Source organism: Megascapheus bottae, chromosome 6 (genome assembly GCF_031878675.1).
Source record: "Megascapheus bottae isolate mThoBot1 chromosome 6, mThoBot2.hap1, whole genome shotgun sequence".
Taxonomy (NCBI): Eukaryota; Metazoa; Chordata; class Mammalia; order Rodentia; family Geomyidae; genus Megascapheus; species Megascapheus bottae.
In genome coordinates, this window is record NC_143514.1 from 15913986 (window position 1) to 15986074 (window position 72089).

Consider the following 72089-nt stretch of genomic DNA (forward strand, 5'->3'; position numbering starts at 1 on the left):
ACTCAGGGGGCTGAACACTGAGGATTGTGGTTCAAAGCCAGCCAGAGTAGGAAAAAACATGATACTCTAATCTCCAATTAACCAACCGAAGACCAGTAGTGGAAGCGTGGCTCAAAGTGGTACCATCTAGTATGAAGCTAATTGAAAGGACCTCCAGGATATTGAAACAAAAGCTATATAACGAATGATTGTTGTCCTTAATGTACTATGTTATATCTCATCTCCTTTGCTGTCCCTTGGTTATCTCATATTGTTACAGTATCTCACTTTGTTATCTGATATATTGAATTTATTTGTATTTGGTTATTGAAATTTGATAGGGAAGGGGGGAAAACCAAGATAGGTTGGGGGGGTGGGGGAGAGGATAATGGGTACCAAGACATGTGAAAGTGTATCAATGTATGTGAATTAATGCACCTTCTATCTGGCAAATATCATGTAACCCTTTTATTAATTACAATAAAAATATTTTAAAAAAGCAATGCTTCTGAAATAACATTTTATCTGTCAAATGGCAGTCAATGAAATTAAAGTGGTATTTCTCAAAAATAGGTAATTCTCAACATTAGACTATATCAAAATGACCTATAAACAGATTATTAACTCATGAGAAAAAATTATGAAATTTTTTATAGGCATATATAAATTTATAAATAATCTCATGATGTTTTGTCTTATGCTTTGTAGGGTCTATTCTACAAACAATTGTTGAATACATTTACTGTACTTTTAATCTTCAGTCATTTAAGGTCCTCAATATATCAGCATTAATTTTATTACAAACTAATAACATCACAATGCATAAAATATCTATCAATAGATCTACCATATCATTAAAAAACAAAAAGTTGATTATGTCCATCATCATAAATTTATTGGAAATGTTCATATTCTGAACACAAATACAAGTGAATTATTTGTATTTACCTATCCTTTTTCATCAGTTTTGATGGACTTGAATAAATTTTATCTCTTTTGATAGATCATTCAGCTTCCTAATATTTTAATTGTCTAAATATATTCAATTTCTAGAATATTGGAAATTTACTAATGCTCCATACAACCTATATCCTCCTATGCACTTAAAGCAAAAGTAAGCACATTAAATCATACTTTTGAGATGGAAAATGCATCACAGATAATGATATCATTATTTGGTCTACTGGTTTATCAGAAAGTGGAGGAACTTTTACATGAAACATGTAGACAACTTTTACAAATTATCAAGAGAAAAATCTTCTGTACATAATCCATTCCATTCAGAAGTTATTATCATAATAAACTCATAATACTACAATCCAGATTATCTCCTAACATGGCCAAGTACAATGCATTGTAAGTTCTAGTAGTGAAGAAAAGACAATGCTAACACAGACATTTTAATTAAGTATATAATTCACTTGTGCAAACAAAATAAAATATAAAATATATAATTATATATTATAATTAATGGATAATACATGATTTCTTATCTAATAATCTTACATAAAGGAATGAGTAATTTATATATATGCATATACATTACTTAATTGATTCTTCATTATTTCATTTACATTATGTGATGGATTCCATTAAGTTCATTAGAGCTGAGTTAACTTCATAAACAGTAATATTGAAGTACACAAGTTAAACTATAATCAATGTATTACTACACGTATGTTACATATGGATCCCTTTCATTTATATGAATCTTCTACACATCAAGTCAATCAAATAAAATGGGGATAATTCACACTTAAAATTCTAGCACTCAGGCCAGGAGTTTGGCCTAGTGGTAGAGTGCTTGCCTAGCATGCACAAAGACCCAGGTTCAATTCTTTGGTACCATATACATAGAAAAAAGCCAGAAGTAGTGCTTGACTCAAGTGGCAGAGCTCTAGCCTTGAAAAACCCCAAGGACAGTGCCTAGGCCCTGAGTTCAAGGCCCAGGGCTGGCAAAGAAAAAAAAAGAGAAAATTCTAACACTCGGTTCTATGTCCACTCTCAGGACAAATGATCAATTATGATAGAGACATACAGTTGTTAAATCAACATACAGTTTCCATATGGAGAAAATTACATTAAAAGTAATGGAGGCAAAAATTCACGAAATCATTAAGATAGGACTTTGAAAGAGATGCATTAAGAGATAATGAATAGATCTGTACACATGAATGTGTTCAGAGAGAGGTTATGATAATTGGCTTATTCAGTCATGGAGATCAAGAGGGTCTTATTTTCTGCCATTTATTTTCTGGTTAGCTAGGCAAGTCAGTTTGAAATTCAGCCCTAAGTGATGCCTGAATAAAACATAGGAAAAAACAGTGGTAAATCCCAAACTGCATAAACCTCACAATAAGGATCTTTGGTAGTCAAGGGAAAGAAAGAAGAGATTTCAGTTGAAAAGAAGGAGCTAAAATGTGTCCACTTCCCCTTTTTGTCCTGAAAAACGTACTCTCTGTCCTGCTCAGTAGATCTTCCATGACACATTCTGGAAGGTGGAGCTTTACTATAATCTATTGCTTCAAATGTTAATATATTTTGAATTTTTTTCACAGATAATCCTTTCACATACTAATTGCCTACTTAATGATGTGATTTGGATGTGTTTGATATGCTTTTCTGTTTTTATGTTTTTTTGGGTGGGCATGAGTGCATTTGTATGTGTGTGTATATATATGTATATGTATATGTCTGTATATATGTATATATGTATATGGCGGGCGGTCTTGAACACAGGGCATGGGTGCTCTCCCTGAATTATTTTTGCTCAAGGGCATCACTTCTATTACTGAGCCAGAATTCCAATTCCAGCTTTTCTGGTGGTTAATTGGAGACTGGAATGATCTCAGATGTCTAAATCTCTACGATTATAGGCTTGAGCCACACGCACACAGATTTAGTGTTTTCACTCAGGCAAAAAACATGCATTTGCATAAATTGAAACGTCTACCCACATATATACAGTAAAACTTATACTACATAAAGTAAGGAAAGTAGTATGAATCCCATTTTCTGAGCCATCATTTATCTAAGAAGATGACTATATCTGAATAATGATATTTATTTAATAGAGAAGGGATATACAATGTTTTACATAGACTTTCATTATAATTATTATAGGTATTTCAATGGTTTGTCACTATATACAAATCTGGTGTTCTACATTTCGATTCAGCCAAATCAACCATGTAAAATATTTTTTCAACAATAGAAACATTATAATAGCCTTGATTCTAAAAGAGAATTTACATCTTAATTTTTCATTGATCCATTCAATTTGCACTCCCTATATCCAGGAAAGAAAACTCAAGGAAGTATTGGTCTTTTATTCTGCCATTTTGTATCTAACTTGAGTGTTTTCATAACTCAGAATACCTGACCACATTAAGTCTTTGCAAGCTAATTTATGATCAAAATTTATATAAAATATTAAAGAAAAATTAATTATATTGTGTATGGGAGAGAGTCATGTTAATGATTTTTTAAATTTCAGCGTATTTAAGAATTGGTTATCAATCCTGTCCAATTGGAAAGTGTTACAAATATTCCAAATGGATACAGCAAAAAAAACTGACAACTAGAATTGCTATAATAAAATAAATGGATCTTATTGGCAAAGGGCTATTAATACATAAAACAGTGTAAATTATCCCATAGCTTATAATATATATATATATATACCTTTACCAAAACATCTCATTTCTCATTTCTTCCTAGGATCTTGTCTTCATTGCTAATCACAAATATTAACATGAAGAAGTTAGGCTTTAAAGCAGATTTTTAATGGAATAACAAAAATATGTATCATTAAGAATAGGAACAAAGTCTATGTAACTAGTTCATAGCATCCCTGGTACTGAAATACCTTAAGTTTGGCACTTCTTTTCATTTCATCAGATTTACACCATCAGATTTGCTATGGGCATTTTTATATCTTTTTAGGATATTTCTCTCAGAAATGAATTAAATTTAGAGAATGATATTGAAGACAGTTTATCCCCTTGGTTAGAGAAAGCCAAAATTCCTGCTTGGTAGTGGCACAGAGAAAGCATGGTGATAGTCACTTAAAGTCTAGACAAGAAAAAATCTTGAAAATTTGAACATCAATAACTTTTGATTGTAATTATCCTTTTAGAGAAACTTTGGGGAGCTTTCTCATAAGAAACCAAATCTCTTGTGGGCAATCAATTTCTGTAAGAGTTAATCTCATCCTAAGAGGGGGTAGATCATAATCAGTTTTGTGTAGAGCGACAAGGAATGCCAGGGGAAAAAATTCACTGAAAAGTGAAAGCTATAAAGTGCCAACATACAGGTCCATTAAAACCAGGAATCTAATCAAATATTTGTAGACTGTTCACCCTTTCCCACCTGCTCCTTTAATATGGAAAGAACACCACAAATTAACAGAAGATTATAAGAAAAACATAAAGTCTTAAGGAAAATGGTTCTCTATGGAGATCCGAAGACAAGAGCCCAAACCAAGAATGTCCATTTTAAACAATTCTCAACTCCAGCCAGAATGAAATAAATTCTGCCTCTAAAAGCCTATTTATTTATTTATTTTATTATTTTTTTCCAATCCTGGGCTTGAACACAGGGCCTGAGCACTATCCTTGGACTTTCTCAAGGCTAAAACTCTACCACTTTAGCCACAGCACCATTTCTGGCTTTTTGCTATGTTTGTGGTACCAAGGAATCCAACCCGGGTCTTCGTGCATGCTAGGCAAGCACTCTATCACTAAGGTAAATTCCTGGCCCCTATTTTCATTTTTATATGTTTAGGTAATATGAATTTTTAACATAATATGATAGGATGTTTCAAAAAATAAAAACAGTCTCAAGAGATGAGTAAGAATGGTATTTTATGGAAGATAAATTTAGAATTTTAGGTAACTGTAATTCTAAGTCCGTTCATGGAGAATAGATGACACTGACTATATCTACAATGCAAGAGGAGAAATGTAATTTATCTAAGGACTCAAAAACTTAGAAAAATATATATACATACACATATTTTTGGGAGAAGAGAGAGATCAGATAAATCAAAGAAGAGGCTTCTAGGAGTATATGATGACTGCTCTTCTAAATTCATCCCTGGCTAAATTGGTACAAAACAGGTGTTTACATAAAATATGTACACACAACCTATTATATCACACAAATGTGTACTGCCAGCTGAAAAGCTTTATACTAAAACACATCTTGACAGCAACAAGTACACAATGCATTTGGACCTTGATTCCTAATACCATTACTCAATAAAAATGAAACAATTTATTTTAGAACTAGTGTATAAAATACATAATATGGGTTTGGCTCATCTTACAGTTTCGGGCACTTAAACTGAAAGCTTAATAATGTAATATATTCTTGCAGCTATATTGGAAAGTTTCTTAAAACAGTGTGTAAGTGTTTCTTAAAGCAAGTTTCTTTAAAGCTGAGATGCTTAAGTCTCAGTCCTTCTGTACGTAAAGTCTTACAATTATTTTGCTAGGATTCTTGAACTATTTTCCCATACTTTTTTTGTCACAGAAATGGCTGAAGTGTGAGTAAGACCTACTAAACTGTTATACATTTGCTTCAGCTTATTTTATTGGCTGGAGCAAATTGCATGACTAAATCTACAGAAGATATGTGAGAAAATATATTCTCGTTTTCTTACTGAGAATGTGTTTAATGTGACATTCTACAAGCTCTAGATGTGGAGTGGACCCATCATCCAGGAAGGACTGATTCAAAGTATAAACTAATGGTGTTACTATCAATCCTCTCACTTCTTGCAATGAAAAATAAATATTGGGAAACATGTTTCTCAAAATCTAGGGTCTCTGAGAGAAAGAATGAAATATTTGTGAACCTTTAAATCACTATCTTTTGACAGAGGTACGTTTCTCACTGAAACTTCACTAGACAAAGAGAACCATTACGGAGAGATCTTACAGACCCGTGGGTTAAGAGATCCTGGAAAGCTGAGGTGTCTGGAATGTTAGGAGAGGGAGTCTTAGACTATATAACAAACAGCTCAATGTGTCTGGGCAGGGTTTCCAGAATAGCATTAGGAAGAATACCAGCAGTGTTACACATAAGGTTTGGCTAGGAATTATGATCGACTTGTGTGCTATTAGCCATATGGTGTAAATGCCAGAGAATTATAAACCATTTGCTATATGCTCTAAGTATTTGATAGCATGATTGCAAAAATTAAAACAAAAATGTCTCCAATGTATCCATGAATCAATTCTTCCAAACATTTAAAGGAAACGCAACAGAAATAGAACAGATTATAAGAGAACAGAAGCACAAAGACCATTTTCTAACTTCAGAAGCACTGATATACAAATCTCAAAAAAGCTTACAAGGGGAAGGCACACAGCAATGAAGTTCAGGGGCATAAACTGAAAGAGACATGCCCATACAAAACCCATTAAAAATTAAAAAATCTAAGCATGTATAATAGTTGTTAAGAAAAGGAGAAGTCACTTTGGTATCGAAGTGAACATTACACAATGTTGCTTTCCAGAGTACTGCAGTAAAATAAACAAAACTTTCTTCCAATGTGATTGTACCATTTTGTATCACCATAAGAAAGGAATGGAAAATACCACGTCCCATATCCTTACCTGTATTTTCTCAGTTTTCTGATGTTTAATTCAGAATTTCACATTTGCTATGATGGTTGTTCATGGTTGTTCTGCTACTTAGCCATGCTTTCAGCCTTTTTTTTTTTTTTTTTTTTTTTTTTTTTTTTACTGGTTAACCTGGGGCTTGTGGCTAAGACATGATTCTACTATTTTTCATTTGGACAGAATGGCAGGTCTGTGACGCTATACCCAGGTTTTTCCAATGAGAGGCAGTCTCATTAATTTTTTTCTCAGGTTGGCCATGGGAAAAATATGCTGATTCCCACTATATGGTCTTCATAATGCCCATATGATCCCTGGAGAATACAATTGTTACAAATTGGAAAATCTCACAGAGGAATTTGCAATATACAAATTTCAAAAGAAAAATTTAAATATGTCTAAACAAATAAAATATAAGTACATTTTATCCCTATCCTATCATAGAAAGTTAGAAAAATTACCAAAACCTTGATAAACTGTGAAGAGGCTCTTCACAATAAAATAATGAAATCGAAAGTTAAAAAGACAGATTTCTTGGCATAACTGCATAAATTACAGTTGGTAAATCCTGTACTGTCATAATCTCATAGCTACCTCCTGTGGCTGTTTTGGTGAGCTTGAGTGTTATGAGAATCTCTAATCACCTTCATTTGTGATTTTTCTTCTCTCCACTAAAGTGAGCTCTGCAGAGACAATTCATCTCCCATAGCTGTCACAAGGTTTTGCCATGCATAATTCATATAGAACACATAAAGTATATGCCAGTCAGTAGGCTTATATTACTGGAGGAGTTCTCATCTGCAGACGGTATTAGCATTTAAGTTTCTGTGTACTCATAAAATTGCCACTTCATGGTGTGAATAAACTTACCTTTATATTGTAGTTGTTTGTAGGCCAATTCTATGCCTGCTTTTTTGAAGTATCTGTCAAGGTTATGGCTCAATTCTGTTGTGGTGATTTCTTTCCTTTTACTGAGTTTTTATTGAGTTATGCCAATGTTTTCAAAAACAGATTTGTTAGATGCATTTCTTGTAAGTATTATCATGTTATCTAGTAGTAATCTCTCCCTGAATTGGTTCTCTAAGGGCAGGGGTTTTTGTACTAATTGATTTAATTTGACACCAATTTTGGGGTTTAAACTCAGGAGCTGGAAACTGTCTTAAACTTTTTCCCTCAAGTCTAGTGCTCTACCATTTCAGGCAAAGCATCACTTTTGGCTTTTTATTGGATAATTGGGTCTAAAAGTTTCATGGTCTTTCCTGTCAGGGATATTTTTGAACTTCCTTCTGCAGACTCCAGCCTTCATGTAGCTAGAATTACAGGTAGGAGTCAAGGGTCCCAGCTACAGAGCAGAATTTTCTGCTTTAGTAATGGTCAACTTATTGAATCTTTCTCAGACCTTTTAGTATTGCATATAAATAGTTATTGCCTTATTCAAGGTCATCTAGATTTCCATCTACTTTACTTCTATAGTTTTATGTTTTTCCATTTTATAGTTTTGTCATGGTATAGAAATTCTCAGTGTAGATGATAGGACTCAATTTACTCATTTCTGACCTTCAAATACCAGTCTTCTTTGTTGACCTAAATTGTTTCTCAAAAATTACTGTTTGCTTTTAATTCTATTTCTGGGTATTTCAGCATAATAATATGATTCCTGTTATTCCATTAAGACCAGAAATGAATTGTTTTCCTATTTGTGTAGAGTCACCAACCTCTTTTCTAGAAATTATTTTAAGTGGCTCTTTCTTGGAATTTAATTTTGTTTCATCTGTTCCCACTTGAAAGAAAATTTTGATACAAAGAATTCTCCATTAAAATCTGCTTCTTCTAGCCTGCTAAAATTATTTTTGTGTTTTCTTTTGACTCCATTTCTGTATTTCTGAGGCAGTCTGCTAGTTTGTTCTATAAATAGTTCACTTTTTCCCTTTGCTGTTTGTAAGATATCCTCATTCTTAGATATATTGATTTCAATTTCTTCATTTTAAATTATTTTAATTGCCAGTGTGATATATAGAAGGGTTACAATTAGGTTACATAAAAGGTAGTGAGTAAATTACTTCTTGAACATTGTTATCTCTCCCTGTGATTTTCTCCCACTTTCTCTCTATCCCTCCCAAGTTGTAAAGTTCATTTACAACACCTTGTCTCAGATCTTAGCCTCCCAAGTAGGTAAGATTACAGGCATGAGCCCGCACCCCCCCTTGTTTTTTTGCTGGTCCCACTTGTACTCAGGGCCTGAGCACTGTCCTGGGGCTTTCTCAAGGCTATGGCTCTACCACTTGAGCCACAGCACCTCTTCTGGAATTTTCTGTATATGAGTTGCTGAGGAATCAAACCCAGATCTTCATGTATACTAGGCAAGCACTCTGCCACAAGGCCCAATTGTCAGGTCCTCAGAAATTCAATGATTCCTATAAATACATTTTCAATTTCAGTTCTCTGAGGTTGTTAATATTTTTCATGTCTCCAAGTGACATGATTTCCTGATCCCCCCCAAATTATTTTTTAGCAATCTTGAAACACTTCCATTCATTTTCTTTCATGTAGGTTATCATTAATATGACTGGTTCTGCATAGAATCACATATATTATCTATTCTGTGTATTTTCATTGGATATATTTTTGTTCACTTGTATACACAACACTTGAACAAAGTTGGGAGAAAGCATCATTTTTTTTAATTGTCAATGCTCATTTTTTTGTTTCTTTAATGGCATTAAATACCCGGTAATAGCTTTATGTGGCTACTTCATTTTAACATTGAGTGGTTTTCATATTTCATTATTTCTGTGAGTCCATTTCTGGAAGAAATTTACATTGATGTTGATCAACTGAGTAAAGCAATTGACATCCTCAACATCCATGGACATTTATTCTGTAAAAAGCATTGATGAACTGAGTTAGCCCATCCTTCTAGATACCTGTGGCTCACATAGTCTATAATCTTGTCTTGTCTTGAATATTGTGGTCATAAGAATGGAGGTTTAATCCAAATTGTTCAGGGAATTTTTACAAGTGTACATCTCCAAAGTAACAAACAAAAGCTGGGCTGGAAGTCCTGTTCAAGTAGAGTGTCTGTGAAACAAGCAAAACAAAGAAGCATGAGACCCAAGTTCCAATCCCACTATCACACAAATAAATACACATTTAAAAATCAATTATATATGTATATACATATGAATTTATACATATATATGTGTATATATGTACATATATAATCAGTCAGTATGAATGTCTTTGAAATGGAACAGCTTCTCCTTGTCTTTAGATTTAGATATGAGCTGGAATGTATACTTCTCACTTCCCTTGTGCTCAATCCTTTGCACCTAGACTGTAACAGTGCTCTCCAGACTAATATCTTTAGTTCTCCAATTGAAGGTCTTCAGATGTCTCACATTGTATAAGGCAATTCTTTATAATAAATCTCATTCTTTATAATGATATTTCTTTCTGTATGTGTGTGCTTATATCCAGAAATATTTTTGCTTGGGGAAACCATGAAATTCCATGTTTTTCTATTCAATATTGTTCACATTTTATTATTTTCTGCTGTTCATGTAAATGTTTGTTTTATTTTTGTTAACATTATTCATATTCATTGTACCAGTGTCTTCACATTGCAGTGATTCACATTTTGGAGATTTTACTCTACCAAAAGCTATTGAATTTCATGTGTGGGATGGGAGGTGAGTGTCGGTGGGTGTCGGTGGGTGTGGTGGGTGTGTGTTGACACTGAGTCTTCAACCCAGAGGCTCATGTCCTCTCTCTGTCAGCTTTTTCTGCTCAAGGATGTTGCTATAACAATAGAGCTACACATTCAGTTTGGATTTATTGCTAACTAACTGAACATAAACATTCTATAAATTTGTTTACGTGGACTCACTTTGAACACTGATCTTCTTGATGAGCCAGAATTGGAGGTAAGAGCTATTACCATCCAGAAAAAAAACTATTGGAATTTAAAAAGTAATTTTCATAAAGACATTTTCTATTGTCTTGGGTGATAACTAGTATCCCATGACTTTTAAAACAGCGTGGAGTTATTTAAACAGAGAATATAAAATAAATCTTGTGCAGTTATTTAGAACAGAGTGTACAAAATAAATATTTATACAAATCATAGAGATTTGTATAAAGGTAAGAAAATTAAGAGATTTTTATGAGATATATCCTCTCTTTAGAATTCAAGGAAAGAAGAACAACTTTAGTATTTTTCCTCTGTAGAAAAGCACTGTTTCACTGTATTGGCTAACCCTGACTCCATATATATATATATATATATATATATATATATACACACACATATATATATATATGTATATATGTGTGTGCTATGAATTATAAGTCATGTACAAATATGGGATTACCAAGGAACTAAAAATTAAATAAATGCTATAATTATAAATAAAATCTTTTGGGCATTGTGGATAATTTCAATATGTATGATAAGAAATAAAAAAGACTATAGTGACATTTAGCAAGCTAAGAAAAGATAATATATAAACATGATATGGCTGTTTTTAGAAACAAAATGGGAATACTCAATCCTCTGGTAGACCATTGGTAGATCAGAGGTCTATCAAGGGGGAAAGTTTTAATTGAGGGTATTTATGGAAAATAAATGAGATACCAACAGATTATAATGTGCCTAGACTGCTCCTATGAATACTTAAGATTTCTCTCAATCAAGTCATACTGCTTTTGATATAAAAAGGTATCTTTTAATAAAAGTCTGATATTAGATTCTTTCTCTGTGGAGAAAACCTTGAATGAGGAAAACAATGGCTGTATATTCTCCAGATGATTGGTGAGGGATGAGTGAGTTTCTGTAAGAATTGCTGTGTATCACTCTTCACCAAGTGGAAAAGAAAAACCTTTGTGCTTTGTTACATTTTCTAGGAGCTCTGTGATTTCATTTCAGGAAGCTCTTGGCTTGTAATCAAATGTGAAAATCTCAAGCCCCCAAATGTCTCCTATTGAGTTCTAGAATGTATTCATTCCAACACTGAGCAATTTGACATGAAAGCATGTCTGTATTCATTTCCTGAAAGGAAAACCTGAGAATACACAGTGCTAAAATGTACATACTTATTTCATAACTGTTATCAGTAATTTTTCTAAACTGAATCAGTTCCTTTCAGAAACCTAATTTGTGAAATATATTCATGTTAATTTCAACTGTTATTTCATTGTACCTTCACCTTTTTTTAACTACTGGAAGTTTTATACAAGGTATTGTATTATCTTACCACTGGAGTCATATGTCCCACTAGTCCTTAAACACAAGAAAATTACTAGTATTTTCTCATGTTTAGCCTCACTCAAACACTTTGCTATTTAAATAGAGAGTACATTTTAAATATAAAAATAAAGTATTAAATATGGACAACCTGATAGGTTTTGCTTACTCGAGGTTCTACTTTGAAGAACTTTGGAAATATACATAAAAAGAAAGTTTTGAAATGTCTTCATAATTATAAAAGTATAGCTTCAGAAATAAGATGTGAAATTTGCTTCATTTGTTAAGACAAAGGCATAAACTAATTGCATACTTCCTTATTTTTAATACCTTTATAGATTACTCTTAAAAAACACTTGCCAATATTTGTGAAGAATATTTCCAGACATAAAAACAGACTTTCTCCAAGTTTAATTACTATGAGTTTATTTTTCTTTTTTCCAATATTTTTATTGTAATTAACAGAAGGGTTACATTATATTCACCAGATAGAAGGTGCATTACTTCTCAAACATTGAACCTTTCTCATGTCTTGGTCCCCATTTCCATCCCCTCACCCTGCCCTTCATCTTGTTTTCCCCCCTTCCCTATTCAATTTCAAATAACCAAATACACATATATACAATGTATCAGATAACAAGGTGGAATACTGAAACAATATGAGATAGCCAAGGGACAGCAAAAGAGATGAGAGATAAAATAGTATATTAAGGACAACAATCACTCATTATATAGCTTTTGTTTCTATACGCTGGAGGTCCTTTCATTTAGCGTCATACTATATGGCCATATGTATCTAGGATTTGTTCTATTGTAAATCTCTGCTAGGGGAGCCCAAGGTTTCTACTGATTATGACAAATGAGGGAAACCATTGAGCCTATGTTCCTTTGGGTTTGGCTTATTTCTCTTAGTATGATTTTTCCTAAGTCTTTCCATTTCCTTACAAATGGGTCAATGTTGTTCTTTCTGACAGCAGCATAAAATTGCATTGTGTGTAAATACCACATCTTGTTGATCTACTCATCAACTAAGGGATATCTGGCTTGGTTCCATATCTTTGTTAAGGTAACTAGTGCTGCAATGAACATTATTGTGCTACTGGATTTAGTATGTCCTTGTTTCTGGACGATTGGGAAAATGCCAAGTAGTGGAATTGCTGGGTCTATGTTTAGAATTTTGAAGAACTTCTATAGTGGTTGAATGAGTTTGCACTTCCACTAACAGTGTAGTAGTGATCTCTCCTGGCCATGTTCCTGCTAGCATCTGTTATTAGATTTCTTGATCTTGCCATTCTAACTGGAGTGAGGTGGAACCTTTAGAGTTGTTTTGATTTGCATTTCTTTTATGACCAGAGATGTTGAGCATTTCTTCATGTGTCTATAGGCCATTTTTGTTTCTTCTTCAGAGAAGACTCTCTTTAAGTCTTTGGCCCATCTTTTAAAGGGATGGTTGTTTCTTTGGAGATTAGTTTTAGAGTGATTCAATTTTTTGAGCTGTTGATATAATTTAGATATGAGGCCTTTGTCCATTTTATGGTTCATGAAGATCTTCTCCCACTCTGTAGACTTTCTACTTAATTTGCTAGCTATGTCCTTTGCCATATAGAAGCACTGCAGTTTAATGCAGTCCCCCACTTATCCTTCTTTTTCTGATTTGCTGTGTTTCTGGGTCCTTATTAAGAAAGTTTTGATCTGTGCCAAGGAGAACTAGAGTTTATTTTTCTTTATGTGATCGTCTATGCTCTCATTTTGTTTCATTTGACAGTCTGGAAATTGTATGTTTCAAAGCAAAAGTCAATTTTTATCTTTTGATTAAATAAGCAGCATTATGTCAGTGATGGATATTATTCTCAGAGATTAGAATTTTAAAATGATGATTATTATGATTCAATGGGTGCTTGTTGCAAGACCATTGCCTAAATATTGTAAATTAGCTCATTCTGTACACTGGTATAATGAATTTTGCACTTTAGCCTCATTTTGGGCTTATAAGGTGTCTGCCAACACACAAACTCTTCTATTTAAAGGATATAATATAATTCTTGTAACTCTTCTGCTCATAGAATATAATAGGAGGTTGAGATATTATCCATGTGATAACATTACTCATTACATAACTGTTGAGTACTATGTAACTCTCCAAAAATCTTTCTGTACAATCACAGTACATTCTATTAGGAACTATTAATAGTCCCAACTATTCCATTTAATCTAATCTAAAGACATTACAATGAGTAAATATATTCCATATCACCTAAACAGGCAGAATTCTCCTCTATTGTAGAATATATTCTGAATATCAAATGGCATGTTCTATATAGTGAATGTTTACTCATAACTAAATATAAGCTAATTTCTGGGTCTGATGAAAAAAGACTTCTATGGTAGTTGGAGTCAGAGGAAATGTAATTGCCTCTTAAAATCCCTATAAATATAGTAAATAAATATCCCATTTCTCCTACTGGGTGACAAATCACTGTAAATCTGTTACACTGATGTCCCATAAGTGTGCTAGTATGGATGACAAATAAGCAGTTGATGCTCCCTGTAAACTAACTTCTCATAATGTAGTTGAGATACTACTGACCTTAAATTTGGAGAAAATATAGAAAAGGTATTCTGAAATGGCTATCTGCAAGAGGGCAGAATGGCAAAAATCAAGTTGAATGAGAAAATAACACAAGGGTAGAATATCTCCTGAATACTTTCTAAAATATTCTGGAAATGAAATTTTATGAAAGAAAAAAAAAACACCCCTATGGATCATTTTACAAATGGCTAAGTGCAATGGAAAATAAGCTCTCAATTTATTTCACAATGTTGACAAAAATGAATTGCTATTCTGATTGCTATAGCCTGTACTGCTTTTTAATTTTATAGAAGATCTTCAAACTTACTATCACAGAGAATATGGTTGTAAATTGTTATGAAAATGAAAGTTCAACACAATGACGTCGTGTTGCATTGATATCAATGAACACAGAATAAATGTCACTTCTCAGGAACTTGAAAATTTTATGCTCAAATCTTAAAGATAGCCTTAATAATTCTGGTTAAAAAAATACTTACTTGAAATTCAAGGAGATTGAAATAGCATTTTTTCATATATTTTTATTGTAAGTAATAGAAGGGTTGCATGATATTTACCGGATAGATGGTGAATTAATTCCCATACATTAATAACCTTTCACACGTCTTGGTCCCCATTTCCCTCCCCCCTACCACTACCCCTCATCTTGTTTCCCCCCTTCTCTATCCAATTTCTAATAACCAAATACAAATATATCTGATGTATCAGGTAACAAAGTGAGATACTGTAATAATATGAGATAACCAAGGGACATCAAAAGAGATGAGAGATAACATAGTACCTTAAGAACAACAATCATTCATTATATGGCTTATGTTTCCATATCTCAGAGATCCTTTCATTTAACATCATACTAAATGGCCTTTGGTATCAAGGTTTTGCTCTATTGCAAATCTCTGTTAGGAGAGCCCAAGGTTTCTATTGATTATGACAAATGAGGGAAACCATTGAGCCTAAGTTCCTTTGAGTCTGGCTTACTTCACTTAATATGATTTTTTCTAAGTCTTTCCATTTCCTAACAAATGGGGCAATGTCATTTTTTTCTGACAGCAGCATAGAATTGCATTGTGTGTAAATAACACATCTTGTTGATCCACTCATCAATTGAGGGACATCTAGGTTGTTCCATATCTTTGCTATGGTAAATAGTGCTGCAGTGAACATTGTTGTGCTAGTGGATTTAGTATGCCCTTGTTTCTGGATAATTGGGTAAATGCCAAGTAGTGGAATTGCTGGGTCATAGGGGAGCTCTATGTTTAGTCTTTTGAGGATCTGCCATACTGCTTTCCATAGTGGTTGAACGAGTTTGCACTCCCACCAACAGTGTAGTAATGATCCCTCCTGGCCACTTCCCATCCAGCATCTGCTGTTATTAGTTTTCTTGATCCTGGCCATTCTAACTGGAGTGAGGTGGAATCTTACAGTTGTTTTGATTTGCATTTCTTTTATGACCAGAGATGTTGCACATTTCTTCATGTGTCTATAGGCCATTTTTGTTTCTTCTTCAGAGAAGACTCTCTTTAAGTCTTTGGCCCATCTTTTAATTGGATGGTTGTTACGTTGGAGATTAGGTTTGGATGGATTCAATTTTTTGAGCTGTTGATATATTTTAGATATGAGGCCTTTGTCCGTTGTTCGGTTGGGGAAGAACTTCTCCCACTCTGTAGGCTTCCTGATTAGTTTACTAGCTATGTCCTTTGCCATACAAAAGCTTTGCAGTTTAATGCAGTCCCACTTATCCAGCCTTTCTTTGATTTGTTGTGATTCTTGGTCCATATTAAAAAAGTTTCGACCTGTGCCAAGGAGGTCTAGTGTATTTCCTATTCCTTCTTGTAAACTTTTCAGTGTGTCAGCTTTTACCTCCAGGTCTTTGATCCATTTGGAGTTAATTCTAGTGAGGGGTGACAAAGAAGGATCCAACTTTAGTTTTCTGCAGGTGCTTAACCAGTTCTGCTAGCACCACTTGTTGAAGAGGCTATCTTTCTTGCATTCTATTTTTTTTGGCTCCCATGTCAAAGATTAGGTAGCCATAGGTCTGTGGTTTAATATCTGGGTCTTCAGTTCTATTCCATTGGTCTTCAGGCCTGTTCTTGTTCCAGTACCAAGCTGTTTTGATAATTATAGCTCTGTAATAGAGTCTAAAGTTTGGAATTGAAATTCCTCCTGTGCTGTTCTTTCTGCTAAGAAGTGTTTTTGCTATATGGGGTCTTTTATTATTCCATATGACATTTTGGATTGCCTCTTCTATTTCTTTAAAGAATTACATTGGGATATTGATGGGTATTGCATTGAATTTGTAGATAGCCCTTGGCAAAATTGTCATTTTCACGATATTGATTCTTCCAATCCAGTAGCATGGGAGTTTTTTACATTTCCTCAGTTCGGCTTTAATTTCCTTTTTCAGGATTTTAAAGTTTTCATAAAAAAGGTCCTTTACATTCTTGGTTAAGCTAATTCCTAGGTACTTTATTTTCTTTGAGGCTATTGCAAAAGGAGTTGCTTTCCTGATTGTTGCCTCATTCCTCTTACTGTCGGTGTAGAGGAAGGCAGTTGATTTTTGAGTGTTAATTTCATACCCTGCTACCCTTCCAAAGTTTTGAATCAGCTCAAGGAGCGTGGGAGTAGAGACTAGGATTGTTTAAATACAGGATCATGTCAGCTGCAAAGGGGGAAAATTTTACTTCCTCTTTTCCTATTTGGATCCCCTTTGTGCTTGTTCCTTGCCTTATTGCACAGGCTAGGAATTCTAATACTATGTTAAAGAGGAGTGGAGAAAGTGGGCATCCTTGTCTCATTCCTGATTTTAGACAGAGTGTCTTTGCCTTTTCGCCATTTAGTATAATACTAGCTGTGGGTTTGTCATACACAGCCTTTATTATATTGAGGAATGTTCCATGTATTCCTAGTTTCTTCAGAGCGTTTAACATAAACGGGTGTTGGATCTTGTCAAATGCCTTTTCTGCATCTATTGAGAAAATCATGTGATTTTTGTCCCTGCTCCTATTGATGTTTGGAATTATATTAATTGATTTGTGTATGTTGAACCAGCTTTGCCTCCCTGTGATGAATCCAATTTGATTATAGTGTATAATTTTTTTGATGAGTTGTTGTAGATGGTTGGCCAGTATTTTGTTGAGAAATTTTGCATCGATGTTCATCAAAGAAATGGGTCTATAGTTCTCTTTCTTTGATTAACCTCTGTCTGGTTTAGGGATGAGGATTATACTGGTTTCATAGAATGAGTTTGGTAAAGAACCTTCATTTTCCATTTCGTTGAAGAGCTTGAGGAGTATTGGTGTGAGCTCTGCTTTGAAGACTTTATAGAATTCAGCTGTGAATCCATCTGGCCCTGGGCTTTTCTTAGGTGGAAGGTCTCTTATTGCCATTTCTATTTCAGTGCTTGAAATAGGCCTGTTAGTTCTTGCGGCGCCCGACACCCCTGACCGGCAGGGAAGAACGGACACCACCCGAGGATCCTTCTTGTATCACGCTTTATTGAAGAGCCACTTGATTGAAGGGAGAGCTGAAGCAGAGGGGCCCTGGGCCGGGAAATGCAACTGCTTATATAAGCCCAAGGAACAAGGGGCTCTCTACCATTGGCTGCTCTGTTGCTAAGGCCGTTTTGAGACTCGGGATTGGTCACGCCCTTTTTCGTCATGCGCAGACTGAAGAGCAACTTGATACTTAGTAACGAGTAAAGGCCTTGCACTCACATACCAAATAAGTTACAAAGAGCGAGGCAGGAAACAGGTGCCATCCGGCTCCCCACAAGTTCTTATTGGTTCAGTGTCAGTATGTTAATATTGGCTAGGAATTTATCCATTTCTTCTAGATTCTCAAATTTGTTGGCGTAAAGGTTTGAGAAGTATTCCCTCATGATACTCTGGATGTTGGTAATTTCTGGCATGATATTACCATTTTCGTCTTTGATTTTGTTTATTTCAGTATGCTCCCTTCTTTTTTTGGTAAAATTTGCTAAGGGTTTGTCAATTTTGTTAATTCTTTCAAAGAACCAACTCCTTGTTTTGTTGATTCTTTCTATAGTTTTTTTAGATTCCAAATCATTTAATTCTGCTTTGATTTTAATAATTTGCTTCCTTCTAGTGGGATTAGGGTTGATTTGTTTCTCTTTTTCCAGGAGCTTAAGGTGAGACATTAAATTGTTGGTTTGCGATTTTTCCAATTTGTTATTGTAGACATTCAGAGTTATACATTTTCCTCTGAGTACTGCCTTTGCTGTGTCCCAAAGGAGCTGGTATTCTGTGTGCTCCTTTTTGTTAAATTTCATAAACTGTTGGATTTCTGTTCTGATCTCTCCGATGATCCATTGGTGATTCAACAATGTGTTGTTCAATCTCCATGAGTTACAGGGTTTTCGTTGGTGGAAATGTGTGTTCAGTTCCAGTTTGATGCCCTTGTGCTCTGAGAGAGTTCAGGGAATAATTTCAGTGTTTCTGAATCTGTCCAGCTTTGTTCATGGCCTAAAATGTGGTCTATTTTGGAAAATGTTCCATGTGCTGCTGAAAAAAACTTATATTTTGTTGTTGCTGGGTGGAATATTCTGCAGATGTCTGTTAGATCTAGTTGGTCTATATAGTTGTTCAATCCTAAGGTTTCTCTGATGAGTTTTTGCCTTGTTGATCTGTCCAAAGGTGAGAGTGGTGTGTTAAAGTCACCAACAATCACTCTGTTTCGATCTATGTATGGTTTCACTGAAAGTAAAGTTTGCTTGATGAAGTTCGGAGCTCCGGGATTCGGTGTGTAGATACTTAGGATGGTTATGTCCTCCTGGAGGAAAGATCTCTTTAGTAGTATGTAGTAACCTTCTTTGTCTTTTCTCACTAATTTTAGTTTGAAGTCTATTTTATCTGATATTAGGATGGCAACACCAGCCTGTTTATCGGGGCCATTAGCTTGATAGAGTTTATTCCAACCTCTCATTTTCAAAAGGTGTTTGTTTTGGGGGGTAAGATGTGTCTCTTGAAGACAACAGAACGATGGATCTTGTTTTTTGATCCAACTAGATAATCTATGTCGTCTAATTGGAGAGTTAAGTCCATTGATATTGAGAGTCAGGATTGAGATATATTTATTAGTTCCTGCCATTTTTACAAGCTTTCATTAGGGCCTGTGCCGTGATAGTTTTTGTGGTACTTCGATGTTATGAGTTTTAGGTGCCATGTCTTTCTCTGTATTACATTTGTGTGATTTTCTATGTATAGAACATCTTTGAGAATTTTCTGTAATGTTGGTTTTGTTGCTACATAATGTTGAAGCTTTTCCTTGGAATGAGATATTTTTATTGTTCCCTCAGTTATGAATGAGAGCTTAGCTGGATACAGTATTCTTGGTTGGTAGTTATTTGACTTCAGTGTGTGGCATATATCGTTTCAATCTCTTCTTGTTATCTACTTTATTCTTCATCTCCCTTGCTGCTAATTGCTCATTTTTGATGCCTTGCATCTCTTGTTTTAGATCATGTATGGATTTCTTTAGCTCCTTGATTTCCATTTGAGTGGTTAGCTCAGTAGTTTTATTCTCTTTGGACATTTGTTGGAGTTCAGTCACCTTTTTGTTTGTAGATTCTATGAATTCATCCATTTTTGTTTGAAAAACCTTTATTATGGCCTCCTTTATGGCTTCCCCTTTTTCACATATCACCTTGTTTATGGTTTCCTCTTATTTACCTGTGGCTTCCTCCCTTTTCTCTTTATGTTTTTACATTTTTCATTAATGATGTTTATCAATTGCATTTGTAGAGCACCTGGAAGGCTCTCCTCTAGATTTGCCACTGACTGCTCCATTGCCTGTTTATGTTGGGTGGGAGATGCTATTCCTTGATTTGACATTTTTCTTGAGTTTCTTGTTCTGCCCATTTGAAGATGGGAGCAAGATTAATACTAAATAAGATTATGATTTTTCAGATATAACCAACCTAGACCTTTTTAGTTGGCTGACAATAGATCTTAGCTCTTTTAGATTGGTAATAACACTCTCTCTTTCTTTTTGTACACTTACATACAAATCTAATACAATCACAGATGACCAATTTATGACCAAAACAATAAGCTCCTCAATCCAATCTCTATTGTATTTAAGTCCCTCTGGGCCTAGAGTATAATTGAACACCTAGATACAAAGCATTGCTCAACAACCATCAAATATAGATCCATGCATTATAAGAGTTGAAGGATGAACAGAAGACCAGAGATAGAAAAATAATATGAAAAATGACTAGGGAGGTAGGAAAAGAATAATACAGGAGTGTAAGAATATTATAGTAATGAAGAAAGGGTATCGTGTAAAGATAACTGACCTAAGGTGATAGACAGGTAGAGTATTTGTGTAGAAAGTTTAGATGAACTTAGATAAAACTTATCATTATAAGAAGAGTAATAAGAAGAATATATAGAGAAAAGAGAGAGGTTGATATAGGAGATTTCAATGACACCAATTTTAGAAAGAAAAAAAGAAACAAAATATCAACAAAATAAAACAGAACACACACACACACACACAAACAACAACAAAAAAGAAAAGGTGGGGGGAGATTCTTCACTGTTCTGAGATTCTTACCCAAGAGATACTAGGGTTGAGAACCCAGAGTTTAAAAAGCAGGTGACTGGATAAATATGGATATCGTTTTTATTCAGACTGTACCCAGAGCTGTCACTGTGTTTCTAGGAATGACCACAGTGACCGCAGGATTGCGGGAAAAGAGAGGAGAGAAAAAGAAAAAAAGAAAAAAAAAAGGAATGAATCATAACATTAGAAAAAAAAAGGTGTAGGTTAAATGGCAAAGAGAAAAATAAGAACTGTTAAAAATGCAAATGAAATGGGGTAAAAAAATTAAAAAAGGGTATTCTTCAGTTTTTTCTTTTTTTGGTGGGTGGGGGCAGGCTAGGAAACTTGTGTCTCCACTAAATTCGGGATCTAAACACTTCACAAAGTCTTTTTCTCTTGTGATCTGGCTTTGTGGTTTTTCGGGTGAGATTGCTTGTTTGGTAGAACAAACCTGAAAGATCCTGGGGTGGCTTTGTTTACCAGGTCTGCAGTGGGCACAGGGGATGGACTTCAGCAGTGCTGGGGCCGGATTTCTGGCTAAGGGATCTCTGGGAAATCCTTTGCCAGTTAGAATGATGGCGCTGTCAGCAACACCTCTCAGGCTCCATTTGCTTTGGCCTGGGTGGTTGCCAGCAGTCAAGATGGTGCTGCTCTCAGCTGGTGGGGAGGGGCACTTTCCCAATGCCGTTCCAGGAGCAGAAGTGGAAACTTCTCCTTGGAGATACAAATTGCTGGATTCTCCGGTTCCGTGAAGCTGGCAGGTCTGTTCAAGGCTTGGTGTCGGCTCTGGGCTTGCGCAGGCTCTGTGTGACTCTGTCTGTAGCCGCCGTGTCTGCGCTGCTGCTGTGGAGCACTTTCTATGCTCTGATTCGGAGGAGCCTTTGTCTCCCCGGCAGCTCCATGGTCTCTTTATGCACTGGTATTCTTCCTTTTTTTTCCCTTTTTTTCCTCTGCATGAGTTCTCTGTGGTCCTAAAGCTTAGGATCAATTTCTGTTAGAAGACTGTCTCCTGCACTGCCAGTACATGAATCTTGGCAGGAGCTCAGTATGTCTCACCCTGAACCGCTGTCATCTTCCGCAGATCTGAAATAGCATTTTAAAGCATGCAGTTTCTAAGTTTTTTAAATAACAAATTGAGGGCATAATTACATAAACCAAGAAGATTTAAAACACTAAGATTTTTATGCACCTCTTTATCTGAAGTATAAATATATTACTCTGAGCTGGATATTTTTTCAAGAATACATACTAGCTGAGCTGGCACATTTACATGGGTTAAAAATATTACTTTTATTTCCTATTTTGTTAACAAAATTACTGATTACAATTTCTAGTATTAATGTATTTCTCGGAAATTATTTAAATATTACACTTATACAAGAAATACTATGATTAACTTGGACAATATTTTAAAGTATTCTAGATTTTATTTACTATGTTATCAGTGGATGCATTTGCAATGAACTCCAGTGTGAAGGTTTACTTGCTAATTAATCTTTTTTTAAGTTTCAGCAAACCTGCAACTGAATAGTAATCATATTATTCATCTCATGAAATAATTTATCTCAAAAACTTATATTTCAATCCTTAGATCACATTATAGTTACTAAGCTTATACGTTTCAATTGATTCTATATGTTATTCTTTAAATATAATAAAATATTTTCATAAGTAAATTATAGCAATAGTCTTTACTGTCACTGAAATGTTTGCTTAAAGTGCTTCTTGGAAGTCAGGAGATGTGGCTTTGAATCATGGCTTCAGAATTCATACTTTTATTTTAATTTTTTAAAAGTACAAGGAATTAAATATAATTACCTTCAAGATGTTACTAAGTATTGTCATAATTGAACTTGTATGTTGCTTTGTTAAAATAATTTTATTTTATAAAACACTGTTAAGCTTTACAAGCAACTACAATTACAGAGATCAGTTGAAATAACTTCTTGTGCCACTCTGTAGAAATAACTCATAGTCATAATTACATTTCTAGTCTTTTTTATTCTCATGGTCACTTGTGTCTCTGATATTGAACACCATATATGAAAGTTTTACTGCAATTCTTTCCTTTGTGTGTGTGTGTGTGTGTGTGTGTGTGTGTGTGTGTGTGTGTGTGTGTGTGTTGTTGTTGTTCTTGTTGTTTGTTGTGGATCTTGAACTCTGGACTTGAACTCTCTCCCTGAGCTCTTCAGCTCAAGGCTATCACCCTACCCCTTGAGCCACAGTGCCACTTCGTTTTTTTAGTGGTTAATTGGAGATATGAATCTCACCGTCTTTCGTGCATTGAACCCCAGTCCTCAAATTTTAGCCTCCTGAGTAGCTAGGATTACAGACATGAGTCCATGGCATTCGGCCGCTGCAATTCTGCATTTTTTTTCTTTTCTTTTTTCTTTTATTTCATTTTATTTTTTTGCCAGGTCATGGGGCTTGTACTCTGGGCCTGGGCACTGTCTCTGAGCTATTCAGCTACCCCTGCAGCCACAGCCCCACTTCCCATTTTCTAGAGGTTAATTGGAGATGAGAGTCTCGGGTCCTTTTGTGCCTGGGATGGCTTTGAACCTTAAGCCTCACATCTCAGCCTCCTGAGTAACTAGCATTACAGGAATGAGCCACTGAGCCCAGCTTGCTATAATTCTTTATCTCTAGTTTTCCTTAATGAAATTTCAACATCTTTTACCTCCTAGAACTAGGAGTCAATACACGGACAATGGAGACTTGAAATATGTTTGCAGAGCTTTTCCTTAGCATCTATTTCTTAAAAATTTTCTCACTTTGCATACTGTAATGGCCTCTAAGGTCATTTCCTATTTATAACGGTAAATCAAGCACTCTAAGTGATAGATTTCACAGTTTAGACAAGGTGGGTATCACAGCTTCAAATGACAATACTTAGAAATATTGATTGTCTTGAGAAAAAGTTTGTACTTCTGACATTCATTAGATACTCACAGAAATAAAATCCCCCAATTAACAAAGCAAACCCCCTTCTTCATTGTGTCCCAAATAAGTTGTTTTGTTTTTTTCTTACTTTTATTTTCTAATTGTTCTTGTTTGTTTGAACTTAAAGACTTCATGCTTGGGAGTCAACATCTCTGCCCTTTAAACCATGATACAATTAGGAATGAAGATGTTTGAGAACATTATTTGTTTGTTTGTTTTGAGCAAGCAGACACACCATTTCTGTTTCCCTTAACGGTGTTCTCTCTCTGTCTTTATCACTGTCTCAATCTCTCTTATCCTCCCTAAATTGCTTTGACATTTTACTTTTATATATGTGTTTGATTATATGTGTTTTCATTCAGTTCCCGTGGGGGATGCCAAGAATATGGTACCCTTGCCTATACCACCATCCACTGGTAACTAAAGGACATACTTTTAAGGAGGACTGAAACTAATCCTGTGAATTAATCCTTCCCTTCTCCACATTGTTGTTTCTCACATCTTTATTTTAATTCACGTAACTGCCCTTCCATGTGAAATAAAATATACATGAAATATTCAGTTACTCACCAAAATGTAGAGTTTAAGAAGTCAAATATCTTCTCTGCTTTACTCAGTAATATAGCCCAACAGCCTAGCATAGGAGTCTATATGGAACAGGAACACAGGAAAGAATTGATGAATCAATCTATAAATGAATTTGAAATTGAGAGGGAAAATTATCAGAATCCAGTGATTCAATGGCTACTTATCAATCCTTAAAATCAATTACAGCATAATGCACTTGACACAGGTGACAGGGCTTTATCTTTTTTCCCTCAGAAGTATTTATCCAAAGAATGTCAGTTTCCCTCCTGCCATTTTGGAAAATATGTTCAAGTGATTTCCTTGCTTTGAAAATATTGTAAGACATCATGCCTTATACTTCGTGATGATTTATAATCACCCTGAAGACTTTTCCAATTATTCTCGTGCATTTTACTATAATTTATAGGTAATTAGTTCCACATATACATCATTATTGACATAACCAAACTACAAACTTTACCAAAAAATAAGCAAAAAACAACAAAAAAAACCCTGTTCCTGAACATCTTCACTTAAACCCTGTTAAAAAAGATTTAAACCCCATAACTTGCGCTTATTTGACTGTATCATTCTGTCATCTGAATCAAATTCCAGCAGGAATTTGCTGGATACTATTTTAATTTAAAATAGTAAGATCTTGGTTCCTGTGAAGACCTGCTAGGAATAGTATTTCAAACTGGCCAAATGTTTAAAGGCACATACACACCTATACACACACACAACTGCACATACACACACACACACACACACACACACACACACACACACACACACACACACACAGCAAGTAGCCATATAATAATTTAACCACGAAGAAACAAGGTATACATACAAAGCATTTCCAGGACCCACAAGATTCCTTCTACACATATCTCAGTGGCAAATTCATTTCCTTTCTCTGACAAATTTCCTGACACTTATTCCACTACTGGCTACTAATTAAATTAATTAATTCACTAAATAATTCATTAGCTAATCAATACTATTATAACGTGATTGAACTAAAAAATTTGAGCTCTTGTTAAACTATTTTGCTGAGGTCTAGCACTCTACTATTTGAGTCATTTTTTGTTCTCATATTTTTATTTTCTTTAAATAGTTGTTTAAAGTTGACATTCAACAAGGCAGTTTATCAATACAGTGTGTGCTGACCCATGTCACCCTTTCAATGTTTTCATCCACCCTTCCAAACCACCATTTTCCTTTGGCCCTTTTCTTTTTACATTACTGGATGATTAAGGAGCCAAAAGAATCTCTCTGATTTGACTTCCCTGGCTTGCTTTGAGCTTGAATGCTCATATGTCAGATTTTAAGTATCTAAGACTATAGGTGTGATTCCCGATTGTCCAGTTTAATCTTCTCTTATTATTTTAACATCTTATTTTCATTTTTTCTTGTTTTCAATTACTTTCTTACATGATTTTATACAGTTTTCTGGGTTTCTAAAAATTAGCATGACATAATACCATACTTGATTTTTCTTAGGTCTAGAAAACTTATCTCAGACATCTCTGTGTATTTCCATTATGATGAATATACTACATATTAGTTCTGTGTTAATAGTCTCTTGAAATATGCTCTTTTAGTAAAAATGCTGTTTCTTGTCTCAAATGTGTATGTCAGAAAAAGTTAAATCCAATCCATGAAAGGATTTTAGATAACATTCAGCAGTTTTTTTAGTCTGTCCTTACCAACTTCTATTGTCAATCATGCCAAATCTATGAAAGCACTTACTGGTAACTTATAACTTATGTTTGAAGAATTCAAAGCAATAGAAAATCCTTATCATTTCACTTTTTTCTGCAGGTAAGAATGGAGTAAATACTCAACTAGTATGGCTGGTTAAAATTTCCTTAGGAACGTACAGTCAAATGTCACCTGTGATTTTAGCCTTCAAACCATGTCAATAGTTGGAGAGTCTTCTGTGTAGGTGGTTCATTCACATGGCAAATGAAAGGCCAGAAAGGTAGGCACTAGCATTTGCCAGTGGAAGGCAAACAGAGTGCCTGATAGCTTTGTAATCCTGTCCACATGGGTTTCTGCACTATCAAAAAGGGTGTGGCTGAGTGATCAAACGCAAAATTTGAAATGCCCTTTAAATCTTCTCTAAGGAGAGCAAAATCAAGGCTGCTTTATTTTATTAGTTAGTTAAGACAGCCTTCATTCAATTCACATGGCATTTTGCAAAGTACATTAATAACAGGAAGCCAGGCTTTCTGAGGAGTCATCAAGGATGCTAAATGTTATATTTCATACCCATCCTGCTTTTAGCAGTATAGTCTTTTCTTCCAGGATATAGAAACAAAAGCCATATAATGAGTGATTGTTGTCCTTAATGTACTATGTTATGTCACATCTCTTTTGCTGTCACTTGGTTATCTCGTATTGTTACAGTATTTTACCTTGTTATCTGATACATTGTATATATGTTTCTCTGGTTATTTCAAATAGGATAGGGAAGGGGGGAAAACAGGAAAACAAGATGAGGGATGGGGGTAGGGGGAGAGAAATAGGGACCAAGACATGAGAAAGGGTATCAATGTTTGTGAAGTAATGCACCTTCTGTCTGGTGAATATAATGTTACTCTTCTAATAATTACAATAAAAATATATGGAAAAAACAATAAAAGAGTCTTTTAAACATTGGTTTATAGCTTTAATTTGAATGTTCCTGTTTATTTTGAAATCAAGCATTTTCCATATATTTGTTGAGATTCACATCTTGTTTGTATTTTAGAAGTTTATATTTTTGTTTAGTTTTCTCTGTAAGGCTTATAGGTTCATATTACTGTGAGAGATGTTTACTAAATCTAGCAGTCTTAAACAGTGTACCGAAAGTGGGACAAGCTTACAGGACAATTTTTGGCTTATGGCATGAATTCAAATACTAGGATTTCTGCACATTTAGGAAAAATCATGCTTATTTCTAGACTGCAATGTTGTAAAAACTCACAATCTCAGTTATTTCTACCCACCACTGAATTAAAATATTGTCAAATTTATAGTATATAGAGAGTGCTTAAAGAAAAGATTTGAAGATAGAATATGAAAGAGAAAGTCCTAAGCATCCAATAGATAATAAAAATATACTCACAGCATGCAAACCAGCAAGTCACACTGAGAATATGAAAATAGAAACAGATCATCCCAACTTATTTCAGGATGATGTGACTCCTTCATATAAGAAAATTACTTTTTAATTGCTTACAAAGACAATCCTTAACTCCCCACACTTACAGCTCTTAATTTTCTTCATTCCTATTCTTAAAGTTAGATCTCAGTGTGAGGTTTAATAGGAGATTATCTTGCAATGATTCCCCTCACTGTAATTTTTATGCTAAGCATGCTAAGGACAGCAAAAGTGAATTGCTTAGAGGCATCTAGAACCTAGAAAACTACTGGGACAAACATCATGCTTTCTGCAGCTTCATTCATTCAGGACATACCTCTGTGTATAGGTTTATCTCTATTGTATTATAGCTATTTTTTCCCATTCTTTCTTTACAGTACTTGGATTTGAGCTCTGAATCTCACATTTGATAGGCAGGTGCTCTAAAACCTGAGCTTGTGCACTTTTTCATTTTTTTGTTTTGCTTTGTATTTATTATTTCATCAAAGTCTCATGCTTTTGCCAAGAATTGCCTCAAAATTAATCATTTCACCTAGAGTCTCCACGATAATTAGGGTGGCATGTGCACACCACCACACATGTGGTAACTGAGATAGAGATTGTCTCACGAAATTTTTGATGGGGATTCCTTTAATTGTAGTCTTCCCTTATTAATAAGTTGGAAATGGGTTGCAATATGCTCTAGATATTGGAAATCTGGTAAGCAAAAAACATTGCCAGGGATATAGGCTTGTGAATGTCAGAATGGATTCATTTTCAACTGTAATATCATTCAGTATCTCTCAGTGTCCAAGAAGAATATGAACTGAATTTCTAATCCAAAGAAAATTTTTTTCCCTCAGAGGGTACTGAAACTTACAAAATTTCTTAGATTCACTCACTAGAGATTGGAAAAAATATTAACAATTTACATGAATTCATTGTTGGCATCCCAAGTGATTTTTAGATTAAAAAATCTAAATTTTAAATATGGCTATTTGTTTTTGTTTATCTATGTGCATATAAACAGCATCTCAAAGAAAATTATGCCCAAAACAGGTGCTAATGCATGTATTTATTCATTTCAATAAGGAGATTACATTTTATTCAGGGATAATGTATTATTTTATTGGCAATGTAGAGAATTAAAGTGGAATGATTTTTTTTATGGATGGACACTTTATATCTTGATTAATATCAATAAAATACATTAATCTTCATGAATCATTTTGGTACTTAGGATCTATTGAATCTAATTTGATTTAACCATCATAAAAATCAGTTACTCAATGAAAATCGGGACTTCTATGAAAGTATATATTTCAACTATACTAGGACCATAGCATTAAAACAGAGATATCTAACAGCAGATCTTAAAACACATTTAGATGCAAACCGTACCACTTTGCAGTTAAAATGTATATATATATATATATACATATATATATATATATACTGTAAATACCAATTTAATGTGAAAAAGTTAACATGAAGATGGTATAGCCTGCACCAATACTGGCAACTTCTTAATAGGTAGCTTTTTTTTTTATCATGGTGTGGAATTACTCTGGTTCTTAGTCCTAAGCTTCTACAAGGAATTTATATTAATTTTTTTATAATAACTGTGTGTGTGCCCATCTTGACTTCAAGCTTGAACTGTGTCCCTATCTTTTAGCTTTCTTACTCAAGACTGGTGATCTTCCCCTGGAACCATCACTCCACTTCTGTCTTTTTGTTGGTTAATTGGAGATAAACAGCTCACAGACTTTCCTGCCCAGGCTAGCTTCAAATTGTGCTTCATGGATCTCTTATAGGCATTAGCCATCTGCCCAGTTGCTGCTCCTCTGCTTTCTCTCTTTTTCTCACATCCTTCCTATCCTCTTCTTGGCCTATTTCTGTTTATTTTCCCCAATTCTGGACTGTTAATTCTGGCCAGACCTTCAGAGTATCATTGAAGTACCACAATGCAGGCCTTTATTCTCTGGTGTGTTTCGAGCCTAGACAGTGATCTTGTATAGTTTCAGTGAGATATGGAGTCACCACACCCAACTATTTATTGGGATGAAGTTTTGCAAATATTTCCCAGCCTGGTCTCAACTTGTATGTCTCACAGTCTCTTAGTTACATAAAATATTTATTTTCAGTCGGGTAAGTGTGTTTGTGAAGAAATACAAACCTGTGCCATGATGCCTATTTCACAAATAGGAAGAAAATAATTATAGGGAAAATGTACTTAGCAGGTACTAAAGGATCCCTAATTAGAGACAAAAAGAACCTGGTTTTTAGTACACAATCAGACCTCTCACTGTGTCTTTTGCGTGGAGTACTTCACTTACTTGGTGCAATTTTGTTGTGGCATAGTTGGGAGATCTCCAGGCATCCTGGGTGAGACTGTTTGGCCATTGTTTAAACCAGTGGTCTATGTTACTTCAAATACTGGTTTTGAATGAATGTACCCCAGAATAGGAGGTATCTTTATTCTCAGTTCTTTGAAGTAACTCTGAGAATTTCACAATCTTATTCTGATACCCACTTCCATTGGTCTTTATTTTTTAGCCAGCATAAGGTTGAGCTGAATAATCATAATAAGGCATACCTAATTAGACCTCTATCAGGCCTTAACCCACTCAATCCTATTTTATCCCCTCTAGTCCTCCTGTTAATTAGTTCTTTGATCTCTAGAAAGACATTTCACCTTCCTCATCACATAGGCTAATACTACAACTCAAACTTAGCTGTGGCATAATTTCCAGAAAGGAATGAATTAATAATGCAAGTATATGAGCGTTTACACAAAATCCGAACTACAAATTGAGAAAAATGATCTAAGATATGTATTATTAATAAACAATATATAAATATATGTCTATTTATTATGTTTACATTGATTCATTTTATGTATATATATATAAATAAAGAGGTAATTAGATGGGAAAATAGTCTTGAATTTTATATTTCTTTTGAAGAGAGTCACTGTGACACATGCAATTTCCATTTGTCATAGTCTAATATATGAGTGCTAAGGTCTGAATGAGTATTTTTCTGTAGGTCTTGGGGCTTGAATTCTGGGCCTGGGTGCTATCTCTGAGCTTCTTGGCTCAAGCTTACCACTCTACCACTTGAGCCAAAGTACCACTTCTGGTTTTTTGTTGGTTAATTAGAGATAAAATTTTCATGGCCTTTAGTGCCCTGTTTGATCTTCAGAGTAGCTAAGATTAGAGGTGTGATGCACTGAGCACCTGGATTTTGAGTACATTTTCGAGTGACATTTCATTGCTCTGCAACACACACACACACACACACACACATACACACATGTACATATATATATATGAGTTAATTATTATTCTGCAATTCTCAAATTTTTGTTTACCAATGACAGCCACAACTCTTTTTTTACAAAAAAGTAAAAGCACTCAGATTTGAGACATAATTACCAGTCAAACATTTGCCAATAATTTGTGTTAACATTAATCACATTCTGAATGAAAGTACACATTTTCAAATTATTTCATTGGCTTCAGGATGCAATATAAAACATTCAATATAAAGCATACAAATTAGAATATTATTTTCCTAAAAATTGTACAACTGAATTGTACAACTGTGTTCAAAGAGTCAGCTTTCACTCTAGGTAAATTGGAAGGCTGAAATTGGTATACTTGAAATTTCCTTCTCTACAGCACTCCTGTTGGACCTCCACCTCTGAATAGAGTTGTAGTCACAGAGTCTGTTTAATAATAATCACAAAGGATAAGTCAGGGAACTAGAAAAATCTTAACCTGTAAAAAAGAGAGTGTGCTAGCATGTTCTTCATGTGTTAAATATAATTTAAACCAGAATATGAATCAGGAAAAATATGGATTAGGATTTCCTAAGAAATTAATAGCAATATTAATCTAGATATTTATATTAGTATCAGAGAAGAGAACAATCATGAATATAATATTTTCAACAGTAAAGTTTTCTCTTATTACATGTGTGTATACAATAAATATCATTATTGCATTATTTACAGTAAAGACCTGAATTTTAAAATATAAGGAATAGTAGCTGACAGATCCTAAGATACATGCATATAGGAAGATACATGCATAGGATACATGCATAACATACATGCATGGGAAAATCATTCTTTTTACAAATGCATAGAGTAGCAGAGGAGAGATTCTTACATGTATAGAAAAATATAAACCAACTAAATCAAATAAAAATTTATAGAAAACTCTATCAACAGCAGTAAAACCTAAGTTCTATGTGTTATGTGTATATTTCTCCACAAGAATCATTTGGAGCCACACAACAAGGCACAAGGCACAAAAGAATAGAAATCACACAAAGACATCCTTACATGAGAATTGGACTGTTCTAGAAAAATTAGAGAAAGATATGTAGAAGTAAAAAGTTCACGTTTACATCATCCCTAGTTTGAAGATTTTTCTCAGGAAATTTAGATCAAAGGTACCTACATAGCTGAAAATAAGAGTTATGTCCTTTGAGATGCCTTTAAAGCAGCCATTGTAACATTAAATATTTACAACAGTCAATTATAAAGTAGAATTTTCTGATGTTCAGAAATGCAGCAAGGATTTTAACAAATTGAGTAAGCAAATAGTCATGCATCTGCATTTTTCATACTTGTAATACTCTGGATCACAAATCTTAGGTTTCCCATTATTTTTAATCCAAGCCTATAAGCAATTAATGCAGCTTTTGGTACTGTTTACTTTATTTGCAGTGTTGCACAAAAGGAGGCTCTCCCTCCTTTTGTCTCCCTGACTCTTTTGAGTCAGGTTGTGATACTAGAGATGATTGAACTACATATCCTTCTATAAAAACAATTTGTATGTTATTTCTGTTTCATGAAGTACATTGTGACCTCTGAGTTGATAAGTAACTTTTATGAAAAAAAATCCTAGACACTTATCTATGAAGATTTTTTTTAATTTCCTGGTCAAACCAAATAATTTTGGGTATTTCATTTTGCATTTTCACATTTCGTATTGGGATTACTTCAGGACCTATCCAACCCTATAGTTCAATAAATTTCCATAACTCATTGCCTTTTTTCCTCCTCAAATATTCTACAATATATGTTGCAGACAACTTTGACTTCCATCTACAAATTTTGGATTCTGTCTTATTTGTTTCATAGTGGAGATACTGAGAGACATGTCTATACTCTAGAACCTAATGACAATTATCAGCAGTCATAGTTTAATGCCCTCCACGCCACATGGCTTAGAATCACCACCCAACATTATGCTTCACTCTAGCTGGTAGAAATTGCAAGAATTAATAATATATACTTATCTTTTAGGGTGATATAGAAACATGCACTAGGGTAGAATTCTGAAACTTTTTAAGGCTTATATGCCAGGTGGAGAGCTGATATAAACATGCATGTGATGAGAAGGGCACATCTTGTTCGTTATGCAGGAACTTGAGGTACTTTGGTTCTTCTTTATAAGAATAAAAGAAATGTGTTCATCAAGTCAGTTGTGGTTGTCTAAACAATGTGTGGAGAATCACTAGTCAGCATATATTTCATGAAAGAGAAAATCACACCATCCTTTTGTGTTTTGAGTTTTACTTCTTTTGTCAGTGTACCTTCTTCCCACATTAAAAGGATTGTGTGCAGAAGTTTTGAATGTCTTCTTAAGCACTGAACAGATGCACAGAATATAACCTTAATGATGTGCTATGAACATTGTTATTATTTTTTTTTGTGAGTCCTGGGCTTGAGCTCAGGGCCAGAGCACTGTCCTTGGACTTTCTCAAGGCTAGAGCTCTACCACTTGAGCCTCAGCACCACTTCCGGCTTTTTTTTTTTCTATGTATGTGGTACTGAGGAATTGAACCTGGGTCTTTGTGCATGCTAGGCAAGCACTCTACCACTAAGCCAAACTCCCAGTCCCTGAACATTATTTCTATTTGTCAATAATGACAATATCTTAAATAAATGTATGTTACTTTAATTTTTGAATGCATGACTTCACAAATATTACTGTGAAACAAGGGTATATATATATATATATATATATATATATAGAGAGAGAGAGAGAGAGAGAGAGAGAGAGAGAGAGAGAGATATCAACTTTCAAAATCGGTCATGTGAATGAATTTTTATTACATAATAACTATTTAGAACTAATATTTCTTCATCACCTTAAGGTATGTTCACATCTTGTTTTCATTTTGTCATTCTGGGAATAAACATTTCTATGGGTAAAAGGACTTCAGTTTTTTCTTAAATTATGTGTATGACTAGAATTATAAGATGTTATGAAACATCCACTGAACTTAAAAAGAAGATATAACCAGTAAGAATAGAGGCCTTTAGGAGCTTCTCTTCAATTGCATTCCTTTTCTTTATAGCCTAAAGCAAAGACTGTTCTAAAGTTCGAGATGATTTTCTCAAGTCTCTGTCACACATACATCCCTAAACCATCTTTTTAAACTACAGCAGATTTTAAATGGTGTAGGAACTGACTTATGCAATGTACTTCCTTCAATTAATTGTGCTACATTTGCCAGAGGTACATTTGCTTAATGTAAATAATTGTTTATCATTAATTGCTACAGATGTGAGGTATTATCTCCATGGAACAGAGTTATCCATGCTAATGATCATGCAACTCCCTTTTGGTTTTGTAATTACATCTATCGTTTCTCTGACCATGACTTTACAGGTCTCCTAAAGCAGATCTGCAAGAATTTTCAGGCCTAAAGGGAGGCCCTTGGATCTTGAAGTAAAGACAATAATCCTTTATATTTGTAAATGTAAACTATTTTAGCCCCATTCAGACCTATTTATACCTTCAGCAGAATGTATTCATTTCCTATTATGTATCTTTTCCTTAATATCTATTATTTAAGGCTTGATGTGCACAATTTATCATTTTTTGCTTCCTAATAATATTGAACATATTTACAAATATGATCTATTCTTTGAACTTTACTTTTCCACTGGCCTATTTTATTTTTTTAATATTTCCTCTTTGGATTTAGAGCACTGAGAGACTTGTATGCTTGGGCCTTTTCCTGTGATGATAAGATGGTACTATCATACATAAAATTTAAGGGATTGCTTTTTTCCTAGAATTTATGTACCATGTATGTTTTTTAATATCTAAGAAAGAACCTAATGGCTCTATCTGTAATCCTGTCAGTTAGGAGGCTGAGACAGGAGGTTTAAGAAGTTCAAAGTTACCTGGGTAATTTAGTGAAACACTGTTTCAAAGGATAAGCAACACATTGAACAGAAAAACAAGATTTTTGTCTTTGTGGTTTTTAATGTGCTATGTGAATTTAGTTTCTTTTTTCCCTCTTATGCTTTATCCCCTGCTCTTACTGTATATGACTTCGGTACCTGGTAGTATATATATGTTTATTTGAAATAGGGAAAGGAAGAGGAAAAATAAGATGATTGGGAGGAACTGGGGGGAGGGGAAGTGGGAGTAAAACATGAGAAGGGGTATCAATGTCCAAGAAGTAGTGTACTCACTACCTGATGAATGTAACTCTAGCCCCATTATACATCACTGAGACAAAAAACATAAAATTAAAAAAAGAAAATATGGAGTGTTTCTAATATTTTGTGAATAATTTGATAAAGTAGAATGGCTGTGGATTCACTAAGAGAGAATATATTAAGGGCAAGCAAGTGAGGACTAACTTAGACCATCAGTCAGTTTATACTTGTTAGTTAAATTTGGTAATTTACTAGTACAATATTTAATACATTTATTAATACAGTATTATATTTATTTTGATATTTTAATTAATCATTCAGTGAAAGTAATATAATGTGGATTGGGACAATCTGAGGCCTTGTTTTTATTTATTTTTAGCCCCCTTAACAATCAACTGGATGTGAACTCCCCTGATTAACATATGCCCTTTTAAGTGTCTCTCAGAAGGTAAAATGTAGCTCGCAGGCACTTGCGGTTGGAGGTTGACTGCTGACAGCTGGACCAATGAATCATTCATTGAAGAAAGTGAGATGTATTGGGCCGATCCTCTCCACATCCATCACAGTATGCTTTTACAAGGTCCATATACCAGGTAATGAAATCTGCTTGAAGAGGCAGTTAGTAGTCCCGAAGATAAAAAGGAAACAAGTATCACAAGAAAGGGACAAGACCAAGATTATATCATAATCTGTTTAGGAGTTTCCAAAGGAAAAGATCGTGTATACCCTCGTGAACTTGACAAAATTTTAAAGAGAATAAATGGCATTAATCTCAATCAAGATTTTAAAAGTAAGGCAAGAGGTAACTAATAAAATATTAATAAAGAAAACAGTGATTAAGTTACCAAAATGTCTTTAGAAAAGTTATAGCATTCCCAGAATGTGTAGAGATCAGTTCCAGTTCTTTGTTCCAAAAATTTTAATAAATAATTAGTCAAATAGTTCTTGTTGGTGGGGGTGTTGACTTTGGTGTGTGTGTGTGTGTGTGTGTGTATGTGTGTGTGTGTGTGTGTGTGTGTGTGTGTGTGTGTGTGTGTGTGTGTGTGTGTACTGGTACTGAAGCTTGAACTCAGTGTTTTAAACTCTCCCTTTGTTTTTCATTCAAAACTAGCTCTGCCATTGGAACCTCAGAAACACTTCAGCTTCTGCTAGTTAGAAGGAGAAATGAGTTTCTCAAATTTACCTGCCCCAACTATTATTGCATGTCAGTACTCAGATCTTTGCATTCAGAGTATGACTAGCACCAATATGTGGCTCTAAATAGCAACTTTTTAAATTTTATTCTTTTTCAGTATATACAAATACATTGAATAAAACAATATCAAAATATCCTGTTATTTTCTGTATTCCCTAAATTGTAAATGACATTTACTTGTTGTAAATGTCAATCATTTAAAAATATTTACCATGAGCCCAACAAATTTAAAGCTGTACCTTTTCACTTTTTTAGTATTTTCCCCATATATTTTTATTGTAATTAATAGAAGGATTACATTATATTCACCAGATAGAAGGTGCATTACTTCACAAACATTGATACCCTTTCTCATGACATGGTCCCCATTTCCCTCCCTGCCTCCCCCCACTCATCTTGATCTCCCCCTTCACTATTCAATTTCAATTAACCAATTAAACATATATAAATATATCAGAACCTTGTTACCTTTTCATTTTTATTTGTATTTTGTATTATAAATATCATAATTAGTGGCCAGGAGTATGGCCTAGTGGTAGAGTGCTCATCTAACATACACAAAGCCCTGGGTTTGATTGATCAGGCATCACATACACAGAAAAAGACTGGAAGTGTCTCAAGGAGTAGAGTGTTAGCTTTGAGAAAAACCAAGGACAATGCCTAGACCCTGAATTTTAGCCTCAGGACTGACAAAGGGGATGAGAGAAAAAGGGAGAAAGAGAAGGAGGGGGGAGATGAGGAGGGAGAGAGGGAGACAGAGAGAGGGCGAGGGAAATAAAGGAAGAGAGAAAGAAGGAAAGAAACAGAAGAAAGAAAGAAAGAAAGAAAGAAAGAAAGAAAGAAAGAAAGAAAGAAAGAAAGAAAGAAAGAAAGAAAGCAAGCAAGCAAACAAGCAAGCTGGGAATTTGGCCTAGTGGTAGAGTGCCACATACATAGAAAAAGCCAGGCCCTGAGTATAAGCCCCTGGACTAGTTAAAAAAAATAAAAACAAGAAAGGTAGAAAGGAAAGAAATAAATATTGTACTTATTGAAAAAAATTTGACTGAGACATAACTTTAGCTGTAAATTTCCTAAGCATCTTCAGTTTTGAATGTCCTTTTTCTCTTAAATATGATTTTGAAATATATCAATTCCTTTTTTGAAAGATATCCTGAGACCTGCCAGGCTCTGGCTGCCAGCCCAAGCAGGAAAGTCTGTGAGTCTTTATCTACAACTAACCATCAAAAAGCTGAATGTGAAGCTGTAGCTTAATTGATAGTCTACCTCAGGACTGATGCAAATGCACGCATGCATGCACCCGGGATCATACCCACACAAATTCTGTGATGCTATATTTTCATTATATATTCATAATTTGAAACAATCTAGATTTACCTACCAAATAGAAATGGTATTTATTATGTTGTGATTTTATTATGGATTAAGTACTTTCAGTAGTAATTTTAGAAAGACATATGAGCTATTCATGGTTTAAATCTGTGAATATATTTGTTACTCTTACAAGGTAGTATTAAAAGCTTGGTGCAGAATTCTAATGCCAAAGGAAAATTTGGTTTATTCTAATTTGTTTAGAATCATTATTTTCTTTGTATTTTACATTACAAATGGGAAATGAAATAATTTAGTTTTTAGCAAAGTCAGTTATGTGGTTGTACTAGTTACTGTTCTTTTGTTTGTGATGATGACACCAGTTTATATCTTGCCCCTCTTGCTGTGCAGATCGTATATTTTCTATCATCAAATAGATTTTCTTCAGTGAAATATTGCACCATTTATTTGCACTCAGTAAAAGTGTTTACTTCAGCTTTAGATGTTTTAGAGAACATAATCTCAGCATTAATTTATACAAACAGGTTAAAGCCAGGCAGGTAATGGAAGCTTATGCTAGCTACTCTGAAGCTTGATATCCAGAGGATCAATGTTCTAAGCCAACCTAGGGTAGAAAAGCCCTGTGCACTACATCTTCATCTTTTGTTTTTAGTACTGAAGGAGTAGCTCAAGTGGCAAAGTGTCAACAAATTAAGCAAGTCAAATGTGTTTGAAGCTAAGAGTTCAAACCTGGGCATACTGGCAAAACAAAAAACAAGAACAAAATTGAAAATTAGGGGATCATTAAATGACATTGTTGAGGATATAGTGATCTCCAGTAGTAGCTCTGTAAGGCATAATTTTACTTTTCATTATCTTCATTCTCTCAGAAGACCATATTACAATTAGAAGAATTTACCTCAAATATTTTAAAAATTATAAATCAAATTTTATTTCCAGATTTGAATGAATAAGAAACAGACCAACAGTCATATACATGTTGCATTTAGAGTGATAAATTGCAGAATCATGCTTGTAATGGCAAAATGATTAAAGTTAGAGGGTGATGCCAAGCAAGAGTGGTTCATAGCTGTTTCCATAGCTACTCAGGAGGCTGAGGTCTGAGGATTGTGATTCAAAGTCAACCCAGGTAGGAAAGATCATGAGACCTTTAGCTCCACTTAACGACTAAAAAGGCCAAAATGGAGCTATGGCTCAAGGACTAGAACACTACTCATGTGCAGAAAATCCCAGTGAGTTCGAGCCCAATGAGTTGGAAACCCTGAGTTCAAGTCCCAACTTTGATACCAAAAGAATTATAAAATAGTAGGAAGTGGCTACTCAGGAGGCTGAGATCTGAGAATCAAAGTTCAAAGCCACTGGAACAAAAGGACCTGAGACTCTTACCTCCAATTAATCTGTAGAAAAAGGGACATGGGGCTGGCTCCAGGGTAGGGCAAGAGACTGGAGCTGAAGAGCTCAGAGATATTGCTCAGTCCCAGGGTTAGGATGGTAGGTAGCCTTGAGTTGAAGAGCTAAGGGACAGGGCTAAAGCGGAATTCAAGTCCCATGATCCACCAAAAGAAGATAGTTATATGGCTAGAGAAATCCAAGGGATAAGAGATACAAGTAGCTAAAAGTAGGAAGATTCCACACATTTGATAAGGTAGAATGCAGGTAAAAAGTAAATCTTGGTGTGTCTCTGAGTGTCTCCTTGTGTGTATCTCTCTGGGTCTGTCTCCCATGAAACCACTCACATTGTTGTAGTGTTCCCTACCATTCTATGTAGGTTTTTTTTTTTTTGCCAGTCTTGGGGCTTGAACTCTGGACTGACCACTGTCCTTGGGCTTTTTTCCCAAGATTAGAATTTTACCACTTGAGCCACAGCAGCACTTCCAACTTTTTTCTATGTTTGGGGTACCCAGGAATCAAACCCGTATCTTCATGCATGCTAGGCAAGCACTCTATCACTAGGCCAAACTCTAGTCCCTAAGTCAACAATTTTAGAATATGTGCCTAGTATTTCTACTACAAAGTCAGTATTTCTCCAATAAACATAACATTTAGTGTGTGTTTCAGAATAAAGGACACAAGGTGTTTTTGGCGGGGTGACTGCATCCCTGCCTGTTTTCGCCTCTCATTCTTCCCTTCCTCCTTCCCTCCCTCTCCCCCCCCTTTTTTTTCTACTTTTCGCGCTTGAACTCAGGGCCTGAACACTGTCATTGGACTTTTCTCAAGACTAAAGCTCTAATCTTGAGACACAGAACCACTTCCAGCATTTTTCTAGGTATATGGTGCCGTGGAATGGAACCCAGGTGTTCATTCATGCTAGGCAAGCACTCTACCACTAGGCCAAACTCCTAGCCCTTCATCCCTCTCTGTTTAATCTTGCCAAGGGTGGGCTCCAGAAAATGGGGAGTGTCTGCGGGGTTCATGTGGAGAAGGAAACAAGGGGAGCTGACATTCAAACCGGGAGCCAGGGTCTACATACAGATAACCATTTTATGCCTCCAATGAAAAACCTGAGTGACTGACTCGTCTCGGTTCCTGGCACTGTGGCAGTGTGGGGCTATGATAGTACCGCACAGATCTGTGGCAGATGTGGAGGCCCAGCACACATCTCTGGTTATGGCCTCTTTCTGATGAGGAGAACAGCTCATTTCTCCTAAGCTCATTAAAGGCTGGACGCCCTGAGTAGCCAGTAATATCGGCGTGAGACACCACAACTAGCTCCATCTAACCATGTTCTAACTTCATTTATTTCCTCATTTCTTCCATTACTCTCAGAATTAAGATAAAAAAAAAACCCTGTCTTAATTGTGTTTTGGTACAGCTGTTTTTAGAGAGATAGAGAAAGGCAAAATAGTCATGGCAGAGAGATATTCATCCTACTGAGAACTTCATTTTCAACCTTCAGAAAAGGGAGAAACACAGGCTCTTCACAACATCCACAATGGTGCACACAAAAAACAGAATGAGTAAGAGTAAACAATCACAAACAATTCCTCACCAGTGATTAATTCAATCAAAGGAAAAACTAAAGTCATTTTGGGATTTCTCATCAAAATTCTTAGACTCTTATTTACCCACCAAAGAACCAGAATTGAAGCTGTGGCTCAATTGGTAGCATTAACCTTGATCAAAAATGCTGAAGAACGGTGCCTAGGATCAGAGTTCAAGCTGCGAAGACTTGTACCAACACAAAAAGAAAATGTGGCCCCAACTGTGTGTCTTTCCATGTTCTCTGAATGTTTCAGGAAATAACAAGGGGATACAAGGTGTTAAGTCAAGCTGGGCATGGTGATTCATGCCTGTTATCCTAGCTACTCAGGAGGCTGAGATCTGAGGATTGAGGTTTACAGACATCCCTGGCACTAAAGACAAAGAGACCCTTATTTCCAATTAATGGACCACACATACATGGGAGATGTTAGGGGAGTCGAGAAGAAATTGAGGCTTTCTGAGTTCTTGAATAAAAGTCATTGAACATTAAAAAAAAAAAAAACAGTAGGAAGTGGTGCTGTGGCTCAAGTGGTAAAGCAGTAGCCTTGAGGTTAAGAGCTCAGGGACAATGCCCAAGACCAGAGTTCAAGTTCCACAACAGGAAAAAAAAAACAATTATAAAATAGATTATTTTTTCATATATTTTTATTGTAATTAATAGAAGGGTTACATTATATTCACCAGATTGAAGGTGCATTACTTCACAAACATTGATACCCTTTCTCATGTCTTGGTCCCCATTTTCTTCCCCCCACCCCTACCCCTTATCTTGTTTTTCCCCTTTCCCTATCCTATTTCAAATAACCAATAAACATATATACAATATATCTGATAACAAGGTAAAATACTGTAACCATATGAGGTAATCAAGAGACAGCAAAAGAGATGAGAGATAACATAGTACATTAAGGACAACAATCATTCATTATATGGCTTTTGTTTCTATATATACTATATGGCCTTATATATCTCGGTTTTGCTCTATTGTAAATCTCTGCTAGGAGAGCCCAAGGTTTCTACTGATTATGACAAATGAGGGAAACCATTGAGCCTATGTTCCTTTGAGTCTGGCTTATTTCACTTAATATGATTTTTTCTAAGTCTTTCCATTTCCTTACAAATGGGGAGATGTCATTCTTTCATTTAACTGTCAACTAAAACATGCTCTCCTGATTGTCTTCTTAATATGAATTTGGAGCATCTTCTCATTCCATAAAGAAATTGGTGTGGAACTTGCATCCTATAAATAGACAAATCAATAATTTTAGTTATATATTCAAAGCACTTAGAAACAAAGACCCAATAAAACTATTCAGAGAAAATTAGCCACTAATAATAAAATAGTTTTATTAGATCTTCGCTTCTAAGAACTTTGAAGGTAGAACTTTGAAGGTAGGGTATAAGTTAAATTTCTTCAATTATATTGCTCTCATTGATAAGATGAGCAAATACTTCAGATTTTCTTATTTATTTTAGTAAAACTACTCTTGACTAATACATACACAAAATCATTTCAGTTTGTAGTTAAAAACTAGAAATCGTATTGCTAGCGATTATTGGAACTTTAATTTCTTGAATAATCTTAAATATACAACTTGATTCAATCATGGTTTTAGTACTTTACTATTGGTATTATGCTGATAAAAATTAAGCATGTAAATACTGAAGAATGGAGTTGCTCAAATGAGAAATTGGCTGTTGGCTCCAAACACCATTGGTACCAACACAAATATTAATAAACATAATAATAAAATAATAATAACAACAATATATTACCATAATACCAATAAAATATGCAATATTGTATGTGTATCTAAATTGTCTTATATAAAGAATTTGAAATTTTTTTTCTATATTTTTAAATGAGAGATTACTACAGGCAGGTTCTCAAATATCAGGTTATGAAGATTTGTACACCCATTTCTTGTGTGAGGAGCTGGAAATATTTTTCATTTCCATTTCTCCCTACTTAATTCTGTTTTACTTTAAAGGATGTATAGTAAGGACAATGTCATATTCATTTTGTGGAATATTTTTATCTGAGTATGATAATTATAATATAATATATAAATTTAAACCAGTATATTAATGTCTGCATAAATCTTCTTTTATTCTCCCATAAAACAGGTGTTTCATTTGAAATTACTGAAGTCATCATGTAACCCTTTTATTAATTACAATAAAAAAATTAAAAAAAAAAAAAAGAAATCCAGAAGGGGGTCAAGGCTTCCCTTGACCACCCAGGCCTTACAAAAAAAAAAAAAAAAAGAAAACAAGTGTCTAATTTTTCACCATGTCTTCTGGGGTTGATATTCCAGCATAGGGACTGAATGATTGTATAGTCTAACCATCTCTTCCTCTCAGGAAAGTTCATAACTTGCAATGCCTCTTGGGTTTGTCTGTGAGTAGAGATACCACATAAAATTTCAACAGCAACATTTCAGATTGAAATGGAGAGAGCCATAATATGGAAAAAGAAATTTAGAAATAGTCCCTGGAATGAATATTTTATAGGAAGCAGTTCCACCAATTAGCTCCTTAGGTGTGCAGAGTCCTGATAGCTGGACAGTGCCTGAGGCACATGTGACATTAGAAAAATGAATCAGCTTTGTAGTATTCATGGACCCGGGGTAACATGAACATAGATTGATTTCCATGAAATGAAAGCTGAAGTTGGCAGTTCTTCATGCCTTAGCGGTAAGATTATAACCTCAATTCTCAGTGGCTCAATCTGTGTAATTGCTTGGATGCCCGCTTACAGGAACACTTGAAACATGATCTTTTATATTCACTCTCCCGATCCTGTCCTCTGAATTTGCAACTGCTTCCTTCAAAGCACATATTCATTGGGGTTCAGACTGAAGATGAAAACTTGGCACATCTTTATGATTGTGAATCTTAATATCAGAGGATTTGGCAAATGATTGCTTGCTTATTTAGATGCTCTTAAATTCCAGTAGCTCTCATTAGCATTTGTACTAAGGAATTAGAGACTTTATTTTAAGCTAACATACAGAATCATTTCAGAAGTTGTTAGAAATTACAAGAGAAAGAGTCTGAAACTTTTCTGCCACTGCACTGAAAACTGAAGAGTGAGCTACTGAAAGTTCCCAATTCATATGTAATGTGGTCTGTTCTGATGCCCTCTCTGTTCTAAAAATACAAAATTTACCCAAATTAATTTCATAGCTTAACATTTAATTTTAAAAATACATTATAATTCTATGCTCTCTTTTTTATATCACACAGAGTTATATACTTTTATACAATTCTCAGGGATGTCAATTACATATGATTCAGTATGACAACATTCTAAAAAACAACCGTAAAACTAGTGTCATTGTTTCTGTGGATTTTACTAGGAAAAGAGATTAAAATAAGGTGGAGAAAACTTTGAAAGATGAAATTCAACTCGGTGACAAAATTTATTTTTCTTTAATTGTTTGCTAATTCAAACATCACTATTTAAATTATATGCTAGAAATATTCTAAAAAATTAGACAATCCAACTCTCACAAAACCAAGTTAAATGAGGGTATTAATTGCAAAATTGCATGTAGATCAACTGTTTGCTATTGTAGATTATAAAATTGAGAAAAATGAAAAATTGTGAGTATAAGGGATAGAATATAATATGATAAATCTAAGTTTGTGTGTGTGTGTGTGTGTGTGTGTGTGTGTGTGTGTGTGTGTGTGTGTTTTGTTTTTTATTATGGTAGTCCCAGGGCTTAAACTTCATGCCTGGACATTGTACTTGAAGGGTTTTTGTTGTTTTTGTTCTAGGATATATCTCTACCACTAAAGCCACAGCTAACACTTCTGGCTTTTGGTACTTAATTGGAGTGAAGATTTTCTCAGGCATGAGCTGGCTTTGTTCTTCACTCTTCAGATCTTAGTCTCCTGAGTAGCAAGGATTATAAGAGTGAACTACCTGTGCCCACCTTAAATCTAATGAACTGTTATTTAAATGCCATTTAAATTAAATTTAAATGGATGAGTTAGGTATTAGAAATATCACAATGAGGTGTTAAATATCATTTTTTTGTATTTTCATATAAGGAGTCATGACTACCCATGAAAAAGAAAGGCAAACTTTTGATTTCACATACCACCAAAAGTTTAAATGATTATCTCAGAAACTTATCCTTTTATCTTAACTCTCATACCTTGAAACATTGAACATAAAAGGTTTGCATTCAGATGAATGGAATTGTACTAAAATTTGTAATATGAAAATCAACTGACTGAATATCACAGTCATTTCTCACACTGACAATGAATCAAGTATTGGTCTGTCACTATCCAAACAATTCATTCCACAAATGCTACTGATTCATCTTGGAAACGTTTTCACCTCACCAAAATTGGGAAGTAACTGAATTTAATATTTTCATATATTTGATTATTTATACATTTAGTTGTGCATGTGTGACATTACCAGAAAATATCAGAACCACATGTTTTGCTTTAATTTTTTTGTTTAAATTTTTTAATTTGTTTGTTTTCTTGTTTTTTCTGTTGCTGGGGCTTGATCTATGGGCATGGTCCTATCCCTGAGCTCCTTTTGCTCAAGGTTAGCACTCTACTACTTTGTGTCTCAGTACACTTCTGGTCTTCTGGTGGTTAATTGCAGGTAAGAGTCTCATGAAATTTTTTTGCCTGGTCTAGCTTCAAACTGAAATCCTGAGATCTCAGCCTTCTGAGTAGCTAGAATTACACCTAACCTTCCTTCGACTTTTTTTTTTTTTTAGTTTGTGGCTGGTGCTCTATTACTTAAGCCATACCTCAGGCCTAAAACATACATTACACATATTTTTATAGATGAAGAAATTAAATTTGGAATGTATGAGCCATTCTCCTAAAACCCCAAATTAAGCTTGTTGTATGTGTATTTATGAATAATAACTGTTCAAATTTCTTACAAAATGGAGGCTTAGTAACTTTTCATTTTTTCTGCCAGTCCTGGGGATTGAACTCATGGCCTGAGCACTGTCTTTGGGCTTTCCTCGAGGCTAGTGCTCTACCACTTGTGCCACAGAACCACTTCTGGCTTTTCTATATATGTTGAACCTGGGTCTTCTGCATGCTAAGCAAGCACTCTACCACTAGGCCAAACTCATGACCCCTATAGTAACTATGCAACAAAGAAAAATCAAGTTTTCCCACCTAAGATCTGGGCTATTTTTATGTTTGCAAATTAGTAATGATAGTATGATCTTCCAAGACAATTATGTGAAACAGTACAATTGGAAATAGTACTTGCCATGTAGTTCCTTCTTAATTTTTATTATTGTTACCATTATTGCTTTTATAAAGTCTTATTGTGGTCAAGTGAGTTTTCTCAATATTTAAATTATCTTAGATAGTTGTACAAAAGAATCACCATTAAACAAAACAGTTTATGAATACAATAGATCATGATCAGTAACAACCCTTTCAACATTCTCGCCCATCATTTCCTTATCTACCCATTCCCTCACTCTTCTTAATTTTATAAAATATAATTTGGATTCTTGACTGCATTCCATCCTGGTCTTCTTCCATCTATTCCCTTCTTCTTAATCTCACCCTACCCACATTTCCATTGACTATTTCCTGATGTTTTATTTTGCTTAACTTTGATTTTGCCTTTCTATGGAATTATACTGCGTGTGTGTGTGTGTGTGTGTGTGTGTGTGTGTGTGTGTGTGTGTGTGTGCTTGTGTATATGCGCATGTCAGTCCAGAAACCTGAGTTTGGTCCCAGATCTTTTTTTGACTCAAGATTTAGTGTTCTACAACTTGCACTATAGCTTCACTTCTAGCTTTTCCAGAGTGGTTTATTGGATTACAATCTCACTGACTTTCCTACCTGGTCTGTCTCTGAATATTGATCCTCAGATGTCAGCCTCCTGAGTAGATAAGATTACAGTGTGATTTTTCAGTGCCTAGCAGGAATTACACTATCCGAGACCTCAATATATTTCTATACATATACATACTCAACTCATTTACTTATGTATTTGTGATCTAAATTTAGCTTCCACACACAAGAGAATATATTTCTATACACATACATACCCAATTCATTTACTTATATATTTGTAATCTAAATTTAGCTTCCACACACAAGAGAATATATGGATTCTTTGTCTCTCTAGACCTTACTTCACTTGGCATAACTTTTCACCTGTTTCTTTACAAATGGTATAATAACGTTCTTTTCATGAATGGGTATAATTTCATTGTGTATGTACTCCATTTTCTTGATCCATTTGTCCACTGAGGGGCATCTGGGCTGATTCTGTACCTTGACTCTGGTGAATAGTATGCAGGAAATGTGGTTGTAGCTATGGCTTTTATCCTGGTTTGTAATGTTTTGGATAAATGCCCAGGAGTGGAATTGCTGGATTATAGGAGAGTTTTCTTTCATTTTTTTGAGGAACTTCCATACTATTTTCCATAGTAGTTGAACAAGTTTATCTTTCCACCAACAGTGTATTAGGGTTCCCTTTTGACTATGTCCTCATCCACCGTTATTATTTTCTTGATAATGGCTACTCTAACTGTGGCAAGGTGGAATCAGTGTAGTTTTGATTTGTGTTTCAGCAATATTGAGCATTTCATCTGTCCATCTTTTCTCTTTTTCTTCTGAGAAGGCACTTTTTAGCTCATTAGGCCAATTACAAATTGGGTGGTTGGTTTTTCTGCGGGTTGACTTTTTTTTTCAGTTCTAATCTTTTTTTCCATATATTTTTTTATTGTAATTAATAGAAGGGTTACATGATATTTGCCAGATAGATGGTGAATTAATTCCCATACATTGATACCCTTTCACATGTCTTGGTCCCCATTTCCCTCCCCCCCACCCCCACCTGAGGGTTGACATTTTAAATCCCAATGTTTAGCTGGCAAAATAATCTTCTCCCATTCTGCAGGTTATATTTTTAGTTTATTGGCTATATCCTTTTTGAGGCATAAATTTTTAGTTCATGCAATCACATATTTATCAAGTGTACACACATTTATTTACTGTACAGCTGGATTGTTACTCAGAAAGTTTCTAACTATGTCCTGGAGCTCTAATATTCTCTTCTTTTCTCTAATAGTTTCATGGCTTCAGGTCTCATATTGAGGTTGTTAATTCATTTTGGATTGATAGTGATACAAGGTGAGATATAAGAATCTACTTTGTTTACTGCATGTGGATATACAGTTTGACAGAACCATTATTTGAAGAGAACATCTTGTGTCTCTTTGTCAACTTGTACTGACAATATGAGAGTATTTTTTTATATTACAATTATGATTGGAGTCTTTGACCTACAAACTATTCACTTCTAGTTCTTCATAAAGTGAATTATACCGCAATGCATGTAGATGATTATTGTTACTATAATTTGATATAAAAATCCAGACACTTTTTTGTTTAACTATGTTTTGGTATCCATTATTCATACTTCCTCTATCCAGCCTTCCACAAAACCAGCCTCTTGTAATAACCATTCTACACTCAGATTAAGTAATAGTGATAAGCATTCTACATTCCAATCAACTAATAATCTTTAAAATATAAAAGAAAATATATGATATTGACATTCTGAATCTGACTGAATACAATATCCTCTGGTCTCATTCATTTTATTTTCTAAGAGAGAAATAAATTCTTTTATGGATGAATATTTTATTTACATATATAGACAGTTATTTATGCATGAATATATTTACAAATATATGTGTGTTTGTGGAAAAGAAGCCACAGTATACATTTTTGTTAGTGTTCCGTAAAATGTAATCATATGAATCCCATGACAAATAATATCTTTTGTCTCCATGGCTATGTGAGTTTATCTCAGCATATAAAGATAATTATATACATGAAAATCACAGATGAAAACAATGACTTATTGATGTAACTCCAACTACTCAAGAGACAGAAATCGAGAGGATCAAAGTTTAAGATCCGATTAGGAAAATTAATTTCAAGATTCCCAATATCAATATATAAACCAGATGTGGTTGATCCATATCTATAATTCTAGCTACTTGGTAGACACAAATAAAAGGATCATGTATTAAAGCTCATGGGGGTGATTCATAAGACCTACCTGAAAAAAATAGGTTTTTCAATTGACTGAAAGTTTGTTCTAAGTGGTATAGCATTTGAATATCAGGCAGAAATCTCTAAGGTATAGCTCTACAAATAGGTAATAATAGGTGATAAAATGATAGATGATAAATGCATGAAACTGACAGATATGAATCGATAAATGTACTGCCTCATGATATATGAATCAATAAATATATTGCCTCATGACCACAAAATTAAGATTAATTTAAACACATGGTTATTTCAATACTAATAAGAAGACAGGTGATAAAACTCAACCTCCTCTTATGAAAACTTAATGCAATGCTATGTACAGAAAGGATACCCTTCAACATAATAGAAGCTATAAAAGCCTAAATCAAAATCAACCTCAGTTTGGAAGGGTCAGATCTGAGAATATTTCCTGTAAGTGCTTGGATAGACAGGGCTGTCCTTTCTCACCAATTGTATCTACTACAGTTCAGGATTATTATAGTGGACTCAATTATTTGCGTGAGAAAAAGGAAACTGTAAATCAAATGGGAAGAATTAAAATTAACCATGTCTGCAGATAAAATGGTTCTATACATTTAAACCATCAAGCCTTACACCAAAAGACTAGAGAAATGATATACAAAAAATTTCAAGAGTCAGGCACAGTGGTTCACATCTGTAATTCTAGCTATTCAGGAGGCTAAGATCTGAGGATCAAGGTTCAAAGCCAGCTTAGGCACAAAAGGACTTGAGACTCTTATCTCCAATTGACTTCCAAAAAATGAGAGTGGGGATTGGCTCAAGGCTCAGGGACAACTCTCAGGCCCAGAGGTAGACCGGTAGCATTGAGCTGAAGAGCTCAGGGACAGTGCCCAGGCCAAGTTCAAGCTCTGCAACCCACAAAAAAAAAAGTTTCAAGATACAATCAGCACAAAATTAGCAACGTTTCTGTTCATAAATAATGAATTAATAGAGAAAGAAATCTTTATTAAGTCTTAACTGCCTTATTAACCTACCCGTTTTACTCCTATAATCAACCCCTAATTATAGTAATAAAATATTTAAAAGTCCCTATATTATATTCACTGAACACATAAATCAAACTGAAGTCTGACCCCTATCAATTACTAATCCTGCCTCTCAGTTTTCAATTACAAAAATATATGAACATGAATTAATAGATATTGATCTCTGAATAATATCTGGAAATGGTTAAATCGTGTTATTCTAGATCCGTATAACTAAAGAAATTGCCAGAATACATTTTCACAAAAATACGATAATTGCAAAAATTCCACAGACATCCATAGACATGTGGTGCATTATTTTGACCTATCCCTTCGAAGTGGTAGTTTATCAATCAAGCAACTGTTGAGGACAATCAGAAATGAAGTAAGGGAAGAAATAAGGTTCATGTGTCTTGGTCATCAAATGAGTGTTGAACCTTCATCTTAGTCTATACTGGCTCTATGAGGCTTGGGAGCTTTGATGTCCATATTCATCCTTTTCTAAAGTAATGTGTCTTCTGACACTGAACCTGAGTACAGGCGCTATAGTACAAACACTCTCATCATTACTCTTAACAACAATGTCTCAAATCTAAAGAGGTATGCATAGATACACAATCAGCACAATAACCAGTATGCAGGAGTAGTACACTGTATTCAAAAGTATTCATTCTGTATACTCAGGGATCTAGGGATATAGTTGGACTCCTGAGAAAACCATAGTATTAGGCTTAAGACTCAAAGTGAACCTGGAAATATTCTGTCTCTCTGCCTCTGTCTCTGTCTCTCTCTCTGTGTCTGTCTGTCTGTCTGTCTGTCTGTCTGTCTGTCTGTCTCTCTCTCTCTCTCTCTCTCTCTCTCTCTCTCTCTCTCTCTCTCTCTCTGCCATTCCTGTGCACTGTCCTTAAGCTTTCTTCAAAGTGAGTACCCTACCACTTGAGCCACACCATCACTTCTGTATTTTTCTGTATATGTGATTATGTAGTACCAAGAAATCAAACCCGGGGCTCCATGCATACTAGGCCAGCACTCTTACACTAGGGCATGCTCCTGGCCCCTGGAAAATTCTTAAAACCCAACCTGAGCAGTCCCTGCTCAACTAATATCCCAGAGACAGGCCCAATATTCTAGAAAGTCAAACGATCAAACAATCAAGGTTTATACTTCACAATAACAATCTGTGAAAACTGGAGGAGTCATTTCCCCTCAAATGAAAGATATCAAAGCTAACTGTCAAGGATCACAGAGACTCATCCATATGTGGTAGCACGTAAAGATATCAAGTTGTTCCAGTAACTATCAAGAAATAACAAAACAGGTTCTTTTTATTTGTGGGAGGGGCTTGAACTCAGGCCTAGGTACTTTCTCTGGGCTTTTCCTCAAAAGGCTAATGTTCTACAAGTTAGAACTATAGCACCATTTCAGGTTTTCTAGGGATTACTTGGAGATGAGTCTCATGGTTTTCTTTGAGGTTTGGCATTGAGAGGTGACCCATCAGATCTCAGCAGGCTGAGTAGTTAGGATTATCAGCACGAGTTTTTAAAGAATGAGGTCCAGAACCAATGGGGTCTTAAAGGCAATAATCACAAAGACTTGGCAAATGCGGAACCAGAAAAGAAAATTGCATTGTTCCAGTAACTGATGGTAAGGAAATGATCTTTTCATGAACTGCTTGAGGTTTAAAATATTTGCCTTAAATTAACTCAATGAGTTACAAGAAAGCATTTTTTAAATGTAGAAAAAATCCACAAAAGGAAAATATTAAGTAAGAGAAACACAAAGCCATCAGAAATGATAGAGCTGAAAATGAATAAATTGCAAAAAAATGAAGAACTTCAACACTAACTAACAACAACAAACTCAATCACGCCTAAGAATCAGCAAAATTGGAGAGAGGCTATTTGAATATTGCCAAACAGAGCAGTCAAAATAATGAATGAAAATGACCATATGTCTTGTAGGACATGACCAAGGAAACTATAACCTGCTATACTGTAATCTCTACAGAAAAATCGGGGAAATAAGAAAAACCCAGCTAAAGCAAAAATGTCTTCAAACTTCCCAGAGAATGGAATACATGACTTGATGTATGATGCCAAAATATCCACAAATAAATTAAACCCAATGAAATTTGCACAGAGGCAAACTACAAGTTGATATAATAAGCAAAAACAAATGGCAGCCTTTTGAGGGAGATAAGGGGAAAAGACTTGTATTTAGAACAAGTGATTAAAGAATTTGCCAAGCCAATAAAAATTAAGGAATGTCATCATGAGCAGACCTGAATTTAAAAAGTGCTTTTTTTTTCAACTTATAGTGCAAAATTGCTAAATGATTATTGGAAGCCATACCTTTATTCTTTGTAATTCTAGATACTTAGAAGGCTGAGATCTGATTGAATTTGGTTTGAAGCCAGTCCCTGGAAGCTAGTATCTTTTGGAAAAATTCTCCTCTCCAGTATATTACCATTCCCATTCCTTACCTCATTTTCAGGAAATTCCCTCTTTACTGGTTTCATTATGCTATATTCACACCTATCTATATAGATAGAATATACATATCTGTACATATATGTATACATAAAATAAAAATTAATATCACTGGGATACTAATAAAAATGAATAGACATTTGTCTCATGTAACTTTTCTACAGTTAAAGTAAAAACAAGCTGGACTCTAGTGGCTCATGACTGTCATCCTAACTACCAAGGGAGCTGAATTCTGAGAGTCCCACTAAAATAACACAACATAGACACAAAAGTCCATGAGGCTTATCTCCCATTAACCACTAGGAAATCAGAGGTAGCAATGTGGCTAAAAGTTGTAAAAGTTTAAGGATAGAACCCAGATCCTGAGTTTCAAGCCAATGAAATTAAATATATGAGTAAAAACACTAAATACCACAAGAAGTATTTTAAATACTTCAGAATTTTATTCTATTTCAACTAACATTTGTTTGAGGTACTATCATAATTTCCAAAGCTAAATCTGATGCCTTCATTTTTATTTAGAAAATGTTTATACTTCTAACTGCAGTTTAATCTAATGACTTAATTCATTTATTGAAGGGTAATAAAATTCCCTCAGGGAACAATCGTGATAGCATTTTGAAAAAGATATTTAATCATCTAGAATGGGAAAAGAAATGCTTTAAATTTCAGAGACTGGAATCAAAACCTTATGAACAAGAGAAAATAAAATGTATCTCCAAATTTCTTTCAGGGTAAATTAACATTTTTGATATGCAAAATATTTGTTATTTTAGAATAATATTCCCACATCTAGAGTATTACTGAAATCATACCATTACTGGAGAGAGAGATAGACAGACAGAGAGAGAGAGAGAGACACAGAGAGAGAGACAGAGAGGGAGATTACTTATAATAATCCAGATAGTCGTGACTGGTTTTGTTTTGACTGGAAAGCAAATTTAATGCACGATTATTTAAGGTTGGATGTCTCTTGTGTTTGACACAAGTCAAATCTATAAAGAGGGCAAATGATATGTAAATATGACCTTAAATCACAACAAATGCACTTGTAATTCAGAGAATAATATTTTCAGTTTAGGCTTCTTTCAATAACTTTTATGAGTATAATTATGCCATTGGCCAGAATTTATGATTGTCCATACAGCCATAAATAACAATGGAAAACAACAACAACAACTTAAATGAAATAAATTATGCAGTACCTCTTGAATGAATGTATATATTTCTATAACAATATTCATAGTTTATAAATTAAATTATATCTTTCTTTAAATTTAATTGTGTGCTTTAAGTAATAAATTAGAGTAGGGAATAATTCAAGACAGTATAAGTGCCTATATGTACATTCAGAAGATGTTTTTAATCATTTGCCAATATGTGATCCTTATTTATTTTATCACTAATTGTAAACCGAGAGCAAATTACATGACCATTAATTAAATCATCAGTGACCTGATAATAGCCAGTTAATTTGAAGTTATATAAACCTATCCTGGAAAGAATACTTTGAATTTCAGATATTATTTTCTTTATAAATGAAGTATGTGAGGCATAATATGTATTTATTGAATTTATTCATGTGTTAATTATTAAATCTGTTGTAAAAACAATCAGACAGTCTGAATAAAATGCCTTGTCAACTTGTGACAGGATATAAACAAAATATATTTGATCCATAGATTGCAAACTATATTATTAAATAATTGAGGAATGATAATTTGAATGAACTCAAAAACATTTGTCTTAATAATTATATCCGGGGGTTAAAGAATAGGCTTAATAGAGATTTACAATAGAACAAAACCTAGATACATAAGGCCATAGAGTATGTTGCTAAAAGAAAGGACTTCCAGGATATAGAAACAAAAGCCATACAGTGAATGATTGTTATCCTTAATGTACTTGGTTCTATCTCATCTCTTTTGCTGTCCCTTGGTTATCACATATTGTTACAGTATTTCACCTTGTTAACTGATATATAGTATATATGCATATTTGGTTATTTGAAATTGGATAGGGTAGGAGGGAAAACAAGATGAGGGGCGGTGGTAGAAGGAGGAAAATGGGGACCAAGACATAAGAAAGGGTATCAATTGGATAAGTGGGACTGCATTAAACTGCAGAGCTTTTGTAGGGCAAAGGACATAGCTAGAAAACTAATCAGGAAGCCTACAGAGTGGGAGAAGATCTTCACCAACCAAACAACGGACAAAGGCCTCATATCTAAAATATATCAACAACTCAAAAAATTGAATCACTCCAAAACTAACCTCCAAAGTAACAGCCATCCCATTAAAAAATGGGCCAAAGACTTAAAGAGAGTCTTCTCTGAAGAAGAAACAAAAATGGCCTATAGACACATGAAGAAATGCTCAACATCTCTGGTCATAAAAGAAATGCAAATCAAAACAACTCTAAGATTCCACCTCACTCCAGTTAGAATGGCCAGGATCAGGAAAACAAATGACAACAGATGCTGGAGGGGATGTGGCCACTGTTGGTGGGAGTGCAAACTCATTCAACCACTATGGAAAGCAGTGTGGCAGTGCCTCAAAAGGCTAAACATAGAACTCCCTATGACCCAGCAATTCCACTACTTGGCATTTACCCAACCATCCAGAAACAAGAACATACTAAACCCACTAGCACAACAATGTTCATTGCAGCACTATTCACCATAGCAAAGATATGGAACCAACCCAGATGTCCCTCAGTTGATGAGTGGATCAACAAGTTGTGGTATTTGTACACAATGGAATTCTATGCTGCTGTCAGAAAGAATGACATCGCCAAATTTGTTAGGAAATGGAAAGACTTAGAAAAAATCATATTAAGTGAAGTAAGCCAGACTCAAAGGAACTTAGACTCAATGGTTTCCCTCATTCGTCATAATCAGTAAAAACCTTGGGCTCTACTAGCAGAGATTTGCAATAGAGCAAAATCTTGATACATAAGGCCATATAATGTGAAGCTAATTGAAAGGACCTCCAGGATAGTGAAACAAAAGCCATATAATGAACGATTGTTGTCCTTAATGTACTATGTTGTCTCTCATCTCCTTTGCTGTCCCTTGGTTATCTCATATTGGTATAGTATCTCACTTTGTTATCTGATATATTGAATTTATTTGTATTTGGATATTTGAAATTTGATAGGGAAGGGGGGAAAACCAAGACGGGTGGGGGGTGTAGGGGGGAGGGAAATGTGCACCAAGACATGTGAAAGGGTATCAATGTATGTGAATTAATGCACCTTCTATCTGGCAAATATCATGTAACCCTTTTACTAATTACAATAAAAAAATTTAAAAAAAAGAAAGGGTATCAATGTATGTGAAGTGAATATAATGTAATCCTTCTATTAATTACAATAAAAATATATGGAAAAAAATAATAGGCTTGACTTCTTTGACCTTACTGCTTTTGGAAATTTAGTTGAATGGCATAAACAAATACTCAATACAAATTGAGAATCATGTAAAAAATTAAGATGATAATGCTATCTATTCTCAAATTAAGCCTAATTATAGTAAAATTGTATCAATACAATTTAAAAATTCTATCATAATTTAATTTTGTTAGAATATTATCATAATTTAATTTTCATTGTTTTCCCTATTACTTTTCAACCATAATTTCATTTAAATTATACTTTTATTATCACTACATATGAATTTTATAGAGATGGTTTCCATGGCAACCTGCTATAGCTTTTGGCATGTAATACTTTTGAAGTTAGGATGCCCTTGGATTTGTGTTTTGGGCTATTCTATTAACCCTAGCATCTTTTCTGTTTAGATTTTCTTGAAAAAACTCAACTTGAAGAACAAAAGTAAATATCAGATTCTAGCCAGAATAGATAGTGCTTTCAACTGAGGCGTTAATGCTCCAGAAGTATGACTATATACTCATGAAATTTATAATTTAAAGCTAAATCAAACCAATTATTTTCAGATATGATTGATTGTTCAAGGATATTTTCTCCCCATGGGTAAAAATAATCATTCATATTTGCCTTTATCACATTTGTCCATAGTTATTAAAGCTAGATTATTTGTTTCACATTAGGAAAATCAAAGTATATATGTGAAACAGATTTTGCTGTTTTATTAGTTTTATTTTAATCCATAGATATTTATTATTTTCCAATATGTCATGATAATTAAGAAATATTTAAATGTGGATAAGAACAAATCTTGTTGTCCACTTTCTCGTGATGGTTAAAATTCATGGCATGCCATTTTTATTCAATATCACTTTATAATTTCATATAAATGCATCTTTGTTTCCTAATATGTATGCAGATGAAAATTAATAATAAAATTTCATACAACTGCACACATTAAAGTAGCATATACACAAGGATCTATGAATATTTAAAGTGCTTCTAGAAGTTTATAAGGAAAATGTACTATATCTGTTCTGTAACCAGAATGTGAAATGATGTGGTGATTAAAACATAAAAACAGTACTTTCAAATATCTCTGTACCTTTTGCTTTCTTTTTCTTTTTCCTTTTTTTTTTGTTACTGAAGCTTAAGTGTAGGACCTGTCACTCACTTAGGTTTTTGGCTCAAGATTTGCTTTCTACCAGACTTTTTGCTTCTCATTAGAGGTAGGTCTCTTGGATTTGTCTGCCCTGGGGGGTTTTAAATGAAATCTTCAGTTCTCAGTCTCCTGAAAAGCTAGGATTACAGTTATTTATTCATTTCGAATAATACCAGTGGCTCATTTCCTTAATAACATATTTCAAGGCAGGGTCAGATCTGTTAGTTCTTTTCATTCTATATTTCCATATTGTTCATTGTGTCATCTGTAGTTACCTTTAGTGGATTTTGTTAAATATCCAGCCATTTCCATTTCCTGCATCTCTTTGGGAAGCATGGCATTGAGCTTCATCTTTCTACATAATGTACTTGTCAGCCAGAAGAGTATTGATTTAAATATCTTAACAGATCTTTCTGGAAAAGAAAAATCAGTAGTTTTCAATAAAATTATTTTTGACGTGGAAAGAAATGACTTTTGAAACTTCCAGCTCCAAATATACATGTCAAATTCACACTTCTGAAAGGTTTTATCTTTATAAGCAGATAACTTCTCTATAAGTATATTAACATATAGTGATGATACAATATAAAATACTACCAGGAAAAATGTGAAGTAACTTGTCTTATCTGTGGTCATGCAGAAATTAATTAAACATAGCCTTTATTCATTATTATTTATCACAAAATAACTTGAAAAGAGTGGCAGATTCTCAATATAAATGGATCATAATTACTCTGATATTATCAATTATATCATATTGAACCCTACAAATATGTGTAATCATTATTTGTCTAATAAATTAATAAAAAGTAAACCCTTCTTGTTAAAATATTGAATTCATTCATTAATCATTCCTGGCTTCCCAGACAGTTGTTTAAAGAAAAACAAAACAGGGGTCTCATAATGGAAATTTCTACATTCTACCCTATATCTATTAAAACCATATAGTATAATTTTTGTCAGCAGATTTTTGGGTGGTGGGTCATGGGACTTGAATTCAGCCTGGGCCCTGTCCCTGAGCTCTTCAGCTCAAGGCTAGCACCCTACCCTTGAGCCAAGCTCCACTTCTCCTTTTCTAGAGGTTAATTGGAGATAAGAGTCTGAGGTCCGTCGGTGCCAGGGCTGGCTTTGAACCTTGATCCTCAGATCTCAGCCTCCTGAGTAGCTAGGATTACAGGCATGAGCCACCATGCTGACTAGCAGATATTTCTCTAAAAAATTAATCTCCTAGCATATTACTGTTTTCTGTTATTCAAAATCTCAGTCTTTGTCCTTTATTTTTAGAAATACATTTTAATTTCTACCATCATTTTTGTCTATAATAATAAAGAAAAAAGTATAAAGACTAGAGAATAAAAATGGGCACATGAAATATGTGAAGATGTAAATTATTGCATGTTTCTGTAAATTTATGCTGGATATCTTACTTGATAACAATTCATCTGGAAATATTTTGAGCACTCCCACACATAATCAGTTACTCAATATTTTTGAACCTTAAAACCACTGGCTTTGGCTTCATCCTTCATAATTAAAGTGCAAGATGGCATCCGTTTCCAAAGTAATTTTGTCTCATCCATATTGAAAATTTTTTCAGGCCTTGTAGCCCTTTTCCTCAATGCTGATGGATTTGAACATGTTGTTCACATACTCCTAGGCTCTGGTTTTATCTGTAGAGGCAGCTTCTCCATAGGGAGAAATGCTCTTGGTCCAAAGTGTCTTTGATATATATCAAATCAGCCTTTGCTGGCACTCAATGGGATGGATGGGCACAGGTGGGAGAAGCACTTGACTGCCCTGCTTCTGCATTGTTCTCTCCTCATCATCCTCATCAGCTTCTTGCATGTCCATACTTTCTCAACACTATCGTAAAAGTTTCTTAGCCTTTCTCCGGATGGTGTTGGTATCCAGCGAGATAGTTGTGTTCCTGCAGTCATTTATTCACTGGGCTCATGCAGACTCCATCCTCACAATAGCTTTATTGAAGGACGCGATCAGCCTCTTTTCAGTCTTGTATACAAACTTATACTGGTAAAATTTCACAAGCAGTAGTGGCATACAGTATTGCATTACTATTGTGTACAGAATGGTATTCATTCATCTGCTAGTGAAATATTCACTGCATTTTATTTGGACTTAATATTCGTTTAATATGTTTGCATGAACATTTCATATAATTATAGTATTAAATTTTTAGGCAAAAATATAAAATACTATATAAATACCTATAGAATACAAACTCATATGATATAGTGAAAACTGTGATACAGAATTAGATTTATTTAAAAAATATTCAGGATACAGTGATACTGCCGTATGTGAACCACAATATAGCCAGTGATTATTTTATTGGATATTAGGCCTTTGTTCTATGTATTGCTGGTGAAGATCTCCTTGTCTGTTGATTCTCTTTTTAGTTAATAACTATGTCCTTAGCTGTGCGAAATCTTTGTTTTTATTTTTATGTAGCCTACTTGTCAAGTCTTTCTTCTATAGGTTGTGTCACTGTGACTCCTTCCAAGACATTCTACATTTACCTATAATTTCTAATATTTCTCTACTCTCTCTTGCAGTAATTTCAAAGTTTCAGATCTGATGTTGAAGTCTTTGATCTACTTTGAATTGGGATTTGTGAGTCATGACAAACAGGATAATATTTTTAGTTTTGTGCAAATTGGAGTCGAGAAAAACAGCTGTAATGTCTATGAGCAGTTGTTCAAGCTTCAAAGGAAGTCTTTTTTAAAATTTTAATAATTTTCCTGTGGATTCAGCAGTATTTGACTTAAATATGATGATACCACAAAATACTGTAGTAAGATCTTAATGACATGGATTCTTAAAGAGTGAGAAGTTAGCATAGCTCTCTCAAATTGGAAAGTTATTTCATTAATTACGGCTGAAGACACATGAGCTCAGGTTCCATGTTTCCCATGCATTATGTGTCTTTGATATATATCAAATCAGCCTTTGCTGGCACTCAATGGGATGGATGGGCACAGGTGGGAGAAGCACTTGACTGCCCTGCTTCTGCATTGTTCTCTCCTCATCATCCTCATCAGCTTCTTGCATGTCCATACTTTCTCAACACTATCGTAAAAGTTTCTTAGCCTTTCTCCGGATGGTGTTGGTATCCAGCGAGATAGTTGTGTTCCTGCAGTCATTTATTCACTGGGCTCATGCAGACTCCATCCTCACAATAGCTTTATTGAAGGACGCGATCAGCCTCTTTTCAGTCTTGTTAAGACTTCCTTGCCATAAACTAACTTTCTTCTCATCTTCCTTTAGAATAGTGGATTTGTTGATCCCATAATGACTTCTTACAGCTGCGTAATAGGCGGTAAGCCTCTTCTGGCACTTGGGCTCACTACCAGAAGCCCTAGAAAGTGCAGAACCATTTGTGTGGCACTGCAGGGCTCGAAAAACATTCAAATTTTGCAAAATTTTCACATAAAGACAAAACCACAGAGCAACACTATGCACAGCCATGAGAGCAAGGTGGGAAAGGAGAAATGTAAGGGTGCAGTGTGGGAGAGCAATCAAACTGACGCTATGGTCACTGAACCAATCAGTGTCCAGGATACAAAACACAGTGCTGTGGTTGGTCGCCTTCCATTCCATCAGCCAATAGTGTGAGAAGTTAGCATAGCTCTCTCAAATTGGAAAGTTATTTCATTAATTACGGCTGAAGACACATGAGCTCAGGTTCCATGTTTCCCATGCATTATGTGCAAGGGGAAATTTTAGTACCTAAAAGCTAATGGTGATGCCATTTGGCTTTTCCATTTAGCCATTGGAAGCTTCTTCTCTCCCAGTAACCTGGTAGAAACTGAGACTCCTAATATCATCAGATTATGTTTTTAAACAGATACAAAACAAAAGGGGGTAAAGAAAGTTACAAAGAAAAATATATAGATACAAAATATCATATGGTGAAAAAAATTTAAGACTTCAACCATCTAGTGCAAAGGGACAAATAACAAAGTCTCAATGAACAAAGGGAGTCCATTTTGAAATTAAAATGAAAAATAATGTGTATACTATTCATTTTAATCAAAATAAAATCAATGCGCATACCCCTATGCATTTTCATCAAGTTTAATTTTCTGTTCTCTCAATCATATACCAAAATGATTTAGGATAAGTAAACTTTCCTCACACTACACAACCATTAATATAAAATATTGTTCTAATGTTAATCAGAATATAAAAATTACTCTTAGTGAAAAATGAAATACCAAGTTATTAAAGTGCTCACAGATTATAATTTGAAAGTATCTATTCCAAAATAGTAAATCTCTTATCGCTATCATAGAAGCAGTACCAAATAATTCATTCACTTGCCTAGGAATCATTCATATTTTAAAAAAATCTATCATTTATACACACTTACACATTGTTATAAAGCATCTCAATTATAATGTATTTGACTAAAATAATTCCCTCAGGAAATACTCTGTAAAATTTTTAAGTTAGACATGAGAGAAAAATATTACAGAATAATTTAATGAATGTGTGAGGAAATACATTCAATACATTAAGGTGAAGCAGGGTCAGAGGCTCCAGTTTGATTTTTAAGTGGGTCAGCCAGTTTGCTTTGACCCAAGAGAGTGAGTTCACCTAAACTTCTGTCCAGCATCCATTATCATTTATCATACTGTGAAATTGCTTGATGATGTACATGGTTGTGCAAAACAAACTATACAATTTGGGAAAGCATTAAAGCTTTTTGTTTCAAAGCCTCATGAGTCACCAATAGTTACCGAATTTTCCCAAATTAAATTTTGATGAAGTACGACATTGCTCTATCTATACAAATACATTTTTGTCTGTATATGGACTGATTTTCAAATAGGTAATTTAAGTTAGATTGCTACAAATAATGTTTAATGCTTAAAGACTTCATGAGTCATCTCTATCAAAATTATTAATTAATTTTGGCACTAAAACAAAATGCCTTTTTATTAAAAGATGTCAAGCACAGAGTTTAATTTTCAAAGTGGCATGTAAAACATGATTTATTGCCAGAATTTATGAATCTGAAGGACACAAGTATACATTGGCACTATTGTTAAGTTACAGGGGAACTCCCAAACCCAACACATCAAGCAATCTAAAATACCCCCATTTTTCCTATATAAACATATACTTCAATTGAAAATATATAAATTTGTTTTGACCATGTATGTGACATATTGCTTATATAGTGGTATGATTTGTTTTAGTATTTTTGTAGATTTTTCTCTTAAGTACATAGTTTCTTGAACCAAATTAGATGTCTCAAGCTAGCAATGTCTCCTGAATACATTTTATGCTCGTACAGGGGCTTGACCTCCAGGCCTTTGTGCTCTAGCTTAGCTTTTCCCACATAAAGCATTCACTCTACTTCAAGCCACACTTCTACATTCATTTATTGGAGATTAAAGTATTTCAGATTGGCTGCAAGGGCTTGTTTCAAACTAAGATTATCAGATCTCAGCCTCCTGAAGTTCTGGGATTATGCACGTGAGCCACCCATTTCAGGTCTAAATTCTGTGCATCTGAATGTGTGTGGTGGGAGTGGGGAGGGTAGGTGCCCAGCCTGGGCTTAATTTCAGATCTTTTGTTTGGTTGCTGTCCCTGAGCTTTTTTCTTTTCCTCAAGGCTAGTGATCTTCCTCTTGAGCCCCAGCTCTATTTCTGATTTCTTGGTAATTAATTGGAGATGAGAGTCTTATGAACTTTCAACAAGCCTGGCCCGGAAACACCTCTCTCAGATCTCACAGACCTAAGTAGCAAGAATTGTAGAGGACCCCAGAATCAGGCCTAAATTCAGATATGGTGCATGAATTCATTGTATGATATATGAATATATCATTACATTTATATATGATGATATAAATGTGTTATTGTGATATATGTTTGTAGAATTTGCTAAATTATAAAAACAGAGTAAAGATATGGAGCTAATTCAAGCCAGCCACTAGTGTCTCAAATCTGTAATCTTAATCAGCAGGCTGAGATCCCAAGGATGAGTTCAAAGCCAGACCAAGGACACAATTCCTAGAGACTCCACATACAAGAAAAAAATGCAGTCAAAAAAATCAATGTAGTCAATAGTCAATAGTCAATGAGAAAATGGAACAAAGTAACTTGGGGAGATGGTGGGATTGGGAGAGATGAGGAGAAATATTAAAGCAGTTACATTGGTTTAGATGCATTTTACTCATACACTGACATGTTTAAAAGAAACTCCTTTGTACAGCTAATTTATAAGACACTTGAAAATCCTTTATTTAGCTTTTATTAATTTACATGCTGGAGGACCCCAGCATCACATAGATACTGTGTGAAATGGCCTTAGGGAGGTTGCTTTGGAGTTTGGCACAAATCATGATATGTTTCCATGGACAACAGTTATCTTTCACCAGATGGTTAGGTTTGCCAACAATTGTGTTGTTGTTGTTGTCGTTTACTTTGTATATATAAGCACTATCTTGACCAAGTAGAATGAGTATTTCTTGGGCACAAAAACCTTTCATTTTAAGGAGAGATAGCAAATACCTCATGAAGATGGCCTTGCACCTAGGTCTTGGACTCAGGACCTGGGCACTCATGGATTATGCTCTATCACTTGAGCTAGAGCTTCACTTTCAGCGTTTTTGGTAGTTAATTGGAGGTCAGAGTCTCATGGACTTTCCTGCCTACAATTGCCTTTGAATTTCAAACCATAGACCTTAGCCTCCAGAGTAGCTAGGATTACAGGTATGAGCCAGTGGCACATTGCTTCAATACTTATTTATTAAACTGTAAATTGTTTATAATTTCTGTTTTGGATAGACATGAAGAGTTCAATGATATAATAATATGGAAAGAAATGCATTGTTAGGTGATTTTATCATTGTGTAAGAAGCATAAAAATATATCTATTCAATCCTGGTAGTATAGGTTGATCACCTGCCTCCAGAATAAAAACAGACATATCCACTACATGTACCAGTGCAATATTGCACAATTCTTTGTAGTGTAATTTTCCTATTGATAATTTATAAAATGCTTACTTGTAAGAAATATAATATAGCAAGTACTTAAGCCAATTTAGCTCTTTGCTATCCTTTAAAATCAATGAATAATACCAATAAACAATGGGCATTTCCATCCACTGCCCAAGCAATAGTTTGGGGCACAGTAACATAACACGTATTAGTCATTTTGAGCTGTCACAATGCAACCTTAGACTGGGTTTCACAATATGAATTTATTTAATGAACACTATTTAGTACCTAGTTTAGAATGATTTTAAGGACTTTTTCTTAATAGCAGGAGTTCTCAGTATGAAGATATTTTTAATCTCATATAGCTTCCAAATTATAAAATAAACAGAATACAAACTAAACATATAACTAAATTATTGATAATTATGCAACCTAAGGGACTAGATTAGTTGTGTTTTCTTTTTTTGTTTCTCTTGTTTCATTTATTGGTTGATTAGAATTTTCAGTTTAAACACTGATAAGACATTTATGTTCTCATTTTCTGCACATATGTGAGAACAATGCTACTAAATCTCCTACATTTCCATGAGGAAGTGAGTGGTATGGCAAAATATGCAATTTCAAAATCTCACAGTATGAGGCCTGCTAGGAAGTTGTAAATGGATGAGAGCACACAAGTTCAAATGTACCACCACCTTGGCTTTTTTCATAAATAGTACTCCTTTATAAAGTTATAGAGACAAAACCATTCAAACTTTAAAAGACTAGAAAATCTAAGAAGTCTCAAGAGTTTTTCTTGTGTTATACCAAGTGGCAGAAGTCATCATTATTAAGTTCTCTCTGCTAAAACATCCTTTTACATCATCTTTACCACTGTTTATGCTCAGGCCACAGGGATTCCTTTATATAGCTTTGATATGAACTGTCACAATACAGCTTGTATTTTGAAAGCTTCTTCCCTTGGTGACAAGGTCAATCAATGAGAGATTATTACATCATGATGGCTGTGACTGAATTCATTGATTATTCCATTGATGGTTTCAAAATTGGTTGGATTAATGGGGGTCGATAGAAACTTTCAAAGTTTGGTCTGACTGGGAAGGGGGAAGCAGAAAGTAGGTCACTGAGAATGTGTCCTCTGGGGATGTGTTTGCCCTGAGCACTGCTCTGTTCTTTCTGCTCCCTGGACACTATCATGTGAAGAGCTTTACTTCACTACACCCTCTAATCTCAAAGCTCTGTTTACCTCAGGCCCCAAAACACAGAACCAGCAGGAAGGGAAATCCAGGAACCTGTAAGCACTCATAAATCTCTCCTTTTCCAAATTGCAATTCTTAAGTAGTTTTTAGAGCTACATAAGTCTAATAAAGTCCTGATAAAATTTGTAATTTAATGTTCAAATACAGGTCTAAGTATTTACCTTGATCCTTAAAGTGCAATATCACTAAATAGACAGCATTTTCATGCCAGAAATGAATCTCAATGCTAAGAAGTAAAGAAATTGAGAAAGTCAGTATGTCTCCAAGGATGTTTTGATCCATTGAAAACCACTACAAATAGTAACAATAAAAATCACAGCAGACATACAGATGTGAATAAACAATATTTGTTTGAGTGAAGCAGAGACTTCTTTTTGTTTTAAAATTCATGGACAATTCTGACAAAAGGAAATTATAACTTGATAGAACATCCCACAGGCACTGCCTCACAGAATGATTCATATTTCATGTGGATTTAATTACAAAATCAGTAAGAAATATTCAACCCATAACACCAACACACCAAAAACAAATAAATAGGAGAGGATCTAAGTGAAAAATCTCTGACAACCTAGGATAAAAATCGCACAAACACATATAACATTAGAAATGAGAAAATGATATATGGATAAAATCCCATTTGTGGTTTCAAAATGTAGAGCAATATAGAATCAAGAGTCCTTTCAAGAATTAGAAGTCAAAAAAGAAGATTATAGATGATTATTACTTTTCATAAACAGTTCTTACCTTGAAACAGTATATTGTTCTGCTAAATATGTAATAATCCAACTCGCAATGGTATTGGGAGCCTCAAGAGAGGGAAAGATAAAACTTTAATTTTTTAATAATACAGGAAAATAAATAATCCTATTGTTTCGGCAGTATGCCTTCTGTCTGCATAAATGAAGATGTTTTACATTCAGGATGTTATATTTTTCAGGAAAAATAAAATACTTCAGAATTCATTGAGCACAAAAGTAACCTGGAACTTTTTATATTTCAAACACAGTGTCTAGTTTATATTTCTTTAAAAATCACCCACCTATCTACCTAGGGCAGCAAATATTTTACTTATTACAATAAATGTAGCTTACAATGATATCAATAGCTTATATTAAAAAATCTAAGACAAGATAGCTTTTAAATAAATATCCTAAAGGGGCCGGAGTTTTGCCTAGTAGTAGAGTGCTTGCCTACCATGCAGGAAGACCTGGGTTCAATTCCTCGGTACTATATATAGAGGAAAACCCAGAATGGGGCTATAGCTCAAGTGGCAGATCTCTAGCCTAGAGAAAGCCCAAGAACAATGCTCAAGCCCAGAGTCAAAATCCCGGAACTGGCAAAAAATAAAATAAAATAAAGAAAAGAAAAAAAAATCTTCGATATATGAATCTGAAGAAAATGGATTTCTCTTTTTGGTACTTGGTTTTGAAGCCAGAGCCAATTGATTGTTAGTCAGGTACTCAGGCACTTGAACTAATTCCATAGTCCTTTGGTCTGTAGTTATTTTTCAAAAAAGATGTTGTTCTATTGCTTAAAGTATTCTCAGGTTATAATCCCTTATATAATGTATTTATTCATAAAAATGGGTTATTGGGGGCCGGGAGTTTGGCCTAGTGGTAGAGTGCTTGCCTAGCATGCACGAAGACCCGGGTTCGATTCCTCGGTACCACATACATAGAAAAAAAAAAGCCAGAACTGGTGCCGAGGCTCAAGAGGTAGAGCTTGAGAAAATCCAAGGACAGTGCTCAAGCCCTGAGTTCAAGCCCACGACTGGCCAAAAAAAAAAATGGGTTATTGGCAGTAAGCTGACTCATAATGCATTCAAATATGAGTAAACTTCATTTGGTAACAGATTACTTTGGCATTTTTAAACAAATATATTGGTAATAATAGCAACAATAGAGCACAGATAAGAAGAAATGATATTTCAAATCAGTGTCTATTTTCCTGATGATTATAGAAATTTCCATTGAAGCCAATGACTTGCACTTTTTAGAAATATTACTCATGTGAAAGGATGACTGAAAATTTTATTACTGTATAAATTTTGTTGAAGTGTATTCAGAATGTATAAAACTTTTGGTCTATAAATCACTGCCAGTTATGCTAGGTAAATTAATTCTGCAAAACACTAAACTATAGACTGCAATATCAGAATTTCTACAAAAGGAGTATGGCAAATTTTTCATCAGTTGCTAGCATTTTAATACATTCATATACCATAAATTTTTTTAAACTTTTTTATTAATCAAGTATCTTTTAATTTAATAGAAAAAGGTTTTTATTTTTTTGGCTGAACCAAGTGAAGCAAATGCATTATAATCCAACTGTCAACAGCCGTACTCAATTCAAACAATGGGTTATGGAATTCATAGTTGGTTTACTAGATATCTATATTTTATATATTTCCCTCATATATTTATATGGACTATTCATTTTATATACAATGCTAAACAAAGGTAGTTGTACATATTAAGTATTGCTCATCCTAGGATCCACTCTGCACAAAAATGCTCTGAGGTTTGAGCGAATTATTTGTGTCTTTATGGGCTTCAAGCAAATGTAATGAAACCAGATAGACTTACTGTGTATCAACTTTTTAACATAGACCTAGTAAATAAATCTAATAAATGTTTTTTACATATGGAAGGATGCTTAGAGATGCACTTAGTCACCAAGTGTTTGATAACTAGTTGCAAAACCCTGTTTTAAACTCTTAGTTTGATCCCTGCACATACTCTTTTGCACATGCACACACACATAAACATACACACTCAACATATATAACATTAATCGTCAGCTCATCAATGGCAATTATAATAAAAATAAGGTAAACATGTAATATCTCCATGTATTTTGGATCATTAATCCTTATGTTCTTCAGAATAGAAGTGTGATAGTGTAAATCTTCAAGGTCTATGGGTGTGGAAGATCTCAAAAATAAAATCAATGCTTGAGAGTGAACTTTTGAGAAAAGTATTTGAGGTGTGTAAAAAGACATGTGGCATTCTTTCTTTATTATTTAGCATTAACAAAAGCACATTACTTATTCATCCTTGTTGTCATTCTCATAATCGACAAATGCCTCATACTTACCAGGCACTAGAGTGAAGTTTACATATTAACACTTGAAACCTATACATAACCACAAATATTGAGATCCTGGCTTGTTATCTGTATGATCAGGGAACTAATATTTAAGATAACATTTGAGTCATGAAGAGCCAGTCACCATGGAGAAGAAAGAGTTCCAGATGGGAAATAAATCTCAGGTGAACATTCACAGGTAGGAAGAAAAAATGTCTGGGAAGGGGGTGAAAGCAATTGTCACAGTCGGTCATGGTGGCTGTTAGCTGTGTATTCTGTTCTCTTCCACATAAGCTTCTTCCATGTCCTCAAAAGGGAAAAACAGCTCACATCTTTTTTTTATGGTTTTCTTTTTCGTATTTTCCCATATTTTTATTGTAATTAATAGAAAGGTTACATTATACTCACCAGATAGAAGGTGCATTACTTCACATACATTGATACCCTTTTTCATGTCTTGGTCCCCATTTCCCTCCCCCCTACCCCACCCCCTCATGTTGTTTTCCCCCCTTCCCTATCCAATTTTAAATAACCAAATATGCATATACCCAATATGCGTGAAATACTGTAACAATATGAGATAACCAAGGGACAGCAAAAGAGATGAGAGATGCTCTAAGAATCTCATTTTACATCAGCTTGAGTAGAGAATTCTGTGAGACTCTTATCTCCAACTAACTAGCAAAATGTCAGAAGTAGAGCTGTAGCTTAAGTTGTAGAGTGCCCAATTTGAGCAAAAAGCCAAATGAGATCATAAATGTCTGAGTTCAAGCCCCAGTATCATCATAGAGAGAGAAAGAGAGAGAGAGAGAGAGAGAGAGAGAGAGAGAGAGAGAGAGAGAGAGAGAGAGAGAGAGAGAGAGAGAGAGAGAGAGAGAGAGAGCGCTATTGGGAGAGAGAGAAAGAGAGTGACACACAGAGAAAGTTAAGAACTGTGGTAAAGAGATTTATGGAAACTTTGTTTATCTGTAAGTCTTTCATTTTGTAAAGATTACTGGGGATAAAATTATAAGGTATCCTCTGTGTAAGAATATAATAAATTCAAGTTTCACACTTGTCTGAAAAAGCACACTGCAATAATGAAAATAAAACAATTTACATTTTCAGAAACTAAATATGGTAACAAAATGTCTATGGTTGACAAAGCAAGAAATAAAGCTTATAAGACCAAATCTTTAAAGTTTCATGAAGGTTTCTGTTTGACCTGGGAGACTTTCAAGAAATACACAGAAAAGACATACATTGTAGGTATAAATAATCTGGTATTACGATGATGAAACAAAAGACCATGTGGCTTTACCCTTGTGGTGGCCACAGAGAAAATTATGGTCTAATAGATCTGAGAATTTCAGACAAATGGGTCAATTCAATTGAAAGAAAATCAATTCTGGTTTTAGTACATTAATTTTATCATACGTATAAAATATTTTATGTTAAAATATTAAGTATATAAAACTTGAGACTAGGAAATTTTATACAGATCTTAAAATCATGCACATATTTAAGAGCTTTGAGAATATATAGTATGATAGTAATATGTGATTTCATCCATGGAAAAAATGTTTGATTGAAGAGATATCAGGAGAGAATATGGAATTCTGAGGAACAACCAAAATCCCCAAACAGAAAAGAAACAAAAAGAGGGGAAATGTCAATTTTATCTAGATGGAATATTATCCTAATAGACTATCATCCCAAGATATATAGAAATATGCTATCAAAACATGAAAACACATGGATAAAATTTAAGTGATTATTACTTAATGAGCTAAGCCTATCCATATGAGAAGAATAAAAATATATTCTCTTTCTGAACTTTATAGGTAATAGAAATTACATGTCAGCAGTCTCACAAATATTTTCACAAATATGGTTGTTTCAAGCAAGACAAGGTCATATCAAATGCAATTTTCCTTTTCAGATTTTCTTTAAAGCCACACTGATTGCATTAGTATGCTAATATTCTCCATGGTATGGCTAAGATTCATTCTCTAATAATGGAAAAGACTGCCAATTGCAGTAATTTCAGCACCTGTGAATGCTCTAAAAAGAATATAACCTGGGGAAAAATTAAGACCCAGAGTGTGGATGGAAAATAAATGCCATGCAGAGGTCCTTCATCACCTGGCTGTAGGCATGTCTTAACCAAATTTCTTTCTAGGATCAGGAGGTCACCCTGCTGTGGTACCTGATTCCTGCCTCCACATTCTCATTTCTACCCCAACTGGGGGTCATTTCCAACTTCCCTTCAGTCGATTCACTGCATATTGTTCCATTATTTCCACGGAGGAAGAAGTAAATTAAACTTTGCATTGAATTTGTGATTGCTGCTTGTTCAGATATTGAGATGACTTAAGGAAGTATTCTAAGGGACTCATTGATACCTTAAACTCAGAAGCTAAGGTATTTTAGCAAATGATTTTTAAGAGTCATTTAAATATTTTGTGGCCCTTCCGTGCAAGGTCAGACCTATGAAACACTGGGTATGTATGAGAGACCAAGAAAAAATTATTCCCAGTAACTTCAACGTGCAATACTTCACAGAAATGTTGTATCCTGTATTTCCATAGGCATTCTGATCATTATTAAAACATGAGTGTAAATCCACTAGCACAATGATGTTCATTGTAGCACTATTTACCATAGCAAAGATATGGAACCAACCCAGATGCCACTCAGTTGATGAGTTAATCAATAAGATGTATTTATATACAATGGAATTCTATGCTGCTGTCAGAATGACATCGCCCCATTTGTAAGGAAATGGAAAGACTTAGAAAAAACCATATTAAGTGAAGTAAGCCAGACTCAAAGGAACACAGGCTCAATGACTTCCCTCACTTGTCATAATTAGTAGAAACCTTGGGCTTGCCTAGCAGAGATTTACAATAGAACAAAACCTAGATACCTAAGGCCATATAGAATGGTGCTAAGTGAAAGGACCTCAAGGATACAGAAACAAAAGCTATATAATGAGTGATTGTTGTCCTTAATGTACTATGTTTTCTATTGTCATTTTTGCTGTCCCTTGGTTATCTCATATTGTTACAGTATTTCACCTGGTTACCTGATATCTTGTATATATACATAAAATGAGGGGTGGGGGTGGAGGGAAATGGGGACCAAGACATGAAAAAGGGTATCAATGCATGTGAAGTAACGTAACTTCTACCTGGTGAATATAATGTAACCCTTCTATTAATTACAATAAAAATATATGAAATAAAAAGAATTTTCTGCCACAGAATGCTTTATACAATGTAAGTTCCTAAGTGATATTGAGCCAAGCAAAGATTTAAGACAAATCTAGAAAACTATTCCTGCTAATGTTTATAAAACACTCATTATTTTATTCATGGTACTATTTTCTTTCCAATATATTGATTTGCGTATTCTGCTTTAAATAATTCTTTTCTAACTCTTTCTTTGTTTTTATAAATATGGCAATATAATGCTTTCTGATGGAAGCATAGAATCCTATTGTGTATATACCACACTTTTTGATGCATTTGTCTACTGAGGGACATCACGGTTGATTCCACATTTTAACCTGTGGTAAACAATCCTGTAAGGAACATGGTTGTTCTTCAGGTTGGCCTAGTTTGTGGTCCATTGGGTAACAAATCAAATTGTGATCGCTGGGTCATAGCAAAGGTTTAGTTATTCTTTTCCAGATCAACCACTCTGAAAAAACGTATTTTGTAGGGATTTGTTAATCATATTTATTGGCTGAATTCTATTCCAAAGGAAAAGGAAGTGAATGAGTCACTAACAGAAAAGTCTGTGCTGACAAATTTCCATTTTTAGAAGTCCAGTTTCAGTGTCTTGATGATAGCTTGAATAATTAGTGCGACTCTAGTAAGTAATAATGTAATTTTCTGTGTGAGAAATGATGAGACCAAATGACAGTAGAGACAACAAGAATGGCAGAAATCAGATGCAATTAGGTGAAGTTAACAAAATTCTTTTTTTCATGTATTTTTATTGTACTTAATAGAAGTTTTACATTATATTCACCAGATCGAAGGTGCATTACTTCACAAACA